Raw genomic sequence first — 72,089 nt, forward strand, 5'->3', positions numbered from 1 at the left:
TTTTTCGCATTCAGTCTATATTGAATAAATTTATGAATATTAAATCCAAAGATGCTGCGTTACTCTGTGTTTGTTTGTTTGGAATTAGTACGAAGCTACACAATGGGCTATCTGTGCTTTGCCCACTACGAGTATCGAAAACCGATTTCTAGCGATATGAGTTCGCAGAAAATCCGTTTTACCACTCAGAGGCACTACTCACTATCGAAAATAAAAATTTTGCTCTTTGTTTTACGATGAAGAATATTTTAATATCAGGAATACACTCGGATATTTTGACGATTTTTCCGTTTATAATGAAGTTATTTCTTTTTGTATATTTTGAATGAAAGTTTATAACTTCAAGGACAAAATTTATAGACCACAAAATTTAGACGTAGTTTATTTTTGTTACTTGTAGCAAGTGCAAATGCATCTCGACATTTGAAATAACACATCTCTGAGCGCCCCGAAAATGATCAATGAACAATCCAAACGTGTAATTCACTTTATGAGGGAATGCAATGCAGCGATTCAAACTTGTGATTTTACTATTCTCTAAAGAGCATCGGTTGAGAAAGAAGAACTTATAATAAAATAGAACATCGTAACCAACATGACAAATCAACAAACAAAATAAATATTGTCACTAATGCTGATTACTTAGGCTTCATGCCCTAGTGGACAGAGATAAATTTTTATTGTTTAAGCCTTTAAAAAAGGTTAATCTTTTTGTAAGTCGCATAATATAATTAGTCTATTAGCTGTTTACATTCCAATCAAAGTATATCTCAAATTCTACTGTTCATTTTTAATTACTCATTCATATAGTTTTTTTGAAAGACTTTGGTCTTTATACAATAGACTATCAAAGAAAGTGCCTATTGTATACGGAGCAAAGAAAAGCAAGTCATTTGCACTTATCGTATTTGTTCAGTCATATCAGTGAATTGTGGGTTAGAATATTGACTGATAAAGAAGCTGGTTGGCTGGTCTTGAAAACCTGGTTATTATTATTCATTAACATATTAAGTTTTAAGCGAGCAAAGTGAAACTGAGCTTATCTCAAAAGAAATTATGACCATGTTAACCAAAAAATGCCAAGAGATTCTTCAGGTAATGTTTGAGTATAGTAAATATAGGGTTAGGTTAATTTGTCCCTATACATATAGAGACAAATTAATTAAAGCAAGTAATGGGAGTTGTGTTTTTGTTATAGCAAAGCCACATAAGACTATCTACTGAGCCCACCGAGGAGAATCGAACCCCTGATTTTAGCGTTGTAGATTTCACCTCTTACCTAACATATTGACTTAAATATTGCCCAGTCTAGTTTGTGATGAAATCTAAACAGTGTAAAAATAGTGTTTTAGGTTTAACGAGCTATGGCCAAGCAACTTTACTTTGGTATTTATGACAAAGACACCATCCTTGATGTTAAACTTCTGTCCAGAAGGAAGGCAGCCAGTCAGCTGCGTTTTAACACCGCAGTCTTCGCTAAGGAAATGACTGTCACTATAACAACGCGCATGACTTAAAGTGCAAAAACAAATATTTTGAAATATCGCACGAATTCGAGCCTGACTTATCTATCAGGTCCGAATTCCGAAGCTTTACCATAGGATCAAATCACCCCCTCTTTGCTACGGGCAATTAGATTAGGACATTGGTATAGAGGTTATATTTGATATTGATTTGAAAAAGATGATCAAAGCTATAACAATACTTGATAGGATTAGTCTTGAAGACACTTTCAGGAGACTTGTATAAATTAGACTTACAATTTTCGAAATATAACTATGTTTTTTGTCATTCATTGTTATTACTTTAAACTGAATAACATACTAAAAGTTCAGGTATACGACATATATCACTAGTTTCCTTGATATATTTTGTTCTTATTTATAACCTCGCAAACGAGTATTGAATAAGTAGATGTTGGTGAAAGGAGCAAAGCTGCTGATCTGTTTCTGACGATTTAGATATTGATTGGAAACATTTAAGGACTATATCTGCTCGTTCAGTTGAAGATGATGTTTCGAAATTACAACCTAGTTCCACATCCAGTTAAGAATCGTGACTTCTGAAGTACTATATAGGAAAAAGGTACGTGGAATCTTGATAAAAAGAATAGAATGAAATGTTAAAGCGAAATTGATTGAAACAGTGATGATTAACAATAGCTCTAATGTGAAAACATGATATGATGTCATCACAGTCGACGCTTGGTTGAAATTAGAGAACTTATTTCATTTTTTCTACTGAGTTCATTGAAGAAAAAAGAAGACCGTCTTTGTCTACAATCTTTGCCTTGATCGTTTCATGACTGGTTGGTAAATTTTGATGAAAAAAGTCCACTTGTAGTTTCCTTATTTTTCAATGTTGTATAGAGTAGAAAATTTCTTCGCTATTGTCCAATTTTGTCTTTTGTTATATTTTTATTTGCCCCTCAGTTGAACATCGGCTTGTCTGCAGAATCACAACCCTAGAAACCGGGTTTCTATATCCCGGTGAGAAAAGCACAGATAGCTCACTGAGTAGCTTCGTGCTTAATTTCATATAAAACAACTAAAAAAAATTATGCTTTCGCAATTCAAATACCTCAACTTTCTCTTGAGGCCAAGCGTGTAAAGCGTTCGACTCGTAATCTGAGGGTCGCGGGTCCGAATCCCGGTCGCACCAAACATGCCCGCCCTTTCAGCCATGGAGGCGTTATAATGTGACGATCAATCCCACTATTCGTTGGTAAAAGAGTAGCCCAAGAGTTGGCGGTGGGTGGTGATGACTTCCCTCTAGTCTGCTAAATTAGAAACGGCAAGTGCAGATAGCTCTCGAGTAGCTTTGCGCGAAATTTAAAACAAACAAACAGTTTTCTCTTTTTTATCTATTTTACAGCCTATTCAAATTTATAATTCAAAGGAATTTCATTCTTAAATTTTATATCAAGTAAGGTTCAAGGATTATTTGATTTAATTAAAAGATAAACTTTTTAGATAAATTATTGTTGTTGTTTTTGGAATTTCGCACAAAGCTACTCGAGGGCTATCTGTGCTAGCCGTCCCTAATTTAGCAGTGTAAGACTAGAGGGAAGGCAGCTAGTCATCACCACCCACCGCCAACTCTTGGGCTACTCTTTTATCAACGAATAGTGGGATTGACCGTCACATTATGCGCCCCCACGGTTGGGAGGGCGAGCATGTTTAGCGCGACGCGCTAAACCCTAGGATTACCAGTCTCACGTCTTACGCGCTTGGCAGATAAATTATTAACTTTTAATGTTCTGTGTTTGATAATTTTATTTAACAATTATATCACCGTTGTTAATGGTTAAAAACGTACGGAACTAATTATACAGGCCTGCGATTTTAAACTTCATAAAAGTTGTTATGGTTTTAATAACGGATTCAACATAATTCAACTACGCATATTTCGAAAATAATATTATTATTTTTTCTATCATATAAGGATTTTTTTTACAAATCAGGAAAAAATGCTCTCACTTAGATCAATTATTATTTCCTTTACCACAACAAATATTTTTATTATTATTGTATTTGTAAACAGAAATACAAACAAATTGAAGGGAAGAACAATGATGCCAAACGAATATGCATTCTCATTCGTCCCGATTTTGTTTTGTTCTTTAAATCTACATTTTTTAGTCTCAAAAGTTCATATTGTAGTCTTTCTTTCAGGTACTGCGTTATGAAATTTTGTAAAAAATCTGTACATGATGAAGTAAAATAGATGTCATTTTCGGATTCAGTTTGGATTCATTGTAGGCCTGAATTATCAAAGTTACATTATCGTTTCTATTGTACAGGGTGTTCGGAAAGTCACTGTGCACTTATATGTTTATTAACAGACATGTTTCAATATAGAATACAGGAGGTAAATATGAATGACAGTTATAAACAATGTATCTACCACCTTCTCGGAATACGTTTTCGACGAACCTTACACGTTCTTCAATTGTTAAAACCATATTGGGATCAAAATCTGAATTATAATAACATATGATTACAAACTGCACAGTGACTTTCCGAACACCCTGCAGTATAAGAAGTGATCAGATAGAAACATTTTTCTGTCATATAGTGAACATGAGTAACTTGCGGCTAGCAAATCATTGAGTTAGTCAGTAAATATCAATACATTGCTATAGTGACATCATATGTTATCTGTTTCCGCCATACTCGGCCAGTAACAAATTACAAAGTGCTAACTACCGGTGACAGTAATTTTGCACATGTCAATTATCTATTATCCAATACTATAATCAATGCTTAATATTATATTTATTATACCATTAAACATTAACAAAATTTAATTCAACTTCACTGATGAAATTCCTTGGCATCAAAATATAAAATGTTCTCCTGTTGAGAGTAATATCAGGTTCTTTATTACTAGTCTTAAAATAACAGAAGTTGAAAAATTTGAATAGAAGATTTTCCCGTAACCAGCCTGATACACATCGTCCAACCCTCTCATTTTAAGAATTTTATTTTTTGATTTGGTGTTTGTTTCTTTTTTTCTTCACGTAAAAGTACTCAAAAGTAGCTTGGTCTGTTGTCTTCGGTATGTTGCCAAAAGTTGTAATGGTTTGATGTATTTTTCTTTTCCTTGGGCCCTGGCATGTCCAGATGATTAGGGCGCTTGACTCACAGTCTGAGAGTTGCGGGTTTGAATCTCCTTCCCACCAAACATGTTCGCACTTTCAGTCGTGGGGACATTATAATATTACGATAAATTCTACTATTTCTTGGGCTACTCTTTGGCCAAGGAATAGTAGAATTTATCGTAATATAAATTTTTTCACTGCTAAATTAGGGACGGCTAATGGGAAACAACCTTTTTGTAGTTGTGAGCATATTCAAACTTTATTTTTATTTTGTTAGAAATATTATCCAAATCGCCAAAAGCAACAACAATAATAACAGAGGAAATAATATGTGTTATTCTCATTTTGTATAGATAAAGGTGTATTTTTCTCTTGCAATATGATTATAGAGATTAAATCAAAATATCGGTGATTTTTAAAATGAACGAGTCATTCGAGAAAATCACAAATATTTTGATTTAATCTTTTTTTCTGTCCTTCAGTAAAACTTCTATAAAGTGAATTGTTTCGATTTTAGTATATCTTTTATTTTAAAGATACATAACCTTTTATTGTTGATGTAGGCCTATCAGTTGTTTTTGTTTTGAAATTTTGCGCAAAGCTACCCGAGGGCTATCTGCGCTAGACGTCCCTAATTTTGCAGTGTAAGACTAGAGGGAAGGCAGCTAGCCATCACCACCCACCTACAACTCTTGGGCTACTCATTTACCAACGAATAGTGGGATTGACTGTTACATTATAATGCTCCCAGGCTGAAATGGCGAGCATGTTTGGTGCAACTGGGATTCAAACCCACGACCCTCAGATAACGAGTCGAACGTCTTAGCACACCTGGCTATGCCGTACCGTAGGCCTATCAAATCTAGTTGAAATATCTCAGTTCTCTCATTCGGTACAACTGTGACTAATGTTTAGGTTTTCCTAGAAACATCTATAACACTATGTTTGAGTTTGGCCCGCGCCATATCACTCTTAAACTACAATCATAAGTGTGCAGCTGCTATAAATACTGGTAAACCTATCATTAGGCACTTAGAATTCCCCTAAAACATCTATAACAAGATATTGGAGTTTGATGTATACCATAGTACTCTGATGCAACAATCGTGTTTAGATGCCATATCTTCTCGTAAACCTACCATTAGACACTTGGAGACAAAGTTTGAATATCTCTTGTACAAGCCCATATGACAAATAAATAGGGCTGGGCGTATTTCTTCCGTATTACACAACTATCCTAAGAGATAAAGATTTAGATCATGTCTTTTTCTCTTATAATGAACAACAAACATTTTTTATTATTATTATTATTTATGATTTACAACTGTATTCCGGTACGATTAACTCAAAATCATGTATTTATTGTACATATCACTCTCCAATGGTTGAATATCACAGAGTTTTTAGTGTAAACAGCTCAATGTTCTTGGTTTTCTGTATGTCTTTAAAACTCTAATAATATTTAAACTATGTATGTGTATCGCACTACTCGATGGCGCCACTATTAAAATACCTCTAACTTAGTATTTTACTCGTTATGACAATTACAAAGTTTCTGTGTTTGATGTAGTTCTCTCATTAGTTTGCAAGACAATCGGTAGATGTCTGAGTTTGGTGAATGAATCCCTATCCCTCCAGTGATAAAATTCTATGATTTGCGGGCCTATAATTCAACTTCCAAGACTTATGAGCGTATATTCCAAAATTCCAAGATTTATGGGTTTATTTTCCTTTTATTCATGTACAAAACATTGTCGTGTTACTTTCTTCAACGATACTGGTCATGCAACAAAATAAAACAAGAAACAACAAAACTGAAGACAGGTTTGCCCTTAATATCATCCACATTGTACAGAAATAAGATAATAGGCTTTCAATAGAGAACATTTAGAATATTTGCAGAATGGAGAAATTAAATAATTCTCTGTGTGTGTGTTTTCTTATAGCAAAGCCACATTGGGCTATCTGTGGAGCCCACCGAGGGGAATCGAACCGCTGATTTTAGCGTTGCAAACCGTAGACTTGTCGCTGCACTAGCGGGGTGCTTAAATAATTCTCTCTTTGTGTTTGGGTTGTCACAATATTTAAACCAATAAGAAAGTAACTAAAACGATATATATCAGCTTTCTTCTCAGAAAAGTAAAACAGTTTCCTAGTTTCTTTTCTTTTAACAACCTACAAACCTGAAAATAAAACAATGTTTAATGAAAATGTTGAAAAAATGTGAAGTGTTATCTTTTACACGGGTAACACGTCGGATTAATTTAATGAATGCACAGCTTTCTAATGTTTCCAAGATATTTTAGACTTAATTATGCAAGAACAGCAGCGGTGACTCGTAAAATTAAAAAAATGAAAGAAGCTTGAAAGTGTTTATTTTGTTGTGTTTTTTTTTTCAATTTTGCGCAAGGCTTTATAAGGGCTATTTGCGCTAGCCATCCCTAATTTATCAGTGTAAGATTAGAGAGGAAGCAGTCTAGTTATCACCACTCCCCGTCAACTCTCGGGCTATTCTTTTACCAATGAATAATGAGATTGACTGTAACACATAACTCTCCACGACTGAAATGGCGAGTATGTTTGGTGTGACGAGGATTCGAACACGTGATCCTCACATTATGAGTCAAGCGCTCTAATCACGTGGCGGTGCCAAGCCCGTTTGAAAGCGACAGATACTGACTTGTCTAGCTGTTAAAATGGTGTTAGCATCTGTTTATTTAAACACAAACCTACACAATGGGCTATCTGTGCTTTGTTCACCTAAGGTATTGAAACCCGTATTTTAACATAAAGCTAGTTACAATGTTTAGGTATTCAGAACCAACGTTTTAATGTTGCAAGTCCATAAACTTGGCGCTGTCCCATTTGTCGAAATAATAGAAAGAGAAAATAAAGAAATATCGATAAAAAGACAACCGAACAAATATATTGTAATAACAAGTATATTGTAATAAAGGATATAAATGTTAGTTTTCTTTCTGTTCATCGTATGTCTTTTCCAAAGTATTAAAATTACATTACTTGCATGTATTTTGAATATATTGCACAAGAGTCAAAAATCGTTCTGATGTTAACTGCCAAAGGATTTTTATCTCGTTCCCCGAAAGTGATTAGGTTTTATTAACCGCAGAAGAGGATCACAAAATGTCTCTTTTATTTTTGTTTCGTTGTTTCAAGTATAAACTTTCAGCTCATAGCTGTACCATCTCTTGAGACCTAATTAGAGTTTTGGACTCCTTTTTATTGATGCATTTAACTACGCCCAAGGTCTCATATATTAATTCTGTCTGAAAAAAAAAATTCAATTTTAGGGCAGGCTGGTAGAGATCCTGATGAGTAATAAAATCGAATCTCGTACACGCGCTCCTCACGTTTGGTATTGCTGGCCCACAAAAATATTACTAATAAGAATGAGGAAAAAGTGTTATAGATTAACTTACTCTACTTCTGCGTAAAAGAATTCCAAGAGACGCGGCCATTGAGTATTCCCTTTTGCTGTTTTTTGTTTTAGAACAAAGCTGATAACTAAACAACACAAATATACATGTAAATTAGTATCTCGGTATATTTACATGAAATATTGTAATAGGATCAGTAAACTAATGTGTTAATTAAGTTCAGGAGACATTAATTATGTTTCAGATATAATCTCTGAAAGATTACATCTATCTATCTTTTTATATATATATAAATTGATTTTTGATAATAATAATTCTTAATAAAGCTCAGCATTTTAATTAAAATTACATTTGTACTGTTCTAATTAACTGTTCAAATCATTGCTACAATATCTTTGAAATACAGAGACTAACGGTGAGTTACACGCACTTTAGTTACAGAACTTCAAAAGAATAACAACGTAACTAAAGTTAGCATATTTTCTAAAGTTATAATCCAAATTCCGCAGGATTTCAATTCTCACCCTCTCCAACATTGGTTGTGATGTTCACGCTTCATCTAGCTAAATTTATTGTTACTGTACTCAATTTTTACTTCATTACCCATTAAGGACGGAATTTAACAGAAATCTGGAGGCGTGCCAGTAGGTTTGGGAACTCAATTATAGGCACTTAGTTTTGGGCAATTAAAATACCTCACTCTCAGAGATTATAGAGAAAAAATACAACACAAGGCTCTACTTTTTTGATTCATCGTAGCATTTTAATATTCACAGAGAGCATCGTAACTTACACGTTTTAGATTAAATTTCATTGTTTGTTTGCTTTCACATTAGGTCTGATACTTTGCCCTAATTTATTGATCATTTACCGACGTTAAGTTTTTTACAAGTTCGCATTTTATTACAAGAATGTTTGGTATATTAACGCTGCCATATTTCTTCACTTGAAATTCTGTGTAGTTGTTCTTACTGTCCATCGACGCATTCTCAAAAGTTACATTGTTTCTACTGCAAGACTCTTCAGAGGCTACTGGAACTGTCAGACACACACTAAAATCGTTACGTTCAACGCTACAAGATGAGTTCTCTTTTGCCTCTGCCTCCTTTTCAGGAAGAATTTGACTTTCTTTTGACAAAACGAGTTCACATGATGATACTTTGGTGTTATTATCTGGAACTAAGAATTGCGTATTTGTTTTAAGAATAGCAACATTTTGATCCCAACTTAACCTTCTACGTTTCGGAAGAAGATTGGTTTCACTGACGCTAGCACGCAATCTGTTTTCTGAAATTCTACCCTCTTTGCTGAGATTTCGTTGACTTCTTACTGAAAGATAACGCTCGCTGGGACCTAAAGTATTTTGGCTAGGACGAAGTGGATCCCTAAAGGCTGAGTTGTCTTTGTCACATGTTTGTTTTGAAGAGGAACATAAGGTAGCTTTGAAGGCTTCCCGATACTTTTCTGACATCAGACTGTAGAGAATAGGATTGATGGTTGCACTAAAGTAGTAGAGACAACCTAAAAATATACAAAATATACACAAGTCATGATTTTATTTTATTAAATAAATCATACAATTTTATTAAATGTATAAGGAGAAGTGTTATCTTGAAGTCTGCTGGTTTATTAATTTAACTAAAGTATAATTAGTTTGATCATTTGAGAAATTCGTTGTCTGACAAAATTATGTTTATTTAAACGTACATATACAGCATTAAAAATAATTACAGAAACACACACGATACACGTAACATAATGAGTAATTGTAACTATATACTCATTCTATGGTTAATATAGTATGATAAGAAATGCGAAACAAAGACAAGTAGCTTTTACAATACACTGGTATTTTGTATTTGTTTTAAATAGATCAGTATATCTTGTTCGTAAGTTTGTCAACGTATGATTGTGAAATACGCTTTCAAAGGTCTTGACTTATTCTACACAAATCAAACACGTTGTTTCATAGCTACATGACCCTCTCAATTTTCACATAGGTTTAATAATATTAATATTGAGAATTTGTGCAGGCTAAGCCATACTTCATAGTGTCTATTGGCTTTTTTTTCCATACATCGTTTATCACACTTTCTGAATTCTTGCTAAAAAGATGAATTAATGGAAAATAGATCTTGTTCCTGAGGAAATAATATGATGAACAAGAATCTGCTTGTACCTATTAACATTCATAGTGCCACCCAGTTTGTTCAGATCTACCACACTACCGATTACATATTCTGATTAATGTAACACCAGTGTTGAAGATATTTGACTTTCTACTTCGATCACTTCACTCACTAAAAGTATACATTTCACTTACTCACCTTTAAAGTTTCCATACAGCTCCTACTTAAATGTGATTTTTTTTCAAACTCTCTTGTAAAGTATTGTTTGTTTGGTTGGTTGAAGTTAAGCACAAAGCTCAACAATGGACTGTTTGTGCTCTGCCTACCACTGGTATCGAAAATCGGTTTCTAGCGTTGTATGTGTGCAAACATACCACTATGCCACTGGAGGACCCATACTAAACTTTTATTAAAGTTTCTCCTAGCTTACAAGAATCACCACTGGAGGAGGGGGGCTCATGAAGTAACTTTCAGTAGCCAGTACTTTGATTGCTACACGTTTCCTGCGCATTTCTCTCCGTTGGTACCACTAACACTAGAATCGTTTTTTATTTATTTCTAATCAACAGAAAGTTGCCATTCTTTAAACTTAAATTCAAATGAAGTTACTTCCAGAAAGTTGCGTACATCACTAAATGTCTGTTGGTAAATAAAGAAGCAGCAAATAAGTCACCCGTACGTTAAAGATAATATTAAGTGCCCAGAAGAGAAACTGATATGTGACTAAATACAATTTTCTTTTTAGAATCTCTGTTATTGCATGCGAGAAAAAGGTTAAGAAAAAATTACTTATGCTTAAAGAAACTCTAATCTCTAAATAAACCAATTCATATTGATTCAAAATGTTTTAACCTTAATTCATAAAAATCAACAGGGGCTTCCAAAAAACACTTCCTGAGTTTATTTTGGGGATATTTTGTCAGAAGTGCGAAATTTTTAACCCGCACTGAGTAAAGCTTATAGTTAGATAAAAATTATATATTTTTATGCATAGTCTAAACAAGTGCATACTGTGTTTATTATTTTAAAAAATGTTATAATGTCATTATGTTTGTACATTTAATTATGAATGTTTTGTCATATACCTCTTCCATATAATATATATATATATACAGTTGACAAATCCACCTTTAACGGTGAACATTTCTCTTTTGAATTTGAATGAAGATGGTATTTTTTATGTTCTTTAATTGGCTTTATAATTGTCACGCAATTCTACACACAAAAAAAACAAAGTAAACAACTCTTGGGCTGCCCACATCTGACCGAATAGACTTGAGGGTTACTCTTATAGAGCACTAACTGGGCACGCTTACCACTGCGGTACGCACTGATTTTTTTTCTTTCATTATTCCAAATGTTTTACTGTTGAGTATTTTAATGCTGCAAAATAATTTTAAAATAAACTAAAAAGATCTTAGAAAAACATAAAACGAAACCAAACTTTTCATTGTAATGCTTTGACGTCACACATGTGTTTAATGTGATTATCCTCTCGTGCATATTACGTTATCTTTAAAATGTGATTAGAATATATTATATTTATTCGTAAAATAGCTGTGTTTCAATAACTACGCTGTAATTTAAAAGTATAAAGATATAACGTTTACTTTTGAAGATATATAACTATATATATACAAAAAAAACAACATATTTATACGTATAAGTCACTACGGATTTTGTTTTCCATTGACCCTTTAAACTTACCACCAAGGTAATACGAAACTTTAAACTTACCACCAAGGTAATACAAAACATTAAACTTACCACCAAGGTAATACAAAACTTTAAACTTACCACCAAGGTAATACAAAACTTTAAACTTACCACCAAGGTAATACAAAACATTAAACTTACCACCAAGGTAATACAAAACATTAAACTTACCACCAAGGTAATACAAAACTTTAAACTTACCACCAAGGTGATACAAAACATTAAACTTACCACCAAGGTAATACAAAACATTAAACTTACCACCAAGGTAATACAAAACATTAAACTTACCACCAAGGTAATACAAAACATTAAACTTACCACCAAGGTAATACAAAACTTTAAACTTACCACCAAGGTGATACAAAACATTAAACTTACCACCAAGGTAATACAAAACATTAAACTTACCACCAAGGTAATACAAAACATTAAACTTACCACCAAGGTGATACAAAACATTAAACTTGCCATCAAGGTAATACAAAACATTAAACTTACCACCAAGGTAATACAAAACATTAAACTTACCACCAAGGTAATACAAAACTTTAAACTTACCACCAAGGTGATACAAAACATTAAACTTACCACCAAGGTAATACAAAACATTAAACTTACCACCAAGGTAATACAAAACATTAAACTTACCACCAAGGTGATACAAAACATTAAACTTGCCATCAAGGTAATACAAAACATTAAACTTACCACCAAGGTAATACAAAACTTTAAACTTACCACCAAGGTAATATAAAACATTAAACTTACCACCAAGGTAATACAAAACTTTAAACTTACCACCAAGGTAATACAAAACATTAAACTTACCACCAAGGTAATACAAAACTTTAAACTTACCACCAAGGTAATACGAAACTTTAAACTTACCACTAAGGTAATACAAAACATTAAACTTACCACCAAGGTAATACAGAACATTAAACTTACCACCAAGGTAATACAAAACTTTAAACTTACCACCAAGGTAATACAAAACATTAAACTTACCACCATGGTAATACAAAACATTAAACTTACCACCAAGGTAATACAAAACTTCATTCAGTGTTCGCAACGTCATAGTCCAACGATCCCTATCGACGTACACTACAAGTAAACGTTGAGCGTGAAACGGTGCCCAACAAATAAAGAAAGCGATGACAACAGCCACTAGAAAGAAATAAAAACTGAATCTTGAAACGAGCGAGTTAAACCAGTTGATACTTCTTTAAATTTGAGAGAGTATTCACAGAAAAGAAAGAAAACAATTTCACATCATTTAATAAAGACGTGTTATTTGTTTGTGGATCACATCATTTAATAAAGACGTGTTATTTGTTTGTGGATCTAACTTCATTTTTATTTATTTGCATATGTATCCACCTATTTATTGTCTTATCTATCTTGGAAAAGGTAATATATTAGAAGAACCAACCTACGAAACTACCACTTTTACCATCTTGCTCTGAACGGTCAGTGATGTTCAATAAAAGTAAGTGAATATATATATCAATGATTTTTAGGTGCATCGTACGTAAAGAATATACCTAGTTTTATAACTTTAGTTTGTATCATTGGGATATTCCATAAATGTTTAAGTTTCTAACTGGATTTATTTAAACCATTTTACAGTAAGTAGATACGATGAAGCTAAAATACAATTAATTTTGATCATTTCATAAAGCCACAACAGGGACCGTTACTAGCCACGATGTCCGGCATGGCCAGGTGGTTAAGGTACTAGATTCGCAATTTGAGGGTCACGGCTTCGAATCCTTGTCACACCAAGCATGCTCGCCCTTTCAGCTGTGGGGATGTTATAATGTTTCAGTCATTCGTAATATTCGTTGGTAAAAGAGTAGCCCAAGAGTTGGCGGTGGGTGGTGATGACTAGCTGCCTTACTCTGCTAAATTAGGGACGGCTATCGCATATAACCCTCATGTGGCTTTGCGCGAAATTCACAAAACAAACAATAGTATCCACGAGGAAGAGATGATAGTCAGAACCACTGACGTATAAACAGCACTGCCAGCGGTTATACACTATATGAAAGATTTCTCTTCATTAAAGAGGTGAATTACACGTTCTCAATTTTTCAGTATTATGTAAGTTATTTATCATGCATGTCGTCTTTAAAAGTCTTTGGATCTTACCTTGTTAAATAAGTATGTCAATATAAATAAAGCTTCCAACGTCCTTTCGAAATAACAGCCCACTAGCATGTTTTATGACATAATAACGTGGTTAACATTTCAAAGAACAGCGTTCTTAGGAAACATTATTTAAAAAGTAAAGGATATATGTACGTCTATACACATAAAATATATGACAACGTATATCTCACTGTATGTGATAACTAAAGCCATAGGGTAAACAACTCAATTCTGTTACAACAGATTTTATAAATGGTATCTCGAAATTTTCTGGTTTAATGTCAGGTTGATTAAAGAAATTGATAGATTGTTCGAAATAATTATTTGTCGTTATTATTAGCTTAATGAATATTGTAAATAAAAAATTAAAATGTAAATCTCTAAATGTAAGCGTTCATAATTACTACAACGAAAACAGTTTAACGCTTGGGAAGAAATGTTAATGTTACATTATATTCAAATGTCTAAACTTGATTTCTTTGTTTGACGATGATTTCCGAGAATTTGAAGATGACGGTAACTCCGCGGTAATCAATGGAGATGAGAAGGAAAAATAATTGATGAGAGTCTAACTATTTTGAAACAGGAGTTGAAACTAAACTAGCTAACTTTGGGATAATAGTTTGGAAACTGAAGTTGGCATTAAACTCGATAACTTTTGGATAACACTCCTTTTTAATTTGTAAGCTGTTTTTGTTAATCAACTTCAGCTTACACTTAGTTAATATCAACACAATTAAAATAGTGCCACTTAATGTGGCTTCATACAAATATAGGTGCACAACAGCAAAATAACCCATTTCAGATGAACGAAACTCAGAATGATAATGTAAACTGAGAATTTTGCAACCTCGATTTTTACCGAATTCTCCTCTTCTGTAAAATATTTAGCTAAAGGCTTTGCTAAATACAAATGTCAAACGAAACTTGATTTAATAAACTAACTGGTTATATTTTCGAGTGCATTGATATTTGATAGTGTACGCGATGATTAAGTATTATTATGTTTAGTTTGTTTTTTGTTTTTGAATTTCGCGCAAAGCTACACGAGGGTTATCTGCGCTAGCCGTCCCTAACTTAGTAGTGTAAGACTAGAGGAAAGGCAGCTAGTCATCACCATCCACCGTCAACACTTGGGCTACTCCTTTACCAACGAATAGTGGGATTGATCGTCACATTATAACACCGCCACGGCTGAAAGGGCGATCATGTTTGGTGCGAGAAGGATTCGAACTCGCGACTATCAGATTACGAGTCGAACACCTTAACCCATCTGGCCATGCCGGGCCCCTTATGTTTAGTAAAAAACAAATTTGAATTCTTAAAATTACTAAATACTTCAACTTGGTAATTACAACACTACGGTTTGTGCTACGTATAACTGAACAAACCTATCTACGTTTAAAATTGTAAAATTAAAATACTTCTTCAAATGATTAGCAAGGTTTATTTTTAAAAAAAACCAAATAAAGAATCGCGCATTAATAAATACAATGTTTAAAAATGTAATTCCTCGAAAATACATTTGACTAATTAATTAGACCTTTCACGCCTGTAAACATGTGATATTATTCAGGAGAACTGGTAAGAAAGTTTTCTAATATATCAGATATTCAAAATAGTTACAATTCTCCTTCCTTACACAATTTTAAGTCCTAGCCTCAGGCTTGTCTAAAAATGAGCTCATAATCAAAGAGTTTATTAATTGCTAATTTACCTCCAATCTTAAACAGTAGCTTAAGTTTCTTCCATTTATTTTTATTTAATTTTTTCTTCTCGCAAATTATAAATGTTAGTATTAAGAGGCACCCCTAACTGCCCTAAATTATACATCTTAATATTTATTTATTCAGTTTATTTCCGTATTTTCTATAATATTTTAAAATGTTTTAATATAGCTTCTCAAGGTTGGAATTTGTACATTTCTAAACATCTAATTCCAGAAATATTTGTTGCCATTTGTTGAGATTTTTTATTTATCATTCAACTAAAATTCTCTCCTGTTACTAACATAATTTTTTTTCTTTTATTAACCTACCTAGCATTTTATGGATTGAACGCCGAGAAGGTTGTTTCCTGGTGTCGACTCTTGAGTGCGAATGTTTCGATGATTCCCCAGACGACACTCGATTGAAGCGAGAGTTCCGCAACGTTAGCCCTATCTTAACGTAAAGAATAATGATTAATGACATCGGAAGAATGAAGAAAGCAAAAATGGAGAACTGCAATAGGGGCAAGCTAACTTCATTATTTTCCATTGGAAGAGCACAGAAAGCTGATTCTTCTAGATTATTACCCGAACCCTTAGGATACTCCAAGTAATTCACTTTGATAAAGATGGCGAATGGCACTGCACAAAAACACGACACAACCCACACAGACATGATTATTTTAATTGCTCTGGAAAGGGAAGAAAGTGTCTGGATACTTAGAGGGTGACATATAGCAATGTAGCGTTCTGTGGTAAATGCGACAATTGTGAGTACTGAGGCGTAACTTGTCATCTCTGCTACCATGGCTCGTAACTTGCATACTGTTTCTCCAAACTGCCAAGGGTACTGTTGCCAGTAGAGTTTCAGATCGTTTGGAATTCCTATAAAAGAAGAAGAAAAATACTTTAAATATAAGGAAATTATTTTGACAGAGCGATCATCCAATCTCGCACCTATGAGATGATTTTAAGGTGCATTCTAGCGTTGATTTCCATCTTATAGATTCATGTTGATAGTATCAGAATCGTGCCCCATATGAAGTGCACATTTCAGCAGAATTCAGTACCTTGCAGAATGTTTATTTTTTTTATTCTTGATGACGAGAAACCCACTTGAAATAAAAATGTATCTCATAACGGCAGGTATGGGTATTAACACTTTTATTAATGAAGCAGTGAACAACGTTTCGACCTTCCTGAATCATCATCTAGGAAGATGATCTCGGAAGGTCGAAACATTGTTCTCTGCTTCATTAGTAAAAGTGTTAATACTCATACCGGCCGTTCTGAGATGCAACGTTTACTTTTATTAACACTAAAGCCAATTGCAACTCTAGCTAACAAGGAGCTGTCTAACTTTTTTTTTAAAAGCTGGTGTGTGTCATGTCACATCACGCTTGATATCTTGAAATCAGAAGAGTCAAAAAGCCAAAATGCATTTCTTTAGATAGAATAGTTCGATTACTCTCTGCCATTACGATTTTAGTGATAGGAGTGCAAGGTGGCTGTGAAGGAGAGCTGCCGAGAAACCTTGTAAGTGTAGTAAGTGTTAGTGTAACATGCCTAAACTAAAGACGTAGTGTGAGATCACTTAGTCTAGAGCCAAGTAAAAAAAATATTATGAAAGTAGAAATATCAATTTAGTTTTAAACAAAAATCGTTTCTGAAAAACAATAATGATAAATTGTCTTTTCGTGATATAAGATCAAGAGATTAGATGATCATTTCACAACATTTGTCTCTCCCAAAGAAAAGGAACATATACAAGCTTACATACGTAATTCGACAGCATTATTCAGACTTACTTTAAACGTCACCTTAACCTTAATATTGACAATAGAGTATATAACATCTGTTCTAACTACTTTTCTCTTCATATCGAAATCGGCCCGGCATTGTCAGGTGGTTAGAGCGCTCGACTCCTAATCTAAGGGTCACGGGTTCTAATTACCGTCACACTAAATGTACTCGACCTCTCAGCCGTAAGGGCGTTATAATGTGACGGTCAATCCATACTATTCGTTGGTAAAAGAGTAGCCCAATAGTTGGCTGTGGGTGGTGATGACTAGCTGTCTTTTCTCTAGTCTTACACTGCTAAGTTAGGGACGGCTAGCACAGACAGCCCTCGTGTAGCTTTGCGCAAAATTCAAAACAAACCAAACAAAACTTATTCAGGAGTCGACGTTTTGTACAATTTAAACATACACATGAAAATGACCCACTTATTCAGGAGTCGACGTTCTGTACAATTTAAACATACACATGAAAATGACTCACTTATTCAGGAGTCGACGTTCTGTACAATTTAAACATACCCATGAATATGACTCACTTATTCAGGAGTCGACGTTCTGTACAATTTAAACATATACATGAAAATGACCCACTTATTCAGGAGTCGACGTTCTGTACAATTTAAACATACACATGAAAATGACTCACTTATTCAGGAGTCGACGTTCTGTACAATTTAAACATACCCATGAATATGACTCACTTATTCAGGAGTCGACGTTCTGTACAATTTAAACATATACATGAAAATGACCCACTTATTTTGAAACGTTTCTAAATTTCCTGGTTATCCTTCTTTTTTAGGTAAGCAAAGCTCCACAGTGAAGTCACAAATTTTAAGAATAATCCAAACATTTTGTTCACAATTTCAACTACAAATTATATTTGAATTACCTATCAATATGCGAAACCTATTCAGATCTAAAGACTTATTATTACTCACCCTCTATGCGTTTCAGGATCGTATACAAATACACATATGGTGGCTGTAATGCTCCTTACACTAGCTAAGCTATACGCCAATTACATCTGCGAGCATATTCTACAGCTGTATATTGTTGGACAACCTTTATGTGTTGATGTATATCATAACAATAAACGAAAACAAAACTTTGAAGTAGCTGATATAAAAATATTCATTACTCACAGATTCTAGTGGTGCTTTTCACCATCTCAAATGATTAACTAAGACTTTGAGTTTGGTACATTTTGGCTTATAAGCTGAAAAAAATTAAAACAGCCTTTGATTGTCAAAACAGTAAGATGATTTTTATAATATATTAATCTAATACAATCAACGTAATGTGATCAGTAACGTGAGTTTATTTGTTTTTGTATTTTTTATAATTACAAACATTATTCTTGCTGTGGTTTTAAACAAGTAAGTATGTACTGGTATTCTTCACAATAGGTGTATGTGACTTCGAACATTAAATGGACAGCATACAATCCACTTGTTTTAAAATAATATAGTTAAAAATGAATGTACAATATTATTAACATTACGTAAAACTCTTAATAATTGTTTTTTATTGTCAAAGGTCCAACCGAGCTGATTAAATTACTTTAGAATACAATTGACAATAAGAACTGTTTTCTTTACTTTGTTTGTTACTGTACAATCTGCGATAGATTCTCTTACGTTACTTTGTGGGTTACCACAATTATATCTCGAACATTAAATAACTGATTCCTTTTCATCAGATCCGTTCAATTAGGTTCAATAACATTAGAACACCCTTTGGCAAGACAAGCTATTCTCCTTTTCTCTATTAAACTGTGAAACCCACTTCAAAATATCGCCCATTATGGCTATTCTCTCACACACTTACCAGCTTCACGTTTTCTAATGTTTTTTTTTAATGAACTTTACCTTACTTACGCTCGTTTGGTCGCTTATATTTATACTTTGTTCACTGAGGCTTCAAACGTTCTATAAACTACGCGAGCGACAGTATAACATAACAATACTCACTTAAGGTAACGGAAAAATACTGAATATTCGAGTAACTTGGCGTCAACATTGCAAAACAGTTGAAACAAACACATGACTTATAACTCTTAGAAAGTTACATAAAAAATTGTCATAACTATCACTAAAAAAATCAATCTTCCACACTGCTGTCATGAAAACTACAGAATCATTAAATTTTAAGTATGTGTGTTTTCTGATAGCAAAGCCACATCGGTCTATTTAATATTAAGTCATAAAATAAACTAAGCAATAACACTTACATCATACAGTCTTGTATATCTAACAATTCTTTATGGCGCTTAATATATCTGGATAAAAACTTTATTAATGCCCTGTAATGGCATATTTCATAAGTTTTACTTGATTTGAAAATTACAGAGCTCTGCTTAAGTCACTAAGTTTAGAGGAAGCTTCAAGTTTAAAGTGACTTCATGAACCTCGATCATTAGTACTTTCTATTTTTGTATATTACACTGAGGACGACTTTCTATCTTTCACATGTAAAATGTATTAAATTACGTAACACATGTTTATCTCAGAAACAAATAGTTCTTCAGATGCGAACCTAAAAACCAAAACCCAATATGCCTTTGATATTTGGAGTGGCTCCAAATATTAATGTAATGAGAGCCATTTACTGCCAGTGTTCTTCCATTACTTTACGACTGAAGTCACTACATGTATCCCTTTTCTGTTTAGGCCTAAATGATTTTTTTTTTTAATTACAGAGTGAAACTGAAAAATTCCAAGCACGACAGAAAAACTGGTCCAACAAAAAAATTATCAACATATATTTACTATAAGACTTTCAGAGGTACATACATTTTTGCTATTATAACTGAAAATATTCAGTTCTTAAGCTAATATTTTTGTTTTAAACTAAATAACAACCAATAATTAATCACACAAAAGTTAAATTTGCGATACAAAATGTTCTAAATATTCTAAAAACTCATGAAATATGATTATAAAAATTTACATATTATTTATCGATAGCTTATATGAAACTGTACATTCAAATCCCATTATTCTGTTACAGTAGCCTCAGAGTTGGTGGTTGGTGATGTTTACTATCTTCTTCCCTTTAGTCTTTCATTTCAATATCGTCAGGTGGTTAAGACACTCGACTCGTAATCTGAGTGTCAAGGGCTCGAATCACCGTTACACCAAACATGCTCGCCCTTTCAGCTGTGGGGGTGTTATATAGTGAAGGTTAATCCCACTATTCGTTGGTAATGTTTACTAACTGTTATTTACGTTCTTTACAATGGCTGCAGAGAGAATACATTAATCACCTTATGTCAAATCCAAATATGTGATCAGCTCATTCTCAAAATTCTGCAGACGAAATAAATGGCTAACTAAGTGCCAGCAGCCTTTTATAGCCCTGTAATTTAGTAGTATAGGCCTATATAACATGATTTAGTTTGTCAATGAACAAAGCTAGAGCCAGATTATGACAATGATGGATTCGATTGCATTGATATCCTCCAAACTGAATCAAGCAGCAACTCGATGATAAACATAAATGTTCCATAGATGATGTAAAATAGTTGAGCTATCTTCTAAGAAAGCTAATGTCTTAAAGATACAGTAAAGGAGTAAATGAGACTTTTGGACAAATCAGAATAATCTTCTATCAATTTTCTGAGAGGATTTCTCTGTTGTTTTCTTTCAACATTTATTCCTCTTTCAAAAATAACGATCATGTTAAATCTTTACACTTTTAATAGGTTTTTATTATATAAAATTTGTTTCTATACTAAAACATAATAAGTAATATGTTATGCCCTTTACGTTAAAGTATCTTTACTTCATTTGCAAAAATGGAATAATATTCATCAGGCAATAATGTACTGAGCAACGCACGTATTAACTTACCAACGTTTTGAATCATAGAAGAAATCTGACAAGAACAACTAATATATATACATCGTAGCTTTCTGTTACATCTTCGTCAGCAAATTATATCTCATAATTTATGTGCTTTTGCGATGTATTTTCTTTGTCCTGTAAGTTAATGACACGGAATCAGCCTTTTATCAATACTGTTACAGAATTCGATCGTCAAGTTCTCATGAATGTGCACTTTGAACGTGATCTACCGTTCATTACTTTGGTTTCATTAAGGGTATTTTACTAGCATTACACTTTTGTACATTAATCAATCTGCAAATTTTCGTGGAGGGAATTCTTGTCTTTCGTAAAATACTACTTTCCACTGTTTACTTGGACTCATGCATAAAACTTCCCATAGTTTCACTATTGGTATGGAACTATTAAGGGCTTATTCCTGCTTCTGTCTGCATTATTGGCTATTGTGGCAATGTTGAAATTATGTTTTATAAGTTAACTTGCCGGATTATCCGTCCATTGGATGGAAGTTATGTAAATTCATAATTAATGAAACATTATCTTAGGACATGAAAAGTTGTTTACCTTATATGTACTGGTAAAAATGTACACAAAAACCGCAAAACATGGTTTTTAAAACCATACCAAGTTGGGTGAAAATCTATCCACCCCCTGTGAAGTAACTACATGGACATAAGACAGAAAAACTTAAGTTTGTTCCATTAGGAGTTTCCACACTAAATTGGATAATCTTATAGAGCTATAGCAATAGTACCCACAGTTTCACATTTTACACAAACTTGTGAACAAAATGGTATATCATGATGTATAATAAAAAAAAGTAGAGAAATGCAAAGGTATAAATTATTTTTCTGTAAAATTATAATTTTTATTATGAAGTGTGAGCAACTATAAGCATTAAAAGATTGATTTAACAACAAAAATGTTAAGTCATAAAGTAATGCAGAAGTATTTGCTGCTAGTGAAGAAGGAAGATTATATTTGACCTGAATATGTTAAATATTCTTACTATAGTAACTTTGATAAATACAAATAATAATGGTTGTGATGTGATTACATAAACAAATTGCATATAAGATGAAGAAGTAACCAAACAAATAAATGTTTTTGCCCTCCGACGGATAAAAAGTAATTTTCAATTAGCTACTTGTGACTTAGTGATAAGATGAATTGCAATCTGCGTGTCGCGAGTTCGAATTCCCATCATCAAGTATGCTCGTCCTTTCAGTCGCGGGGTGTTATAGTGTAACAGTCAACCGTACTATTCGTTTATAATAAAATGAACCCAAGGTTGGCAGTGAGTAGGGTTGACTATCTTTCTTTCCTCTAGCCCGTCCTCTAGTAGCATAGGGATATGTCTGCAGACTTACAACGCTGAAATCCGGGTTTCATACCCGTGGTGGTCAAAGTCCCTTCGGTTGCTTTGTGATTAACTTAAAACAAACATCCTCTAGTCCATAACTGCTAAATTAAGGACGGCTAGCATAGATAGCCTTCGAGTATTTTAGTCATTATAAAAAACAACAACAATCTAAAGCTAAATCGTTACACAGTGTTATTAACGAAAGAACTTTTTATTTTAAGGACTACTTGACACAGAAAATAATTCTTGGTTAAACTAGTACACTGTGACCTGTTCGTATTGAATTGTTATTGGAAAATGTCCAAGTGTGAGTGTGACTTAATTTATAGTGGTACCAAAGTAACTAACTAATGGTAATCTGCATTTGACTATTATTGGTTGTAAAGGAACTAGCTTTCTCAGATACTTCTTTAACCACTTCTGATTCATATTAACAGGAAGTGGAAGTAACGAAGACCTGTAAGAGGCATAATTAGTAGAAGAGAAACCAGCGTTGAACAGTAGGTGTTAGAAAACACTAATAAAGAAAAAACACTCTAAATGAGCTGTTAGGAAATCGTAAAATAGAAACCAGCTCAGACATATACCTGTAAGGAAACAGAACTAAAGCTACACCTGCAGTAGTACCTCGTTAAAGCAGTAGCTAACTAAGCTACAGCTTAAGGCCTCTTAGCTGCCCCTGAAAAAAAAAAAAAACAGCACACACGCGTACACACAAAACAATTAAAAATCTGACTTCATTTTAATATTTTTTTCTTATGGGGAATTTTAAACTTGCCATAGCTTAGGGCTTCAGAAAGTAATAATTCGACATCCTCTCTGTGTCTTAGGAATCGGTAGTTAATGAACAGACCTTTAGTTGATACGAATGATAAAGAAACTGGTATAAATCAGCACATATTCGAAAATGATGGGGAAGAAACTATTATAGATCTGTATAAGTTATGAATCAGTAATAAACAAACTAGCGTAGACATGCCTCATTAGGAAGTGGTAGAGAAACTAGCACAGCGAAGAGTATGTGACAAAGTATCAGAAACAAAATTAACATAAACATATATGTGCTAACGAGTAGCAATAAGAAAAAACAACTAACCAAAACATACACTTTTAGGAAGTAGTAATAGAAAAACTACCATAGATCTGTACATGTTAGGAAGCTGAGGTAAAAAATATAATTAAGAAAAAATCCTGTAGGTGTTAGGAAGTTGTAATAAAGAAACAGACCCTTATGTTTACGAAGTTGTAAGTAAGAAACAGACCCGTATGTTTTGGAAGTTGTAATAAAGAAACATACCTTTATGTTCAGGAATTTGTAATAAAAACATACTCTTACGTTTAGAAAGTTGTAATGAAGAAACATACTCTTATGTTTAGAAAGTTGTATTAAAGAAACCTACTCTTACGTTTAGAAAGTTGTAATGAAGAAACATACTCTTATGTTTAGAAAGTTGTAATGAAGAAACATACTCTTATGTTTAGAAAGTTGTATTAAAGAAACATACTCTTACGTTTAGAAAGTTGTAATGAAGAAACATGCTCTAATGTTTAGAAAGTTGTATTAAAGAAACATACTCTTACGTTTAGAAAGTTGTAATGAAGAAACATGCTCTTATATTTAGAAAGTTGTAATGAATAAACATGCTCTTATGTTTAGGAAGTTGTATTAAAGAAATATACTCTTGTGTTTAAAAAATTTTAATAAAGAAATAGACCCATATGTTTAGGAAGTTCTAATAAAAACAAACTTGTATATTTAGGAAGTTGTAATAAATTTCTAAGTTTCAAAGTGAAAATTAATGTTGTAAAAAAGAACTCTTCAATCTAAAAAGGCATTTCGTTAAGCTTGTGTACTTTTCTTAGTGCTGTTAACAACATAGTAAATAAGATCTGGAATTAATGAAGGCTCATAATATTTCAGCTACATCTCGTAAATAAATCACTATTTTACTTAGAAAAGAAGGAAATGAAACTTGAATACTTACTCTTAGTTCATAAGATTGACCTTATTAATTGCAAAAGGTTGTTATAATTAATAATAACGGTGTTGGGAAATACTTGAAACGACTGACAGTAAAAAAGTATTTTTACTTGTAACGCAAGATCCAACGGTTTCTGAGATTTGTTATTCGAGGTGTAGAGTCTGCAGTTCATCCAAACAGATACACATGAATTTTAGTGAGACGTTGTTCAAGGCGGTTCTCTACCTACGTGTGGCTATTTCCAATCCTTACAGTACACAATAAGAAGGTTAATAATTAAATGAAAAAAGCCACATTTTGGTCATAATCATATATTTACTTTCTTTTTATAGGATTTTTACAGTTTTAATACTTTGTATGGACAAAAAAATCATAAAGACAATTTATTTTATTATAACATCAACGATTTCACTATTTTAATAATTTAGTGATATAATTAAGACTAGTTCCAAAATAATAGCCATTAAACTAGTAAACTCAGCTAAGAACTACAATTTCATAATAATTTTGGAGTATGTTACAACTAAATAAAACGTTCTTTAACAGTGTGCGGCTGTTTAATATATATGTATGTATATAGTTAAAACTGTATTAGCTGAAAATATAAAGGCTCTTAAGCACAAAAAAGACCGTTTTATATAAAAACATTCATCAGACAGAAATACGATGCTTCTCAACTTAAGGAATGGTATTTGAGGACATTTATCATCGTCGAATTCTCAATTGCGTAACAAAATATTAACTTAATTTATAGATCTATCCTGACTTTCTGACAATTTCTTATAACATATTTTACTTTTTGTAATTAGCAAGAGCTCTCTAAAAACCAGTAACTAAGGTCTAGTCACAAACGTTTCTTCAAAAAGCATCAAACCACTCGAGCGAAAATACGAAAAACACAATCAGAACACTCTTTACGAAGTTGATAGTACTGACAACAATGTGTTAGTACAAACAGAACGTAGTAGCATACAAAAACTGAATCAGCTTTTTCTATCGATATTTATTTTCTTATCTTAGAATTTATTCCGTCATTTGGGTCAATGAGAATATTTTTTATTTCTACGAGGAAATCAAGAAAGTTTATTCAACCTATTGTGGCATTTTATGACCGGAACAATTGTTATTTGGTATGATTGCCCAATTTCTACGAGCTTGACATATCTAATATTTACTTCCTGTAGTCAGTTTCAAACATTATAAGATTTACATTTAAAAGTAACATCTTTTTTTTGTCTGCATTTATTTTATTTTATTACATAAAAAATAAAAGATAACTCAAATGGTCTAACTGTGCGAACAGAAAATTTATGTGCATTTAAATGTAAGTTTCAATGCCGCTTTTGTCAAAAGTAATTTTGTATATAAGTGTGAGCATGCCAAAGGATTGAGTGAAAATATACGTAATATGTTATCCGTTTCTTTTGGTTTTGTTTTTTTTTTGCTTTCCACGAATTACATTAAATACAAGCACAACAAATATTTTACTTTAATATGTATTCAATTTTGCCAACAACATGTCCAGATGCTTATTGTAGAGGACTGTTGTATAATTGACATTGTAGAATATGACAAAAAGACAATCCAAGTTGATTAACAATTGTGTTAAACTAGTGTATATTCAAACTTTATTATTTTTATAAAACTTTAAAACAATAACATCTTATGCCACTGTGCAGCTTATCTATTAATTAATCTCATCTAAAGTTTAATTCCCAAGCTAATATATGTTTAACCCCTCGATGGAGTCAGCAGATAGCCCATGTAGTTTTGCTATAAGAAAAAAACACAAACACATAAATTAAAAATATGTGTGTTTTTAACCTCTTATCTTTATAACCTCATCTTTATATTTCTTCGACTTTATTTTGTCTTTGCCAGAACAAAATACGAAATTGTGGTAGTCAATGACGTAAGTTTGTTTTTGACGTTCTTTATAGAATTGATATTTCTGTTTCTCCAACATAAAAGATACATTCATGCTAGCAAGAAGGTAGAAAACAATTTCTAATTAATTCGAGACGTTAGTTAGTTCATCTTTGAAAACAAATGTAGATTTTTGACTACTACTTTCACAGATCATCCTATTTTCTCATCCTAAACACTTAAGTAACAAATTAAAGTAATTTCTCCTACATACACAGGTGTCAGTTCTAAGGGCTATTGAATTAGCCTTACAAACTCTCATCACAAAACATATTACTAGATCGTCACAAATATTTAGTTATTACTATTATTCTTTGTGTTTATATAGACAGCTTGAATCATTTGTTCCTTCCATGGGTAATTGTATTTCTCTATCTTTTCCTTTTGAAAATTGCGCTTTGAATACTATTCTCCCAGTTCTTTCACTCTGGATAAGATATGCTAATGGTCACTTGGTACATAGGCCTAAAATGGTTTTATTGCTTTCAAGTTTTACATGTTTTATGGCAGTTCCTGTACGCTGAATTCGAAAATGATATCCAAATTTGTCTATTATGTGCAGATTTTTCACAAAACGTCATACGTACTTTTACACAAGTTACTCAGTTTCATTTAAATTAGGTCACATTTTACTTTGCTTAAAATTTGAACAGTTTTACTGCCTATAGATTTCTATAAACCAATCGCGGCTTAGGAGCCTTATCGATTGTTCGAGAACCCGCGAGAAACACACCACTATTATATAAACGGTTGACAAGTCGCGTGACATGTCATTTCTTGATAGTATTTGTATATACGTGCGCTTTTACATTATTATTTTTTCTTTTCAGTATTATTTATTTGTCTTTATAATAAAAAGACGTTAATTAAATAACCCAAACATATTATGTTGTACTTATGATAAATTTGTTGTAAAGAAACAATGGCAAAACATTTTAAAATTCTCAAAAAGTGTATTACGTGTATTTTGGAAAAAGACAAACTTGGGTACCAAGACAAATCATGGGTTCCGCACAAAGTTTGCACTGTTTGTATCTGAGCGTTGAGACAATAGACTAAAGGTAAGGAAAATTCTTTGCATTTTGGAATTTCAGTGATTTGGGGTGTACTTATAAACCACGGAGATGACTGCTATTTTTGCAAAAGTACACCACTCGAAATAAAAAGGAAATTTTTTATCTGAACCATAATTTGCTTTAATACCTGTAGCTCATGGACCTGATGTATCTGTACCTACTCCACTACAGACTCTTGGTACATTTTCTTCTGATTCTGCATCCGATCTCAATGGAAACATCTAATGAATCAAGACTTTTTTACACAAAGTGAACTTAAATATTTGGATCTGTCAAAGAATTCTTTAGAGATTTTGGGGTCTAGAATGGAAGAATAAGAAAAGTTGGAAAAGATGCATGGATTGCCTTTGAAGATATTATTGACAGGAAACAATAAGGACCCAAATTATGAAAATACTGTCAATAACATGCTCGATAAATCCAGATAGTTTGGTTGTAATGTGAGCTTGAATGTTCATTTCTTGCTACCATATACTGATTATTTTCCTAAAACTTTCGGTGCTGTCAACAAACAACAAGGGAAAAAGCTTCATCAAGACACCAGGGAAATGGAGACGAGGTATCAGGGAAAGTGGAACATTTGCATGAGAGGTGATTACTGCTGGTCATTGAAACGAGATGTTCTAGATACAATATATAAAAGAAAGATCACAAACTTAGTTTTGAGACTAAAAGACGTAGATTTGATAAAAACCATGATGAGTTAGTATGCATGTTTGTTTGACATCAATGTTCTTCCGTTTTCATCAGTTTGATTATATTTTTGTTAACAAACATAATAAAATATGTTCATATGGTAAATGAAATAATAATTTGATCTAAGTCAGATTGTTGTTTCTTCCAGATTTGTGAAAAAAACTTACGGGTTATTTTCGAAATATTCGTAGCTGAATTATGGAAAATTCCGTTATTAAAATCAAAGCATTTTTTGTGAAGTTTAAATTTGCAGACACAAATCCCAATACCCTTTATATTTAGTGGATTTAATAACCTAGTCTTCATTAGTAAAAATCTCCCGGTATGCCCAGGTGATTAAGGCATTTAACTCGTAATCTGAAGAAGGCAGGTTCGAATCCCCGTCACATCAAACATGCTTGCCCTTTCAGCCATGGGGACGTTATAATTTTCGGTGAATCCCATTGTTCGTTGGTAAAAGAGTAGCCCAACAGTTGACGGTGGGTGGTAATGACTAAATGACTAGCTGCCTTCCTTCTAGTCTTACACTGCTAAACTAGGGACGTCTAGCGCAGATAGCCCTCATGTAGCTTTGCGCGAAATTCAAACTAAACAAACTAAACTAAAAGCCTCCTTTAGTGTAAACAAATACGAAATAATTAAACAAAGTTTATTAATTGTTGTCTGGCAGAAATTGACTATCCCAAAATTCTATACATATACAAAGCTCATGGCATCTTTATACGTTAATAAAAGAAATCTTTCCCTCGGTCAATAAAGAGCATTCGAAAAGAATCTCACTGTAGGTTATGACATTCACATAATAATATCTAGGAAAGTAAAGTTGAATATTGTATAGAAAGTACTTTTGATAAATGTTTGGAATGTGGAAATGGTGGAGCTGAGCCATTAAGATGAGTGGCGAATTGAGCAGTTGAATTATGTGTAGTATCTAAGCGTTTCATACATCAACGTTAACTTAATAGATTTTCCCTTTTCCTGTTTAGTTTAAGTAGTTGTTACATGATCTAAAGTGTAAAGTGTGTACTTGAATGTGACCTGACATCGTTATATCACAAACTGAAGATGATAATTGAATGCTATACGATTATGTTGATTAATACAAACTGAAATATATTGATGAATATGAAATGAGGTATTTGTAATATAAACTCAATAATTTTTTACTATTGGTAAACTGTAGAAATAGTTGTTTATGAATTATGAACTGTAATATTCTTCAGAGAACATTATATTTTGTTTAAAACAATGTGTAGTGTTATGTTCTAAATATTTTACGTATTACTTTCTAAGATCAACTGTATACACTTCATTCATGTTATATTCTAAAGTTAATTGCAGATTTGTAACAATTCTTCTTATTTAGCATCAACTGTTAAGCCTTATTCATGCAGTTAAATAAGTTATGTTGATCGAAATGTTTTCCATAAAAGCTCTAGATACAGTTATTGAAATAATTACAAAAATGCACAAACAGTATGCATATTGAAATCAAAAGCTACCAGTAGTTGCAACTAGATTACAACTCTAGTAATGTATAAATTATTAAACACAAAAACATATAGAAGTTGTAGAATGAACTAGTATATTTTGTATACAATCCGTTGGTTACCACAGACATTTTTATAATGGTGCCATGAAGTTTGTTAACGTACGACTGTTTAGTATTGTCCGAAGTACCATCTATTGTTCTCCACAACTCAACAAGGTTGTTTGATTTCTTTGGACCTTCCTATCGAGACTTTGTGCAGGTCAAGTTATGATCGTGGATCCGGCATGACCAGGTGAGTTATGGGGTTCGACTCGTAATCTGAGGGTCGCGGGTTCGAATCCCTTTCGCACCAAACATGCTCGCCCTTTCAGCCGTGGGGGCGTTATAATGTGACGGTCAATCCCACTATTCGTTGCTAAAAAAGTAGCTTAAGAGTTGGCGGTGGTTGGCGATGATTAGCTGACTTCCCTCTAGTCTTACATTACAAATTACGGACGGCTATCGCAGATAGCCTTCGTGTAGCTTTGTGCGAAATTCTAAAAAAACAAAACAAACAGTTATGATCGTGACCGTTCCATTGGACTCTTTGCAGTATAAATACCATTTCACAATGTGTCGTGCAATGCTTCGGATAATTGTTTAGTTGTAAGGTGAATGTTCACGTTATGTATTATTCCTGAGTGAATATCATGACAAACAAAGATCTACTTGTACTTACCAGTAGTTAGGTTGCTATTAGTTTTGTGTATATCACTTAAACTTCTAATCCTGCACTATGCTTAACTGTAGATGTTATATATTGACTATAATACAATTTTCTTTCCTTCCGCTGTTTCAACAAATTGTTCTTTGATTGTTTCCGAACAATTCGAGCTTTTATGAACACGTCTGCAACATTGCAAGTTCTACTGCTGCTGGTCCAATGCCTATTTTAACCTTTTACTTTAATTATGTTTTCTCAGCATCAGGGTTTGAGCCCACATCGTGCTACAATATATATTATTGTTCTCCAGTTTATATCAACGACTGTACTTGAAGCAAGGTAGTTGGTACGACATGTGCTTGACCGCAGGATATCTCGTAAAGAACATACCCTGAGATATTTAACATTACTCGTGGAAAGTTTCATTTTTGTTCTTGTTTTTCTTCATACGACTACTTCTATTGCACACAGTTTCTACTGTAACATAAATTGCTGTTGCATTTTTTGCACAAGATATCCTTGACCATCCAAACTTTGATTCTTCAGCCCTTGAAAACATGACTAGGTGCAGTACTGTTTTAGTTATAGTGTGACTGCTGGTATTTTATATGTTATTACTGTGGTTATTTCTAATTGGTTCAATAACAATTAATCATGGAGAAAGTTATGATGTTGTAACTGAACTCTTATGCGGCTATTTCTCACACGATAAAGGGGTTGATATTCCCCTAGTATTTAAATTTATCTTTTTCCCCCCAACATTTTCATAATTATTTTCAATGCTATGCGTCACAGAAATATTTGAACGAGGTGTTTAATTTGAAGCAAACACATTCTCTAAATACTTTTCTGAATTGGTTCGGCATGGCCAAGTGGTAATCCGAGGGTTGCAGGTTCGAATTCCCGTCAAACCAAACATGCTCTCCTTTCAACCATGTGGGCATTATATTGGTATGGTCAATCCCACTATTCGTTGGTAAAAGAGAAGCCTAAGAGTTGACGGTGGTTGATGATGAATAGCTGCCTTCCCTCTAGTCTTACACTGCTAAATTAGGGATGGCTGCCGCAGATAGCCCTCGTGTAGTTTTGCGCGAAATTCAAAACAAATCAAACCATTTCTGAACCAATATTTGTATCATTCATGTAACGTTTAGCATTTACTAAGATACTGATAGATCACGATTATAAGGAAACTCTTTCCCCAAAGAAAATGAGACTCTGTATGTTAAATATAACTGAGAATTCACAGCAATGTATCTTTTCTGGATTTCGTCTTTAAATTATTCAAAGAAAAGCGTCCTTTTAGTGTATCAGTTGTTAGGATCACTTATAGAACATTTTATCTGGATAACGGAATCTACACAATTTAACAATAGAAGTAAGTTAGAATCAGAAATTCAACAGTTATTTACCCGCATAGCTTTAAATAAATAAGTTGTTGTTATTTCTGGAAACAATGAAAGAATTTTGTAAAACAGCATTTAAATGTCTTTCGTCAGATATATTACCCAACTAAATTCTAGTCAGTGTGTAATAATAATAGGTTTAAAACAAAATCACGTAGAGCGCTTAACAAGACGATTTTTACCTCGGCCACCAAAGATGGATAGATACTATGTTTTCACACCAATGTCTGTGGTGTCTGTATGTGTGTGTGTGTTTGTCAGCAATATTTAAAAAAAAAACGACTGAATGGACTTAGACTAAATTTGGTATAAATTTGGAACATTATCCAACTTAGAAATGCTTACTTTTTGGAGGGTAAAGGATCAGGGTAAAATCAATGTCCCGAAAAGAAAAATCCCTATTTGTTTCATGGGGACCGATTTCATACACTATTTTACTCTATAATTCAGTCAAAAATTAGTGCAGTTTGATGAAACCCGATGGACACATGTAAAATTATATTCCTCACAGTTCTGTCAAGTATAGTATGTATCCGTTGCACATGATGGACATACAATTGACTCAAAAGGTTTTTAAGCTTGCGTAACTGTCAGTCATCTCAGTGTACAATCCTAATTCACAATGACATTATATAAACAACAATATTAAATGTTTAATTTAAATATTTTATAAGCGATTTTATGCTTTTTGGGCGGAGGAGACAAATCTCGCGAATAAAATAACTTGCCCTCTGTCGTTTGTACTTTAAAACTGCAAATCCTTGTAAAGAACAAGTGAAACCAACTTTGTGTCCATGTTGTATTTGCTTGTTTGTCATTAAGCACAAAGCTACACAATAGACTATCTGTACATAATTCCCCATGATTATTGAAACTTAGGTTTTAGCGGTGTGAGGATATATTGTAAAGTCTGTTTGTTTTTCATTGTTTCGTTCATTATGAAATTTCATATTCAAACAATAATTAGAATAATCAATATATCTCGATTATAACACCACAATGTATCCTCATTAATTATAGCACACTGTTAATTTTTTTCGTTAAGATACTTCATATTAAGATGACACATGACTTACACTCGCTTGATCGCTTACATTTATATTTTGTTCAGTGAGGCTTCAAACTTTCTATAAACTACGCGAGCGGCAGTATAACATAACAATACTCACTTAAAGTAACGAAAAAATACTGAATATTCCAGTAACTTGGCGTCAACATTGCAAAAAACAGTTGAAACAAACACATGACTTATAACTCTTAGAAAGTTACATAAAAAATTTTCATAACTATCACTAAAAAAATCAATCTTCCACACTGCTGTCATGAAAACTATAGAATCATTAAATTTTAAGTATGTGTGTTTTCTGATAGCAAAGCGACATCGGGCTATCTGCTAAGCCCGCCGAGGGGAATCGAACTCCTGATTTTAGCGTTGTAAATCCCTAGCCCTACCGCTCCACTAGCGGGGGGCACATCTTATGTTAACAATCATACACACGTTGTTGGCTACTTACCTCACAGACAAGTGCACTGTAGAGAAATGACTACAAAGATGACAGAGTCTCAACATGACTTACTGTAGAAACCGGTACGTCGCCGGTTCTAAAAGCCGTATTAGTATGACTCAGAACTTTAATTAGTCGGAAAGAACAAACGATAAATACGCAACTTTAAGCTTTTAATAATAAACATTGCACGAACTGATTTCGTTATCCAAGTTGTAATAAAACGGCTAATGCCATTGCATATTCAAATTCTTGTTTATACTTAAAGCTGTGATAGTAGGTTTCCACTGAATGTTATTTTCCAGATAACCGTGAACTTTGTTCCAGCGTAAAACTACACTATAGGATTATCTCCACTCTGTCTACCATAGGTAATCGAATCCCGTTTGTAATTCAATACATCTATTACTGATCCATAGGGGATGAATGTCTCATAATAATCCTTTATTTGGCAAGCATCAAATCTATTTTCGTCATTTTTACATAATTTCATATAAACGCCCCGACAGTAAAAACACTATGTATTATAAAGTACTCTAATGCCTTTCATGATTTTTAAAAGTTTATTATTTACATTAATCATACAGTTTCTCAAGGCGACCAAAACAGTATGAGGAAATAAAGATCAAAATAGGCCATTAAAATCAGCAGTAAAGATTTTTCTCATGAATTGTGCCTTCAAATTCACAGCTTAAATTTGTTACGAATACCAAATAGACTGGTATAGTAATGAATTGAAATAATAGCATTCTTATTTACTGTTTGTTTGTTTTTGAATTTCGCCCAAAGACTACTCGAGGGCTATCTGCTCTAGCCGTCCCTAATTTAACAGTGTAAGACTAGAGTGAAGGCAGCTAGTCATCACCACCCATCGCCAACTATTGGGCTACTCTTTTGCCAACGAATAGGGGGTTGACCGTCGCATTATAACGCCCCCACGGCTGAAAAGGTGAGCACGTTTGATACGACGGGGATGCGAGAACCCGCGACCCTCAGATTACGAGTCGCACGTCTCAACCCACATGGCTATGCCAGGCTCTTATTTATTGGAATATATATGAATATGTGTGTGCATATATATGTATATATTCATACACATACATGTTTGTATACAATTATTTTAAACAGTGTTGTTCTGACTTCCACAGTACATCCATAGTACTTATCTTAAATAGCGTTGTTATTATATGTTGAGAAAATTATTAAACATTTTGTAACGTTTTCTTACTTGTTAAGAAATATACTTCTTACTTTAGAAAGTTTGCTATTATCGACTGGGATACGTATATATGCGTGTTTAAAACTAAGTTTCAACTTTGAAAGTCAGCTACACATTACTTTAAAGATTTCAAGATCCGTTAGATATTATAACGTTTATTAACACCTAATGTTATCTACGTAGATTTAAAAGCTTTTACGTCAAGTTAAGATTAACAAAGAGTTAAAAACTGCTGATATCTATTACACTTAACACCACCTGTATAACATCTCACAAAGGAAACTAATTTTATCTGATGCCTTAACATCAAAAAGAAGATTTCGGAATGATGTTTGTGAAGCGTTTGTTATCTTTATTATTAAAGATTACTCGTGCACGAGCACTTCTTTCCATTAACCTTTAAACCTTAAGCAATTGTAACCTACGTAATGAACTCAAACACCAGAAATTTTTTTTAATATTATGAAGCTTAAGTAGAGAAAACATAGCATGGTGAAAAAGTGCTAGCCATCTAACGTACGAAGACGATGGATTCCAAACGCCCATTTTGACAAGCTGATTTTCAGAGAAATCCAAAGGCACTACATCCGACAAACTTAATCAGTACGTTTTCGTATGAAATGAAATTAATATCTGGTCGAAATTCTAGCTGCTTAAGATATAAAACAGTTAAATTTGAGGTATGACTGAATTATTCTATATCTTGTTGACTTCGCAAAACGATCCTTCTTCATTATATTACGTACTATTGCATGGATAATGTAGCGACCTCTGTACCGATCTTTGTGTTCATTAAGTTTCAGCTGGTACAAGACACCATAATTTGCTAACAACAGTTGGTGTATGAGTTAACTGCAGTTCTCTTTCTGGATGGTCATGACACCCCAAGTTGACCCATAATCCTTTACATTTTACAAAACTGTTATCTGTAAGAGATATGACTACCTTGGAATTTTAATCTAATCACATTTTTACGATCTGAGTGTATGAAAGTTTTGCGTAGAAAAAACTGTAACATACCTTTCCTAAAAGCAATCATGTTTTGGTAACATCACTCTACCTACACAACACCAAACAATGTCAAAATATAGTTCTCATACGTACACTTCCATTACAACTGGGGCCTAGCATGGCCTAGCGCGTTAAGGCGTGCGCTTCGTAATCTAAGGGTCGCGAGTTCGCGCCCGAGTCGCGCCAAACATGCTCGCCCTCCCAGCAGTGGGGGCGTTATAATGTGACGGCCAATACCACCTTTCGTTGGTAAAAGAGTAGCCCAAGAGTTGGCGGTGGGTGGTGATGACTAGCTGCCTTCCCTCTAGTCTTACACTGCTAAATTAGGGACGGCTAGCACAGATAGCCCTCGAGTAGCTTTGTGCGAAATTCCAAAACAAACAAACAATCCATTACAACTTTATACCGGCTATTGGTGTCATTTGACTTGTTGATTAAAAATGTTTTAGTATAACGCACACATTGTTGTACATCTAAACTAAAACAATTTAAACTAGCCTGTGTTATTCCTTCTTTACCAGCACGTTAAACACGATTTGTTTTCTCTATCTTAGCTAAAACAATTTAAACTGGCTCGTGTACTTAATTCTTAATCAAAACACGTTAAAGACGGTTTGTTAACAATTTAAGCTGTACTCTATTTTTACTTTTATTCCAACACATGCTAAAACAGGCTTGTTTCGTGGTGGGTCAGCGATTAGTTAACAGAATTTCAGTGATAAAATCTGTGATTAGCAGACAGAGGGCAGACATCCCATTGTGCAGTTTTACGTTAAAACAACAACATAAACCTAGTTTGTTTCTATTTGAGGTAAAGCTTTTAAACTTTGGTTGTATTCTACACCACAACCAATCACTTTAAAGATGACGTGTATTATTATTTCTTAACCAATAAAATTAAACCTAGCTTGCATTCTTACTCCTGAGCTAATGACTTTATAGCTAACTTGCATTATTACTCTTTAACTAATTGCTGTAAAGCTAGTTTGTTCCTTGAAAACTATTTAGGAACACACTTTAAACCTGTTATATAGGCTGTTTATTTTGAACTAGGTTTGTAATCGAACTATCTCTTAATTGAGATATTTTAAACAAAATCTAATGCTTGAACATCTAAATTTTATACGTACTTTGATTAATGGCAGAAAACAGAAAAATAACTCAATATTGATGAAATGACTATATGGAGTTTCGGATAATGAAAATTAAATCAAAATAGTACGAAAAATTGTAACATTAAGGTAAGCCTGACATAATTATTGTTTTGACGTTTCAGATATCTAAACACAGGCAAACATTTGGTAAAACACAATGTTAAGCCTAATGAAATGACTGTTAAAGTCCTACTAGCCATTTTTGGCCTGTGGATAGCTTTCTTGGCTATAGATCTGTGAATAAATCGTTCGAGTATCGTCACCTAAGAAAAAAACGTGTTCTGCACTTTTGAATCGTAGATGTGTGACAAGGGTAACAACCAAATCTCACTATTGGTTCAGACAAGAATAGCTCAAGATACTGTCTTGAAAGCTGTTGACTAGCTGCTTTCCTTCTAATCTACCAGATCAGAATTGGAGACAGCTATCACACAAAGTATTTGAGTAAACGTGCACGAATATTTGAAAACAATCAAATACAACTAGTTTAAAACTAAAACCCAATGTGTAACAAATTGTGAACACGATATTCCTTGTTCTCAGTTTAGCCGCTGAAAACACGTTTTGTTTGTCACTGGTATTTTTTATGATGAAGGTTAATTATTCTGTTTGTTTCTGAAATTCGCGCAAAGCTACACGAGGGCTATCTGAGCTAGCCGTCCCTAATTTAGCAGTGTGAGACTAAAGGTAAGGCAGCTAGTCATCACCACCCACCGCTAACTCTTGGGATACTCTTTTACCAGCGAATAGTGGGAATTGCCGTCAAATTATAATGCTCCATGGATGAAAGGGCAAACATGTTTGGTGCGACAGGTATTTGAACCCGCAACCCTCGGATTACGAGTCGATTACCTTAATAACCGGGCCATGAAAGGCTTATTTTCCCATGAAAAATATCTTTATTTAAATGAAAAATTAAACTCAAATTATTCACTAGTTTATTCTAAAAACTATTCTTAAAAGTTATATATAAATATATATACACAAAACACTGCCTTCAAATAGCCCTGTCAAGATATTAAGAGTTTAAAGACATTATTTGCCTTACACTAACGATCAGGATATCAAGAGGTCAATGATATTGCTTGTGTGTATTAACTAGTACCGAAGATTTGTGTATTGAAAGTTTTAATCTCACTCGTTTCTATGATCGCCTTACTAACGTCTTCAAATGTAAACTTTCAAAAGACCAATAACGTGCGTTACTTCTTTTATTTTCTTAACTTTTCCTTCGTTAGTTTTATTATTATTTTTGCTCGGGTTTACTGATTAGAAGTGGAATGTTCTAATATCAATGTCATTTACTGCTTTTGGTAAATCGATAGATTAGATCAGGCTTCACGAATATTTTCCTCTAAATACACAACTTACTTAGCGAGGAAGATTACAAAGAATGCACTTTTTTCCTACTTGTAGCCTAGGGACACTTGTCCTCAGCTTATTAATCTCTTGCTCAGATCGTTCTGACAAAAAACAATCTGTAATATTATGAAATTTCTATTCTGGTCACTGTCAGTAGTTCGATTTCGGTAGAGATAACTAGGTTAAAAAAATTACAACCGAAGAAGGTGCGATATACATAACTACTCCCGAAATAAAACAGTAAGTGCTCAATGGGAGAGATACATTCATAGAATACAAGCAGAATACGTGGGAAAACTATCAAATGATAACTGGAAGGACAAAGATGACATTAACTTTGATGAAACAAGAGCTTCCAATATTCATTAAAGCTGAGAGAACAATAATAATACTCAGGAACAATAAAACAAAAGGTAGTGGTGAAATTCTAGCAGAATTTGTAACTGATATTGGAAGTGAACTTTCGTGAGTCGTAGCATTGCCTTTGTACGACTTCTACAAGAGCGAGGAAGTATCTGATGTTTGTTCTAATACCAAAAAAATCCTAAGAACCCAATTACCCAGCTTATTGACGAAAAAGTATTATAACAATTCTTAATGCTATTATATGAAGGGAAAATTAGCCAATAATAGAAAACTTCTGAACGTTGGTAAAATGGTTTATAAATCTGGAGGGTGGGGCGGAGGAGGGAAGGCATGAAATAATTAATTATTCTTGATGACAGAATTATACAAATGGAAAATGATTTTAATACATCTTTCTTTGACTACATAAAAGCAAATTATGAACACGCATCAATGTAATAATAAAAGCAAGTATTCCAACACCAGGTATTCTATCAGTTTCACATCTTTACGAAGTACAAAAAAGATAATAAAAAATCGTGAATAAGATAAAAAAAATGAAACATCAAATATATTTTAGTTCAGTGAAAGAATAAGATAGGGCTGTATCCTGTCCTCAGACTTATTGAATCTAAACAGCAAATTTAAATTATAAGAAGCATTTAATGAGAATACCAGACCAAGAATAAATGGAATAAAGACAACTTGATATATGGAAACAATACTATACTCACTGAAAAGTGTCGAGAAAATTTATGTATTGTGCTTAACTCTCTAATTAATATATCTAAGAACCACGAGATGTCACTGAATACAAATGAAACTAGTTACAATAATTAGTATACGTTCCAAAGTGCGATACATTATTCACGTGGAAGGGACATCTGGAGCACGTGAAAGAATCTAAATATTTGAGAAACAAATTATTAAGGAACGTGCTTAAAAGAGATAAGACTAATCGATATGGAAAAATTACACTGTGATCAATAGTAAGATATTATTTATCAGTGTTAACGTACGCAATAATAAGAGAATTTGAGATTCAACATCTATTCAATAGTTTTTTTAAAGATTTGAAAACTGAATTCAAACAGAAGAACGTAAGAATAGGATTAAGGCGCTTAGAGTTTGGTGCTATCGTAGAATGTTCAAAATAAGTTGTAAAATTAGATAAATGAAAAATGAAGTATTGGAGAAAATGAGAGAGAATGGAAAAATGAACAATACTTTAAATATTAATTACAAAAAAGGAAGACGGAATTTGTCGAGAATGTGATGAGAAACTTAAGTTTAACACAATCTTAAATATAGTTTATGGACAAGGACTACCGAAATAAGGATGGTCAAGAAGACTAATAAGAGAGAAGTTTGTAAAACTATGATTACCACCCTTCGACACGATAAATGTGCGAATGAATATGCAAAAAAAATTAACGTATTTGAATGATAAAATTGTATTGAAGTAACCATAATATTAATTATATAATCAAACCAAGAACTGCTTGTCCGCATGAGGTTTTATTTCTATTTCGCAATGTTTCTACGTAAGTTACACAAGCTAGAAGACGTATAATATAAGTACGGTAAATGTCCTGAGAGAAAAGTCAAACTAGGCTATGTATTTAGTCTATCAGTTCAAAATCCGCTAGCAAAGATAGCCTTCGTATAGTTATTTCCATAACTTAAAAAGCAAACTAACCGATATATTTTTGTGCTAGTCTGTAAAATACATTTTACTGATTTTAGAGGTGTTATTTCTGTTAAGTATTAAAAGTGCTTTGTCATTTAGTAAGGGTTCGGCATGGCCAAATGTGTTAAGGCGTTCGACTCATAATCCAAGTGGCGCGGGTTCGAATCCCAGTCACACCAAACAGGCTCGCCCTTTCAGCCGTGAGGGGTGTTATAATGTGATGGTCAATACCACTATTCGTTAGTAAAAGAGTAGCCCGAGGGTGGTGATGACTAACTGCCTTCCCTCTAGTCTTACACTGCTAAATTAGGGACGGCTAACGCAGATAGCCCTCGAGTAGCTCAGCACGAAATTTGACACAAACCTTTAGTAAGCAATTACTTTTAACATTTTGTAGAGCATAAACAACAATACGTTGACAACGTAAACTTAGTTTTCACATTTTATGAATTGAAATATCTTCAACAAGCAAAAAAATTAAACATTAAACGACGAATTTGAACTCTATCATGTTGTTCCAGGATTACATTGTTAAGACTACTGTGTTTCATGAAAGCATAAATTGGTCACATGGTAAGTTTGTATTTACGAATTTTAACACCATTACAAAACAGTCAAAACATAAGTACTGAAAAATGTCAAAAATAACCTTATGACAATTAATTCAATCAAATCCATTTAATTTCACTGTTTTAGGATTTTAAAATATTTGATAGATGTCTAAACAGGTGCACAAACAATTAATCTGAAGTAATAAATACACGAAATTCCAAGTTAATTTTTAACTTAAAATTCACCTAGAACGAAAAATAGGCGGACTCCTTTTTACAGCCTATGCGTAATTATTAGCAATAAACAGAATACCCTACCAGCTGGCTGAAACTGTCAGATGAACGTGTATTTAACTTTCGGAATACGACATAAAAAGATACAACTGGGAGCATTAAACTTTCAACAAGTAGACTGAATATAGACAATTGGGATTTGAAACAGTATTAATAACAATCTCTTTAGGAAGTCAGTATTCTTTTAATAATTTTGTTTTCTAATTTGTTGTACGTCATGGTAGAACTTACTAATGTCAAAATTTTTCGTGTTCATAGTCTATTAACAATTCATTTTCGTAGATGTTTCTCTTTATTAGCTAATCAAGCTAGAAAACGTACTTTGGTTGTTGTTTTGAATGTTAATTTTTGTTCTGTTTTTCTTTAGTGCCATATTAGCTCGAGGATTTAAGAACTATCTTTAAAAGTAAACACATTTCATCAAAACAGAGACCAAAGTTCATTCGTTAAATGAAGTTATTCATTCTTGAGTAGAAACTAGAGCAAAGTACTGAGTACCAGAATATACTGGGAGAGAAATGGGGTATGTTTTTTTTTTATATATGAACTATAAATAACGTTTAGTGAGGAACCTAATGAAATGTGCAATAAATTAAAAAAATACAATAATACCGACTTTTACAATAATCAAGTTTTAATTTTAATAATTATAATATTTCGGTATCAAGTCACTATTAACTAAGAGTTACATTTAAAGAGACAGTTGAATTTCAGTGAACGTTACGGACTCGTGATGATTAGGGCAAGACTGTAAGTAGCGTTATATTAGTATTTTTCTCTTTCAGGCGCTCTAAACAACACATAAATAAATATATTGTTTTAGTCGTTCTTTCAATCTAAATCAAATTGCTGAATACTACGATGATTTAGAAGCCGACGTTCTGTACAGTTTAAACATACACATGAAAATGACCCACCTATTCAGGAGTCGACGTTTTGTACAATTTAAACATACACATGAAAATGACCCACCTATTCAGGAGTCGACCTTTTGTACAATTTAAACATACACATGAAAATGACCCACCTATTCAGGAGTCGACGTTTTGTACAAGTTAAACATACACATGAAAATGACCCACTTATTCAGGAGTCGACGTTCTGTACAATTTAAACATACACATGAAAATGACTCACTTATTCAGGAGTCGACGTTCTGTACAATTTAAACATACACATAAATATGACTCACTTACTCAGGAGTCGACGTTCTGTACAATTTAAACATATACATGAAAATGACCCACTTATTCTGAAACGTTTCTAAATTCCTTGGTTATCCTTCTCCCGCCCTCCGCTACTACAGCGGTAAGTCTACGGATTTACAACTCTAAAATCAGGGGTTCGATTTCCCTCGGTGGGCTCAGCAGATAGCTCGATGTGGCTTTGCTCTAAGAAAACACACACACACATCCCCATAGCGATTCAGCCATAGGTGTGAAACCTTATATCACAAAAACCGAGTTTCGATACCTATGACTGGTATATCAGAGATAGCTCATTTTGCGTTTAACTACAAACAAATTTTAGTTGTTAATACTTTAACAGACAAATATGTCTTGCTATGCATGTTAAGAAATTGTATTTTCATTGAAAATGGTTGCTGATATAAATGCACTTTAATGATGCATCAATAGATACGGTAATCTCAATACTTTAAATTCCAAAATAACTTAAATGGAGAGCAATCGCAAAATTGTGTATTACGCAATGTGGATAAAATAAAACTGCTTATATTAGTAGCAAATTGGTAATAAGTTTTCAAAACACATTTTATATATGTTTAGCATGCCAGTCAGTAATGTAATAAAATTACACAATATGCTTCCTTCATCTCTTTTGTTGTGTATTAACTTGAAGTTCAACAAATATATTACAAAGTAACAAAAACGTACGAAATTATTAAATTAGATTAGCTCTTCAATTGCGACTAACAGAAATCTTATACGATATATCCGCATTTATTTTACAAGATGCATTAATTTTATTTGTAATTTGGACTAAATTAATTAACGCATTTTCACTATGTTGCATCAAATTGTAATCCGTAAAGTTCTGCTGTGAGTTATGCACGCATAGCAACGACCTGGACAACCGAGTAACATTGATGCAATTTATGACCAGCCTCAGCTCTAGAAGAAAAACTTGATAGTAATTTCGGTATAAATAATTTGTCCTCAAACACAAAGCTCCGAGAGTTCTCAGAAATGCATTTCCATCCACACCACTGGCGACGAAGAATTAATTTAGAATAGCTACATGAGAAAAAAAAAAGTGGGTGTCCTGACTAGTGGTCAGATCAACGCGAGGTAGCAGTCAAGCAAGTAAAAATTCTAAAAGAACCACAGTAGATTTTTGGGTTAGCCACATTTTCATTTGATACATGACTGGAGAGTAGGACAATCCAATACCCATAATCTTAATGTGTGAGTAAATAGGTAGTACCTCGAGAAAAACCCACTTTCACTACCAAAACGCCGAATAATCTGTCCGGATAGCGCCTGAACTTCGGTACTGAAACGAAACGAAGAGCATACACGACTAGAACACTAAATGCTTCACGTGTGATAATGAGATAAATGAGTGCAAGGGATGCAGCTAATAAAGGGAATTGCATGGTTAGAGCGTTACAATTGACTGTTACACAATAGTACATTTTTTTTAGCAAGTTTAGATTTTCTCGTTTTGATTTTAAGAATTTTGTCTAGTGAGAGTCAAAACAACAGGGTGGCGTGTATTGTGTAGATGAAAGGCTGTTCCAATAGCTACGCTTTGGAGGGTAGACCTTCAAGTAATATTTAAAATGATTCGTACGACGTGATGCGATCTCGACCAGACACAGATAATTAGTGCTGGAGGATAGAAAATATTTTAGTTACAGATCTGGAAACTTTATTTAAACAAAACTAAATATCATACAATTTGAATATTAACTAAAGCCAACATATGATCAAAAACAGTTTGGTGTGAATTTCGCGCTAAGCTACTCCAGGGTTAGCACTAATAATCACTACCCACCGCCAAATCTTGGGCTATTCTTTTACCAACGAAAAATGGGATTGGCTGAAACATTATAACGCTCCCACGGCTAAAAGGACGTGCATGTTTGGTGCGACGGAGATTCAAACCCGCGACTCTCAGATTACGAGTCGAGTACTTTATCCCCCTGGCCAGGCCAGGCCATAACAGTTTGATAAACAACATTATATTAACTGATGAAATTCTAACGCTTTCGAAGTCGTTCAGATTTCATTTTGTGTGTATATTTGATTTATAGCTGACATATTACTAGAACTGAACTTTTGTCATGTTTAACAAGGTGAATGCCACAATCACTGTATTAAAATACAGTTGTAAAATTTATCCTGTTTTTTCAGTTTCTCCGAGTTTCAAATACAGTGAGAAGAGTAATAACTTAAAAGGTAAATAAATAAACTGTCTGCTAAATGTTCTACTGTCGTCACGAAGAGTTAAGTTTGGTATTGGATTTCTAATGAATGTTCAGGTTTGATTGTTAGGTACCCTAGCATGGTTCAAAGATTACATCTTGCGATGTAAAAATATATTAATCTGATCTTATCGTAAATGATGGAGTTATTGTTTCATCAGATCACTTAATTTCCATTGTGTTGTGTTTGATTGTTTAGACATTAACCATTAATCGTTATTCAAGAAAAAAACTCTTAAGTGTTTACGCCAAAGCCATACAGACGTCAGGAAGGCGTAGCATTGACTTACTAGAAATTAGAGAATAAAACATTGTGTTTACCTATATTTTCGATGTTTTCTTAGAGAAAATTGAAATAGGATACCAAACCACCATAGTAAAGTACATGTATATATATTTTTGTAACCTATGGATCAAGTTTTTAAAACATATTTTTTCGTACTCACTAATATATACAAATACCTCCTCTGTAAAATTTTATATTCTTTTAAGCTATCACTACGCTGCAAAATGACTGGTTGCCATTTAACTAGTCTAACCTTGACATGTGATGAGCGCCCTATCGTTTTTGCCTGTTCAATGTTCAATATGAATTAGATTTATAGCATCTGCAATTTCAATAGCAACTGTTACTCTAAATTTTAGAGGTTACTAGAATTAGACATGCTTTTTTACATACGCTATAAAACCAAAGAATATCGTTTAAAAAGCCCCCCAGTGGCTCAGCGATATGTCTGCGGACTTACAACGCTACTGGGTTTCGATACCCGTGCTGAACAGAGCACAGATAGCCCATTGTGTAGCTTTGTGCTTAATTCAAAACAACAACGTTTCAAAAAGCAAATATTTTTCTTGCCTAGTAAATATAATTATTTCAGCTCAAACTTCTAGTCGTTACTGTTCGAGATGAATACAAATATTCAACGATACAAACTCAACTTGCGTTTGTCATAATCAGTTCTCATGTTGAGTATTATACTAAATCAGGCACATAATCAGCTATTACTAACTAACACTTATATATTTTTATTTTATACTATAATACTTAAAATACATAAAACTCTAATGTTTCAGAGTGTAATAACTTACTATTATCGAATGCGTTCATACGATCTTTTTTTTTTTTCTTTTGAACATACACATATATATATATATCTTTGATACCTTATATATTTTTACATTTCAAATGAAAACAGGAATAGAGTTTCTTAAAATGAGGTAAGAAACCAAAAATATAACTGTTTTGTTTAATAAGATGCAGTGTATAATTACAAATGCTAGGCATAATAACTTAACGACGTGTTCCTTTACCTTAAGAATAATAAAGTTTCTAGATTTTAAAAACTAAAAACCATAAAAGAATTAAGATTATTGTTTCAGACAACAAAAATCATACTCTGTTCTATGTAGCTAAAAGCTGAAATAGCTTTCGTATTTGGTGTAGCTATAGCTTAGATCACACCAAACTACATCATTCCAAGCTATCCGACTACACCACATTAAGCCAGCTGTCAGATCACACTACATCATTCCAAACTATAAAATAATACGATCACACCATATAATCGCATTATCCAAATTATCACATCACACCATATAACCGCATCATCCAAATGATCAGATCACACTATATTCTTCCAAACCATCGGAAAATATTACATCATCCAAAACTATGTAGTCACACTACATCATCCCAATTCACGTGAAAAAAATTCAAAATTTCGGATGACAAACACCATACGGTCTCAATCTATCCTGTAACTTAAAGATTCGATCAAAAATAACTTTGCCTAAGGACTTGCATAGAAGCTGCGCAAATATACAACAGATAAACGGTGAACCAAAGTAGGCAGCCTAAATTGTATTACTTCAAGTTCTAATACAGAATATATGATAACTGTAACTCCCATTTTTTAACTTTTCTAAACTAGACATTATTTGCTTTCATTCTTTTAAATCCTTACAGAAGAGCAGTAAATTATCTATAATATCCAAACAATCAACACAATACTTTTATTAATTGAAGAAAGTATCAATCATCTTCTTATTAAACAACTAACTTTTCCTTTAAACAGACCAAGAATATAGTATTCCATAGGTCTGATCATATGAATGTTTTTTTCAATAACAACAATATCTACAACATTTACAATGCAAAATTCAGTTTTCAAATAGAATCTTTTCAATTTCAAACTTTTACTGTTCCAAATAAAATGAGCCCGGCATGGCCAAGCGTGTTAAGGCGTTCAACTCGTAATCCAAGGGTTGCGGGTTCGAATCCCGGTCGCACCAAACATGCTTGCCCTCCGAGCCGTGGGGGCGTTATAATATGACGGTCAAACCCACAATTCGTTAGTAAAACAGTAGCCCAAGAGTTGGCAGTGGGTGGTGATGTCTAGCTGCCTTCCCTCTAGTCTTACACTGCTAAATTAGGGACGGCTAGCGCAGATAGCCCTCGAGTAGCTTTGCGGGAAATTAAAAAAACAAAACCAATAAAAATAAATACATTTTAGACTTAATTAATATCAATTAGATCTAAAATAATTTCGTCTTTTTACCACCAACTTTGCGTCATCAGCAAACTTATTTAATTTACTTTCAATATCAGTTATATATATAATAAACAGCTACGGTTTTTGCCACAAAAATCGCCTGTCTTTCAAACAAAAGCTGTCCATTAACTTTGACTATGTATTATAATTTATCTTTAATGGTTATACTCATGTCGTGAAATTATCTTAGTAATAAATATTATCAAAAGCTATCTGAACGCTAATAACAAAATAAATCCATACGAGTGGACTCGTATTTAAAACAGTAGCCTTATAAAACTAATAAAATAAAAACATAAAACAGTTTCTAAAAAACCAGGCCTAATGATCATGGCACTCCACTGAAAATGTGTGGGTCCCAGGCTCAAATTCCACCATCGAACACGCTTGCTCTTACAGTCATAGTAATGTTATAAAGTGGCGTTTAATCACACTATTCGTTGGTAAAATAATAGCTCAAGCGTTGAGCGAGAGAGTCATGTCGCCTAATTGTATTTCCTTTAATCTATCACCCCTAAATTATAGATAAAATTCAACAAACAAAATTCTAAAACCATGCTGGGGGCTATTGATCAATTTCTAATTTTGTAAAGTGATTATTCAAAATTACAATAAAAATAAAATTTGTGTTTTTTTATGTTTGTTCTTCCTTCCTCTATATATTTGTGAATTTCTACTTTCACTGAATAAAACAAATATAATTTTTTGTGGGATGTTGAATACACTATTAAATTCTGTAGATACATCTCTCACGAACATCTATCTCACTATTTTAGATGAGGAATATAATTTAAACGTAACTAGAAACGTAGGTTTGTTTGGATTATAATTGGAAAATAACTTTTAATTATAATTTTATGATTCTTATAAAATTTATACATAGATAAGATAGGTGCAGTGAGAGATAAAAGTCATTTTTGTAAATTGTATTTCAAACCTTTGAACCACTTTCTAGAAACGTTGGAAGTCTTTTTCTATCTTTGGTTCACAAGAAGTATTTCGTCACCGTCTAGACACAAGCAAATGTAACTTTCGATCTCTGAATCGACATTTTTTGGCGCCGACTCTTTAAAATTGGAAAAACAAAACAAAAAACACCCTAGTCTAGTTATGAGGAACTGCGTTATACGTCAGAAAATGTTCGCAGGAATATAATTTTTTTTGGTAGAAAATCAAAGGTTTAACATGTTATGTAGCACCTCGTAACAAATTCCATGCAATAAATACACAATGACTGTAATTTCTCGTTTCGTCAACTATATGTTAGCGCAACTTGATCCAAGAAAAAACTACGGAAAGATGTATATGTTAGATTTAAGATTATTATACACTGCTACTCTTGTTTTTGAACCGCTCTTACAGGTCAAGCTTTGCGTCAAGATGCCGATAAAAATATCGCTCTGCTCTTGGGATGTGGTGCGTCATTAAATAGTTGAGTAATCAAAGGGCTAGAAGTGAGTGTTGTTGTTTATGTAGCTTTCTTCTAGTGAGTGTTGTTGTTTATGTTGCTTTCTTCTAGTGAGTGTTTTCTTTTCTTCTTTTGCGCTTCTTCTTCTGCTGTTTAAGCTTAATAGATGACCAAACATGCTCGCACTTTTAGCCATGGGGGCGTTATAATGTGACGGTAAATCCCACTATTCGTTAGTAAAAGAGTAGCTCAAGAATTGACGGTGGGAGGTGATGACTAGATGCCTTCCATCTAGTCTTACATTGCTAAAGTAGGGACGGCTAGCGCAGATATCCCTCGTGTAGCTTTGCGCGAAATTCAAAAACAAACAGACATGTAAATATAAAACCATTTAAGTAATACGAGATATATTTATTAAACTACAAAAAAGATAGCTAATTACAATAACTCGTGTATTTTTCACAGTTTTTATAGAATGCCAGTTTCTAAATAAACAACATGGATTTCCACTGAATAAAGAATATTCTTTCATAATTATTATTCACGTGCGTGTGTGTGTGTGTTGGGTTTTAGCGCAAAGCTATACCGTGAGTTATCTCTGCTCTGTCTAGCACGGAGAATCCAACAGCGGATTTTTATAATTGTAAGTCCCTAAATTGACCGCTGATCCACTGTGGTGATACAACTTAATAAAATCATTATGAAGGAATGTCTAGGGGAAGGTTACGATCTGGTTTATTGCCGAACATTTGAAAATATGAAATTTCTAGCTACTTAGTTGTGGGTGAAAATTTAATATACATGAAAAATAGAGTTTAAAAGAATGTAGGGTTTTATAGTGTATATCCTGCTACTCTTAAGCCAAGTAACATACATAAAAATTAATAATTATAACCTTAGATACTACACCTCCTATAAAACTACGCAGAACAATATAACATAATTTTTAAATATATAGATATTATTGTGTATGTGTTTTCTTATAAAAAAAAACCACATCGGGCTCTCTGCTGAGTCTATCGAGAGAAATCGAACCCCTGATTTTAACGTTGTAAATCCATAGACCTACCGCTGTACCAGCGTGTGACATAATATGTTTTTCAGGATAGAGAGAAGAATTTCAATGAATTCATATTTTTATGTACAAATTCATGATACTGTAAAATAAACATAATTTGACGATTTTGGAATTATTTAAGATATATCTTTCGCCCCTCACAACATGCCAAGTTAACTCCAACCTTTTATATGTTATTCGATATAAGTTTTAGTACATTTCAGTAAAAATGATACAATTTCGACAATTTTTGAATTCGATATGACTAGTATGTCTGTTTTATATATTTTTGCGAAAACATTGTGGATGTTTGTTTAATTAGTTTCAACCTGAAAGACACTTAACGCAATAGATTGTATAACAGGTCACATCAGAGACCTCAAGGTTAAAGCATAATAGCTCTTCATTTCGAAACATCAACAAAAAAAACATAAATTAGCCAGTTATCTTCATTCTACGTAACACACAACTGCTCGTATCTGAATAACAGTAGCACATTGCGATCTCGAGTCTTGAACCGTTCAATTTTCATCAGGACCCTTATTTATATAAGTATGGTATTATAAGTAATACAGGAAAAGGTGCTGAGTTTGCAGTCTAAGGTAAAGTTTATATGATTCCTTAGGATATTGCTCTGGCCTAGGATCTTAATCATAAATCCCCATTTTAATGCTTCGTTTGAAAAGTACTAAAGCATGCCAAGTTTTATATTCAGTCACTTGACAGGATCACCGTTTATTGATTGATATATAAAACATGCTAAACTGAGAGATGTACTTTGGAACTGGCCGCTGATAAAGGAAGTGACCTAATACATGATTAAATTACATTAAGAAGTAAACTTCATTTGGATAAAATTTCATTTCACGCCCATCTTTAGAATATTTCTTTTAATTTTAATACTTGCAAAATAACTATAAAAGATCCCGAAAAACGTACATAGTTAATATTTAACAAAATCGAATGTGTTTAAGTTCTTGAGTTAACAATTAACACAGATCATTGAGTATAAGTACCTGTTTTGAAAGTGAAATAAACTTAAACATAGATTTTTAACCCTATATACCAAAATATACACGTATTGGATAAAATACGCCTGCACAAAATAATAAAACACTAATAAATGTGTGCGTATTTTTTATAGCATAGCCACATCGGGCTATCTGCAAAGCATAACGAGGGGAATCGAGTCCCTGATTTTAGCGTTGTAAATCCGTAGGCATACCGCTGTACTAGCGAGGGGCACACTAATACATAATGATTTTACATTACTGTATAGAAACATTAGGAAATACTCTAGACAACTAGCTTTTTAAGTACGACGTGAATGTCTTGTATTCTATTTTTTTAAACATATAGTCAACCTTGTATTTCATTTTTTTTTAAATATCGTCCTAGAATTACCAGTTATACTAATAGTTCAATAAAAGATATTCTTAACAATATTTCATACGTGTTTAAAAATGTTTGAATATAAAGAGCTTCTTCTTAAAAGCTTCATTCTTCTCTTCGAAAATATTCAAAATATATATAAATAAATTCATCAATATTCCATTAAGTAAATCAACAACAACAAAAGAGAAAAGCCTTGCAGAAACTAAAAGATATGATAATTTTATTTTTGCTAATATATTAAACTTTCAGTAAGTATTATTCTCCTTATTTAAGACACCAGTAAAATTTACATTCTTACAACGCTAAGATGTGAGGCTCGTTTTGTTTAGTTTATTTTGAATTTCGGACAAAGCTACACGAAGGCTATTTGCTCTAGCCGTCTCTAATTTAGCAGTGTAAGACTAGAGGGAAGACAGCTAGTTATCACCACCCACCGCCAACTCATGGGCAACTCTTTTACCAACGAATAGTGGGATTGACAGAACATAATAACGCCCCCACAGCTGAAAGGGCGAGCATGTTTGGTGTGACGGGGAATGAGGCTCGATTCCATGCGGTTGAAGCAGCAAACCGCAATATGACTTTACTCTAAACACATCGATCATATTTTTAGATTCTACAATAATTATTTAAATAAGTTTAGAGAGTGAATAACATCTATCCATTTATTGAACAATGCCTTAAAAATGCTCATACAGAACAGATATTATGAAATCAAATGAAATATGGGTTAATGATAAAATTTTGACTTACCAAATAATAAAATGAGCAAATCTGAAATAGCAAGAGAAAACAAGTAGTAGTTGGTTGGTGTCTGAAAGTGTGAGTTTCTGGTGATAACCAAACACACGATCACATTTCCAATTATTCCACTGACAAAAATCAACCCGTACACAACTGTAATGGGCGCCACCACTACTAATGTTATTTGTTGAGGTCCCATATTAACTTTAAGGTATTCTTCTTCGGTCATGTTTATGGGAGGCAATAGTACTGGGTCTTCCATTATTAAAACACCATCCGCCGATCTCTGATACGTTCTCAACAGGAACAACTTCTAAAGGTGGTTTGTAAGTGGTTTCTTTGAAGGAAAACACTGTCAGGATACGAAAGCAAATCCAAATAAAATGTATTTGTTGTCACTGTGCTGAAAGTGTGCTCTATAAATCATACAAAAATTAAGAAATAAAAGCATCAGAGAAATAAAGAGTTTATCTTTAAACATAAAATATTATAAAGAATGGGCGTCGCTAACTTACAGAATACCAATATAGAAACATTATATAATAAAATATATTTATTGCTACTTCTTTGAATCAGATACTAAAAATAAAATGTGACAAAAAACACATTTGACTGGTAACACTCTTATACGTCTACGTAGATCTTCTAAGCAGACGTAGTTAATAGAACTCTCCATTCAAGTACAATTTTCTCTGCCCTAACTTTTTATTAAACAAGAGAACATATGTTTACCTTAAAAGCTGAATAGCTTATAATTATTGTACATACTCTTAAATTATGGTGGTGAAATGTGTTATGTAATAATATAATGAACAACATTTTGAATAATCTGGATTGTTTTTGGACAATTTTTCACACTTTCAGTGTAATTCAAAAATAAAAAACAAGTATTGAATAATTTTGATTTTAATTCATTTTATATTAAAGTAAACTAGTGAAAGAATATTTTGTAAATGCTCAAGATATTCTTAATGAAGTAACTTCACATTTAAGGATAAAGCTGTATACAGTTCGTGGCATTTGAACACACGCTTATGTAAAAGAGGTTTATAGCTTCAGTTAATTGTATTGAAGACATCAGAGAAAGTGATTGACTTGACACATGCTAGTGTGTGATATATGTGTGTGTGTTTGTTTATTCAGTCCGAAGTCAGTTGAATAAGTGTTCTCTTATGAGGTATCAGCTTCTAAGGAAAGATGTGTATACTTTATTATAAATGTTCATTTCAACATTAAAGAACTAAAAATCAGACTTTAAAGCATAAGTGTATTATACTAAAACGGTTATAAATTTTTTCTTTTCGCAGTTTTAGTAGCATTTAATTGAATTAAAAATGTGATTACTTCACAGGTTTTATCTTTAAATATTGTCCAGGATTATTTGTTTTCACACAGATTACGGCTTAAACTTAATTTCTAACACAAAAATGGAATCTCTGAAGCTAAACGTGCGCTCATTGTTTATCAGTATTTTTTTCCTTCTTATCTCAAAACTTGCTTTAACAACACCAACGTTAAATTGCTGTAGATAGGTACAAAGAGAGAATAAATACTACAGCTATAAGAGAACGTGAACAACATTCCTGCCATATTCTGGATATTCGTTTATTCTAATTTTTCCAGCAAGGTTTACATAATGCAGAAACTTTTGAATTGCATAGTCTTAAAACTGGTGTTAAACACCTTAAAAGTGAAGAAACTATCATCTTATCAGGAAATATAAGTGGGACAACAAATAAATGAATAAACGGTGCATATAATGTACGAACAAATATGTATATAGTTTTAATTTATTAACAAAAACGTATAAAACTGTCTCAACTTAAAATATATCATAGATATACCATAAACTAGTAAAACCATTTACCTGGAGAACTTTGATAGATATGCCACTGGTTTTTGTGAAATGACATTCGTAATTGTCGTCATTTACACGAGTTTTACTTTCGTGTGGAACTAGATCTATAACAACGGTTCAGTGAAAGAGCATCATGTTATAGATGCGTCTTACACAGCTAGCGTGGTAATGGATGTATCACTGTTTTATGTAAAATACTGTCAGGATGAGCGTTCTCGTAATCAGTGAACATGAAAAAAGAGGTTCACATTAGTGATATGTTAATGTTATTTTCTGGAAAAAGAAATTTAAGTGACTGGATTTTCTTTACTTTATAAAATTCAACTTTTGTAATATGTGAATGCTAATGTAAAGAATTTCTAAGCTGGAAAAATAATACATTCTGTATTTTTACAATATTTGTTGGAATAATAAAACATTTTAGTGAACCATACATTATGTGCTTCAATAGATAAAGCTTAAGTAAAACAAACAAACAGTGTAAGTCTACTCTATTTACAGAACTTCCAGTAAATACAATTATGGACTTTGATAACAGTGAATATCCTTGTCTCGTGTTATGAGAGAAATATTTCGAAGTATTCTTAATTTAATCTAATTCATTTTTTCATAAATCTTATACTTTTGTTAACCTGAAGATGACCTAAGAGGGTCGAAACGTTGTTCTTTATTTTAACACTTACAGCAGCTGTCTTCAGATACATTTTTGCTTTATGTCAGCTTCATCATCTATATATATACAGATAGACGTATATAACTGTATGTTTATTAGTTACTAAAGTTCTTAAAAACAGATGAGCACAAACCTTTTAAACGGAATTACTGTACGTTCAAGGACATGAAGTTATAAAGTCCTCTCAGTTTTGGAAACTCACTCGTCCTTTTGTTGATGTTATTTAGAGAACAAGAGGGCTGAATTTACCAATCGAATATCTTTTACATAGAATATCTTACGACTTAATAAAGTTTTCAAATCCATTCTCTAAACTTGTTAACAATAATGTTATCCTATAATAAATCAGAACTTTCACACTTGGTGTGGTTAACAGTCGCTTGAGAGAATTCCAGAAACAAATAGTTTCATTGTCATATCACACAGAAAAAATAGGAAGAGTAGAGTAAAATCTCTGAAAACATATGCTTCTCTTCTCTTCTTTCTCAGTCATTCTGGTGCACCAGCTTGCTGACAATCTACGCAGCCCAGACCGGTGCTGTTCTTATTTATCGGCTTTACCGATCCTAACCACTAACTGTTTCGTACTGCGTGGGCTTGGTTAGTTTTTCGTATATGGCTATCTGCCAAAGGTTTCTCTTCGACGTCATCTATTAAAACTTGAATACGCTGTTAGCCTTACAAATAGGCCTTATCTACGTGATTCTCCAATTACCAGCTGCGCATGGCCAGCATGATTTAGGCATGTCTTTACCTTTATTATTTTGAATAATATATCTAATGTGTATGAAAAAGTAACTCATAAGTAATTTTAATTGGTTAATATAAGCTCCTGAACCAAACTATACCCATGTTAGCAAAAAAGGCAACCTATATTTTATATATAAAACAGACCTACATTCGTAAATAAAGAGCTAATTTGTGCTTTGCTTATTGTTGAATGTCCAACATTATATATATCTGTTGAAAGATTAAAATGAAGACAAGTTTGTGTTATTTCTTACTGATGTTGTTGGATTTCTTCTTATCGAGATATAAGAAGAAAATAAATGAATTTTGAGGTAACAAAAATAGAAACAAAAATGTTTCTGATCCATGAAGTAATGTGTAGTTTCAGGGAATAATAATTATCATTTCGAAGAAGGAATGTTTAAAGCAGATAAAATCTTGAAAATAAACATTCCCTTAATGAAGTGAAATTTAAGGTATCCAGAGTCATAAAATGCAAAATTACTAGTTAAAAAAAATAACTTTGAATCAAATATACTCTAGAGCAGGGATTTCCAACAGGCGGCATGTGGGTTGCATGCGCCCTGCATGGTTTTGTGTGGCCCGCGAAGATCTATTGAAAAATAATCTAATTTTATAATATTTTTTTTTTGTAGTGAAAAAATGAAAAATTCTAACTTGCGAGATAAAAATGCATGAAAGCTCCAACTGACACTTACTAATGAAATTTTAAAATTTATTTTGTGTGCACCTATATGTTTATTATTTATGCCTCTATACTTTTACAGCAATTAGTTGATAGTAACAGCTTTTAAGTTATATCACATTCACCTCCGTGTATTATACCATCATTCGCCCTGCTAGACAAAGTGGACTCGCTCAGCTATATACTCATTTTGTTTGCTATTCTTGTTTCTTTTATATGCAGCATTTTTATTAAATTTATTTATTACGTATTTGTTTAAATTACATTTTTCTATTATTTTCACAATGAAATACATCTTTTTTTCACAAATATCATGTAACGTAAAGTAAGTCACATTCAAATTAACTCCTTCCGCAATCGTAACTCATTTTACCATGTTGAAAGGACATAAATTAACCCTACCATGAATCTATTTACTCTCTATTTTGTATTACGTAATACACCAACAAGCCCTAATTTGACAAAAATATAATGCTGCCCGCCACTAGACTCGTGAATATAGTTGTGGCCCTCGCATACTCTTAAGTTGGAAACTCCTGGTCTTGAGAAAACACATGGGTTTGGCAGCATTTAGAGCATATAGGTCACAACAGAGTGTCCAGTCGAGGATCCTCTTTATCATGTAAGAAGTCTGGATGACATTAATACACTGTTCCATAGCTAAGGCATGGGCGCTTCTTGTCTACTAGACCAAAGTTTTCAACTTTCTTGAACTGTCTTCTTAAAATCAACCTTATATGTCTCAGCAACACTTAGTAGTTTTTATACTATATCTTAAGTTATCAATCGTACAATAATCAGAATCACTTTCCAGTTTTTATATAGTATTATAATTTATCAGTCTTGTTTAGTTGTCTTCCTAATAGCATCAACCTTATATTTTTTCTACTATACCATTATCTCTCCACCATGTTTAACTATCGTCTTAATATAAACCTTATAATTATCAAAAGCGGTTACGACTTTTTTTACTACATGGTCATTTGTCCACCATGGTTAATTATCTTCCTAGTACTACATTCAAACATCTTGATAGTTTTTGTTTTACTTCAACCACCACTTATGATCATTTTTTTCCATTATACCATATAGTTCTGTGTGATATTTAGCAAAGTTCGTATGTTCTTACGGTCCTAATCGAAGCTACTTCTCAACCAGATTTAACAATTAAAGTTTTATTGTTCACACATTTACTAAAACTAAGTATAAAACTTTGTCTGTCACTCGATTCACCACTGTTACCAAGTTACACCAGTTTTTTCCATCTCTCACAAGTAACCTTGGCAAAGTACAAACAGTGGTTAACTGTATATTTTATGTATGGTGAAATCAACACCAATGTGTATGAGCTACAGATTATAGTTATCAGCATCTAAAATAATATTATAGTAATAAATTAATTTGTATTAATTAATATATCAATAATGCTTTTACGTGTAAACTTCTGTACTTGCGATTTTTATTTATAGAGTAGACAATTCTAATTGGGTCTTATCACCAAATTAATTGTTATTAACAGACACTTGTCTTTATTTATCTCAAATGTAAATAATGTTTGCACTGTATTCAAATGGACACCAGTTATAATATATACATTTCTATATTGTCTACAGTATAGTTATCTTTCATCCACTACAGTTTTGTAGGTTTTGAACAATATGTATAATTGATATCATTAATTTTAATTTTAATTTAATAATTTGTTTAATATACTAAAAGCAAATACTGATTTCAATGTGTAACTTGATTCATCACTTAGCATTGAGTAATATCAGTTTTGAGGAATTCTATTCGTTATCGTCAACTACGACAATGGAAAACAGAAAAATCAGGACTTCTTACACTGGCGACATTTACACATGTAATTACAATGATAATTTTTTGGGTAATGTAAGCAATGAACTTTCTACAGTAATCAGGGAAAATGTGGGGATTAGGGTGATTGACACTTACCCTGTTGGATGCAGGTTCAAATCCTATCACTGAATATGTTTGCTTTTATAGCCATCTTTTTTGGTAAAATAATCACCCAAGAGTTGGTGATGTTTGTTTTTTTGCCTTCCTTCTTGTCTATCACTGCTACGTTATGAACAGATAGCTGAGATAGCCGGCGTGTAGCTTTGCGCGAAATTCAACAAAGAAATCAAAAGCTTCAGTGGCAACTGTAAACCTACATTGGCTTTTTCATTGTGTTTTTGTGTGACCGTAGGATACAGCTATGATAATAGGTTAACCATCTAGATACCTGAAAAACGTGTTAAAGTGAAAGTGAACTCTATATACCATCAAGCTAATACTTTTACATGGACTGAATTTTTAACAAGATGCAACTATATCAAGATGAAGGACACCTCAATGTCAACAAGACAGTTTCTCCTCAAGATGTAAATAAAAACGAAAGGTGTAAAATATACAGTTTACAAACACCTCATGCTTTTTAGTGTTATGGGGGTCCATAAACGGTCCATCGAAGACATCATCCAGGGAATGGTTAAAGTAGACAAGAGAACAGAACAGTATTGACTTCATGCAGTGGAAAGTACACTGCAGACAAATATATCTACAACATGTTCTTTAGTTAAAACATTAATGGTAGTAGAAGAAAGAATTTTAAGGCCTAAGCATTCATCCTTCTAATATTATGGTATATCGTAAACATCTTTCCATATTTAACTCTATAACAGACTATTATTACTTTTATCTTGCAATTCTATTAGCTAAATTAAAAATTATTATTTATACAATGCAAGAAGAGGAATATTTCTATGTTAAAACTCTCTATGCGAAAAGAGCAGTTAGTTTTATTATTTTTTGTTGTTGTTGTGGATTTAACTTTATACCATAGACGTCACCTTTCTCACACATTTTATAGACTGGAGTGTGTAACTTTCATCGTTCATCCAGAAACTACAAAATTAAAACTGCTTTCATTCTCACAGACATGAAATATTTTATTACAAATGACTATTGCTACACATAAACACAGCTAATCTTAGTTATATGTAAACTTTTCGTGTTTTTATACTTATGTACATTTCTAAAATAATATATATGCGATAAACTTTGATAAAATATATAAATTTTTATCATTTCATCAGTTGCATCGGTGATCGAATAATCGACAACAAACTCGTCCTTTACCTCTCATTAATACTAAACTTTCAAAGAAGTCACTTTATGTTTTCTTTGTAGTTTTATGTTAGAGAAGTAAATGGGATAAAATTCTCAGTGATGAAACAGTTTCAAAGTTTATTACCTACATTTTAATAGTTTTTAATGGATAATCAATGCTAAATATAACTTATAATATTTTGTTCACTAAAAATGTGCTTGATTTTCATGGGTATGCACACACACACACACACACACATATGTATATATATATATATAGAAGACAAATAAGTAAATTTGGTTAAGTTCACCAATTCTCTAACAGCTTAAAAAAAGTTATGTTACAAATTAATATTTATTAATTAACATATCAGCAATGCTTTTTATGTGTTAATTCATGTGCTTGTGATTTTTATTTATACAGCAGAAAATTCATACATTATACCACTGTATACCATATTCTATTTCATGCATTTGAGGGATATGGCATAAAAACTTGTTTTTATTAAAATAACTTGTACGTGTAGGACTTTAAGATGTGGTAATGAACAAAACCTGTGACTCCTGAAAGGTTTATGTTTATGTCTGTTATATGTTAGGCCCGGCATTGCCAAGCGTGTTAAGGCGTGCGACTCGTAATCTGAGGGTTGCGAGTTCGCATCCCCGTCGCGCCAAACATGCTCGCCCTTTCAACCGTGGGGGCGTTATAATGTGACGGTCAATCCCACTATTCGTTGGTAAAAGAGTAGCCCAAGAGTTGGCGGTGGGTGGTGATGACTAGCTGCCTTCCCCTCTAGTCTTACACTGCTAAATTAGGGACGGCTAGCACAAATAGCCCTCGAGTAACTTTGTGCGAAATTCAAAAAACAAACTGTTATATGTTTGAGGTCGCTATGCCTGCGCATTTAATAACGACGTACATGTACAAAATAAATCTGTGAAAATAAACGAACGTTTTATTATTCCTTATTCTACGTTTGGACTTCTTAACTTTTCAATATGCAAATTTTTTACCAATAAGTAGGTTAACGCAGTGACAATACTCGTGTTTACAATTTGAAATGATATTCAAAACATTAAATATTTTAAGTTATTCAGATCTCAGTGTATGAATGTCCGCGTGTTGCATTATAAATGTATTTTTTGTTTAATAAGGCTTAGCGTTATAATGAACTTGGGTATTATCGCTCATACTTTTTTATGGAAGTTTATTATATTTAAGCGAAGAAAACTGTAGATTTCTCTGGCGATTATAGAATATTGAAATTAAATCAATTCAAAAGAGCTTTCGTCAGAGAAAAGAAAAGATGTCTCCGGACTATATAACGAAGCAACCGAGTAAATCGCGATGAAGAGAAACCCACTTGAAATACTTTAATTAAAGTACAGTTCTAAACTATGTTTGTTAACTTGCAGATGACCTAAGAAGGTCGAAACGTTGTTCTGTTACTTGTAGTTTTTCTCTATATGCTTATATTCAACAGCTAAATTTAATTATTCATTTCTAGATGTTAACATTTCCCATACATAACACAATTCTATATTTGTGTTACGGTTTTTGTCAGGTTTTAGTGTTCACTATAGAAATGCTATGAGTACTAAAGTATTTAAGGTTTGGATATTTTTACGCTTATGACAAAATAGTAAGAAATTCTCATCAAAAATATATAAATTGTATGTACCATGTAACGAATTTACTATTTTATATTTATTTTAATATCTGTGCGTTTTCCAGTTTAATATATATTTAGAAATGCATGCAACTTATTTGTTAACTGTGTATTATGAATGTCCTACCCATTCTTTAAATTTGTAAAAGATTTATTTAGTGTAAGAATCAACAATGTACTATGTTTGTATGTAAAATACAAGTGACTGCCAATTGAACTTCTGAAAACCTCACCTAATGATTATAAAAGTCAACCATCGCAACACACGGAGAGATAGTTTATTATTGTTGGTTTCTACAGTTGGTATAGTATAAACCTGGGAAGCTATAACTGTGATAAACGCTTATTAATCGGAAAACTACACATATTTGACCACGAATGTTTATAGATTTCAAACAGTACAAACCATTTAACATCAGTGAATTTACTTCGAACGTTTGTATTTCTACGAAGACATCGCGTAACTTCAGCGGAAAAACTCAAATATAAAGGGTGTGTTTTGAATTTTGCGCAAAGCCACGCGAGGAGAATTCACGTTAGTCGTCCCTAATTTAGTAATGTAAGATTAGAAAGAGAAAGCTAGTCATCACCTCTCACCGTCAATTCTCTGGCTTTTCTTTTACCAACGAATAGTGGGATTAAAAATAATATTACTCGTATAACACCCATACGGTTGAAAGGGCGAGAGAGTTTGGTGTGACGAGGATTTAAAACCGAGAACCTTCTGATTGCAAGTCGAACGCCTTTACCACCAGGCCATGCCGGGCCCATATGTGAAGGGATAACTAGCTTTCCAGTTAAATGTAGTGTATCTACACAAAGAATTAATTCACTCGTCTTGAATTGTCGATAAAATATTCATTTCCAGACCAGATAGAAGACTTAGTATTATCTGAAACGTTGTAAAACGTTTGTATATGAATTACTATTTGTAATAACCATTATTATAAATTGTATTGTTGTTTGTATATTAAGATATATTTGTGTTAAGAAAAAGATTGTGTGTGCCAAACATGTTGGTAAATATCATAAACTTAATACATTTTGACATTCAATAAACTTCAAAAGTGAAATTAAAATTTACGACTATTTGAAATCGCAATGTTTAAAATAAATCGGAAGCTCGTCCGAGATAAATTATAATACGTAACAACCCCAATCTATAACTAACTTTAAAATTAATTAAATCAACTCAATACAAAACTGGTTAGAAGCCCTTAACATCATAAAAAATAAAACTGAAGTCAACAATAATTAATATCCTTTGAATCATCATTTGGGTTCCCTTGTTGTTATCGGTATGGACGCTCTTAATTTAAGTGATATTACACGATGTTGAGCCAGTTTAAAAGCTGATTAACCTAAAACCTATAATACTGAATCACAGTGAAACTGCATCAAAGTTTTAAATCAATAGCTCATTGAATTATAACCAAAATAGTAAACAGATCGATTTATTGGTTATTGGATTTGTACCTTTTTTGCACCTAGGGATAACAAAATCTTAAGCTCATGACATGTGATTTCACAGAAACATCAGGTGCTCAGTGTTTATCTTTTGACCAACAGCATACTAAAATAACAGTGCAAAATAAAATTTTCTTCACATACGTAAAATTTTAATTGAGACATTATTCAAAATTATTATGTGTTTAAAGTATTGGGTACGCTAATAATTTAACCAGGTTCGGCCATATCGATACAAAGATCATAATAGTTGAGCAAAATAAGAAATGTAAATACACCTAGAAACGTCTTGTTTTGATAGCAATAAACATCAGACATCAAAATCCGATTGAAGTTATTAAAAAGTCTGAGTATTACAAACACTAACAGATATATTGATTGCTTACATTAACGCTTAATCATCCTATACAATCATCTTAAGTATATAAATTCTACTTATTGTTAATGGTCTTCCTACACAATAATTTATTTTCATCTCATAAACAATTATTTTAGTTTTTATTGTTTATTTCAGTTTTGTCAGTTTACTGTTTTGATTATATTCTGTTTGTTTGTTTTGATTTTTGAATTTCGCACAAAGCTACTCGAGGGTTTTCTGTACTAGCCGTCCCTAATTTAGCAGTGTAAGACTAGAAGGAAGGCAGCTAGTCATCACCGCTCACCGCCAACTCTTGGGCTACTCTTTTACCAACGAATAGTGGGATTGGCCGTCACATTATAACGCCCCCACGCCTGAAAGGCGCGACGGGATGCAAACCCGCGACCCTCAGATTACGAGTCGAACGCCTTAACACGCTTGGCCACGCTGGGCCAGTTATCTTCTCTATCTAAGTGTTGATAGTTATAGTCGAAGGTATTTTTTAGTGGCAGAATGTAGCAGTTTATAGTATAAACACATATCGTATAATAATATAAAGGTTTAGTGGACCCCTTAAGCATATGTTAAGTATATAAATGGTGAATGTGTGTAATAGATGTTATTAGTTTCTCGTACATGGATGAATATGAATTTATTCATCAGTTTTTTAATATTTTCTCCAACTAATTTCCCTCTTTGTTAAAAAAAGTTATTAAAAGTGTCTCATGTCAGATGGTATTTCCATACCATGATCTAACGACTACTACATAACGAGTTATTAACGAAAACCTTTTTTTTTTACATAGCACATGTCTGAAAACTAATTGAAAGCCAGATAACCTGAAACAACTTCACGTGAGTAAAATACATACCAGTTTTTACTTTCAAATTAGACCCGGTATGGTCAGGTGGTTAAGGCAATCGACGCGTAATCTGAAGGGCGCGGGTTCGAATCCTCGTCCTACCACACATGCTCACCCTTTCAGCAGTGGGGACGTTGTAAGGTGTCGATCAATCTACTATTTGTTGGTAAAAAGAGTAGCCCAAGAATTGGCCGTGGGTGGTGATGACTAGCTGCCTTCCCTCTAGTTTTACACTGCTAAATTAGGAAAACCTAGCGCAAATATCCCTCTTGTAGCTTTGCGCGAAATTCAAAACAAAACAAACTAAAACTTTCAAATTATTCCATATTTAATTACTTCCAACATCAAAGACATTATATAATATTTAAAGCAAATTTTACTGTTCTTTTGCCCGGCCTATGCCTTGCTATCAAGGTGTTTAGGTCAGCTTTAAGAGTGTTATAGAGCTCGGCCAGTGTTATTCGTTGGTAAAATAGTAGTCTAAAAGTTTGTGGTTGGTGGCAATGACTACCTCCCTTCTCTCTAGTTTACACTATTATACTTAGCATGGTTAGCGCAGTTAGCCCTCGTACAGTTTTGAGCAAAATTCAGAAAAAGAAAGCGTTCTTCTGTAACTAATATATAGTACTTAATGTTTATTATGTTATTAGTTTATTGAGTTTCTCGTAACATATCTCTTTTTATGTTGATGTAGTTTTCAATGATTTAAAATAAACAAACAAGTGATTAACTTCAAATATTACACTCCGTGATTATTTTCATCAGTGTTTCGGCTTCTGCAATCTTCAGAATGGTTAATACGTTTTCTCTCAATTTTTACAACTATATTATATAGATTAATGTTTCTTTTTGTCTCTCTTTCCAAAATGCGAAATTGATTAAGTTTTCTCCTCTTTCTTAAAGATTTGCAAATATGTGTTTTATATTATACGAGAATACCAAGAAACAGATATATTTTCTCTTATTATTTTTATGTTTGAATTCTAAGGTTAAGATTTATGTTTCATCACTGCTTCTCTTTCTTTATTCCAGCCACGTGGTTTCAAAAGGAAACAAATTATTAACAGCGAGTGAAGTTTTTAAAAGAAAAAAAAATTACATTGCAAATACTGCTGAGCAATGACGATCAAATAAATAAAAAGTTACACATGAGATATTTATATCATCAAAGATGCTAGTTTTAAAGTTCACAGTTCAATCTAGTTTGAATTTACTAAATGTTATTAGAGTAACTGTATATCTACTTTCCCTGACAGTTCTAGCTTTGGTTGGCGCCAAAAAGGCTGGTTGTTCTGCTCTGAGTGTGAATAAACCCCTATTGTGCAGTTTTTAATCAAATACGTCTATATGCAGACTATCTTAGAGGTGAAGAGTTGCGTATTGAAATGAACCCTATAGTTACTCAGTTTAAGGAAAGATCTAAACAAGAAATATTCACATTTCAGTGATAGTTTATTTTGTGCTGTTTGATGGTATTAATAAGTATAAATGTCATTGAAATAACTTTTCCTATCAACAAAATAGTTAAAGTTTAGGCAGAATTAATTATTTAAGAACTTTTTAACGAAACACGTGTTTAGAAATTAACTGAAAACTAGATAACTTTTTCTGTCAACTCCCCTCGAGTGGATTCCTGTACGTAGTGAGGGGACCTCTCAGAGAAGATTCTATACTTTCAGTTTACTTCCTCTGGGATCTGAACATCCACTCGTGTTTGTCGTGCGTGGCGACCCGTGATGTGGAGGAGAGGATCACGGTGGTTGAGGGATCTAACCCTAACACACCACTTTGACCTTAAATTACTGCAGACAGGCAGCATTGGAGTGTCTCTCCAGGGTCAATCGGCTGATCCACTTGGGCTAGGATCAACTGAGTACCAGTGTTGAACGTTCTCGACGAGTGTTGTGGACAATGAAGAAAAAATTGAGAAAAACAGATTATAGGAAAAGACCACACATGGACGACTCTGTTGTACAGTCACTGTCACAGTCAGCTTCTGTACCTCAATTTCCAATCATGCATTCCTTATCCAAGAAACCTTAGGGTAAAGGGGATTAGAGGGCTTGCTGACTCCCCTAAGTCAGTAAAGTGGAAACATCTTCATCACAGCATACTGAACTCCTCCTGAATTCGAAGAGCATTGGGGATATACCAATCGAGGTTACTCCCTATGCAACTTTGAATTCTTCCAGAGGAGTTATAGTTGAGACGGATTTAGAGAACGTTTCAGAGTCGGGAATCCTTGCTGGTTTCTCCAGCCAAAGCGTTCCTGCAGTGAGCCAAATCTTCACTTGCAAAGAAGGAATAATGCTACTTACAAATGTAATTATTTTGACGTTTACATCTCCACGTCCACCTGTTACTATCAAAGCAAGTTACTTAACCTCTAAGGATAGGCCATATATTCCAAATGCTCTCCGATGTTTTCAGTGTCAGAGATTCGGACATTCAAAGTCCTCTTCTCGTGGATCTTTAATGTGTGCTCGATGTGGTGGTACAGACCACGACGGTTACTAATACGAAGTTGAACCAAATTGTGTTAACTGTAATGGTTCAAACCCCACATACTTTTGTTCTTGCTGTATGTGGGTGGAAGAGAAAAAGGTTCAACGTTTGAAGATTGTAAATAATATCTATTATCCAGAGACTCAGAAATTATTGCCCCCCATTCCATCTCGGACATGTGCTGCTGCACTTTACTCTCCTACTACAAGGAGAGTGTAGACAGATCTCTCTGTGCCTCCAACAAAGTTATCTTTAAATCACCTCAAGAATCTTTGGCCTTTAGTGATTAAGTCTGTCTCCATTACTTCTTTCAGTGGCAATCTAGATCCACTTCCTTTGACTCCGGGTTCTAGCATTTCCTCAAGTGCATTTTCTTCTCCCGCCCGTAGATGCAAAACGATTACTCATTCACACTCTTAGTTGCAGGAAACTTTTTCTAATAACAGAGATTTACTCACTCGACTCAGGGCAGGATCAATAAAGGTCGATAGATCTTCTTCCAATAAAAAGAATAAAGAGAAGAGGTGTGGTCGTAAACAGAAGAGCTCTCTGCCTAGTTCTCCTTCACATAAATAAAAATGGCCACATTGATACAGTGGAACTGTCAAGGTTTCCGTCTTAATTTAGATGATATCAAGGCACTGATCGATTCCTATCATTCTGTGAGTCTTTCCTTAGAGGAAACATTTCTAAAATCTGTTGATACAGTCACCTTTAAGTAGTTTTCTTTGTACAGAAATAACAGGTTTTATGATGGACGAGTGCACGAAGGGGTGATACTGCTGATCAATCAACATATGCCCATCCTATCTTTGTCATTCGACACACCCTTGGAGGCTGAGCCCTCTATGTTTCCTTGGGTTCTACCATCAATATTTGTTCTCTCTATCTGTCTCCTGGAGAGACCTATGATTAATCAGATCTTGATGCTCTGGTTGAATAGTTATCGTTTCCTTTTTTCCCTCTTCTAGGGAGGTGCTGATACTAATGGGGGTTACTCCATAGAGCGTATGCCTTTAGATCAAAACCCTTCCCTCTTCAGTACTGGTGTTTATACTTATTTTCATATATTTACTGTGTCTTTTACTGCTATTGATCTCTTGGTCTGTTACTCTTCACTTTTTCCACTTTTTATGAAAAGTTGACAGTAACCCATGATACAAAGATACTTTTCCTGTCATTTTGACAGTGACTGGCCATGGTCAATGCCACCCAACCCGTCAATGCACTGGTAGAAGCTGAACCAAGCCAACTAACCCTCTTTCACTGCTCTCTTGGAACTCAATCCTCACGTCATCTGTAAGCCATACTGGACGACTGAGTGGCAGCAGTGGTTGACTGTATTATCCAGGCAGCTGCTCAATGTATTTCTAAGACCTCGACACGTTTTCCACGGTATCCTCGTCCATGGTGGAATCCTGCCTCCCACATGGCACAAAAGTTCAAATACGGGCTTGTGACATCTTTCCTGGGAATCCCACACTTTTAAACTGCATCACGTTTTAGAGGCCCGATGCAAATTCTCGGCAGGCAAGACATCAAAGCCAGAAGGAATTTCGGGTTAAATTCACAACCATCATCTTTTCTATCACCAGTTGCAAAGTCATATGTGACAAGATTCGAGAGGTCAGTAAGCAGTATAATTCTGTCCCCCTTTCAGTCTTGCTCTCTTACAGCCAGGAAGTTTCTGATACCCAAAATATCACCGATACTCTAGGCGAAAGCTTTTGCCGAGTACCTGACAATTTTGTTTCATTCTCCACCTTTTTAGCCATCGAAACTCAGGTAGAGCGATCGCCTTTTCCTTTTCGGACTGATTGTCTCTACGAGTATAATCACTCCTTTACACTAGTGGAACTCAAGCTTGCTCTTCTTTGATTTGGTAGTACATTGGTTGGAGCTAATGACATACGCTACAAGACGCTGCACTAACTCTCTTCTGCTTCTATTACTATTCTTCTGGTTGTTTTTAACTGGACTTGGCAGGAGGGTGTTTACCTGATGCGTGGTGCCAGACTGTTGTCATACCATCCATCTGCTTTGACTACATGTCTTGGTAAAACCTTAGAGAGGATGGTTAATGCTCATCTTGTTTGGTTCTTTGAATCAAACAATCTCACCTCGTCCACCCAGTGTGAGTTACAACGACAGCACTCCACCGTGAACAACCTGATTCGACTTGAAACATCGATCAGAGAAGTTTTTCTCAAGTGACAACATTTTGTGTCAGTATTCTTTGACCTTGAGAAGGTTTATGATACTATGTAAAGGTAAGGCATTTTTTGAGACATCTACTTATATGGGTTGCGTGGCCATTTAACCATTTTTATTTAAAAACTTTAATGGACAGGCGATTCCAAGTTTATGTGGGTTCGACAAATTCCCGTTCTTTCCTACAGGAACTTGGAGTCTTTTAGAGCTGTGTCTTGCGTGTCACACTTTTCAGTATAAATACTAATGCTATCACTTCTCTCAATCATTGATTGAAGTAGACCAAAGCAAACAGTTTTAAATTTTCTCTATCTAAAAGCGTTTGCACACACTTTTGCCGCCAACGGGAAATTCACCCAAATCCTGAACGTTGTGTTGTGAAGCTGTGCTTCTCGTCGTCCCTAAGGCAAAAAATTTGGGGCTTATCTTTGACCATAAGCTGATCTTTATACCATATGTAAAACAGCAGTGACTCAAGTGTACAAGAACAATGAAATATTCCGTTTCCTACCTTTCATCTCTTGGAGAGCAGATCAATATTGCATGCTAAAGATCTATCGTGCCATAATTCAATCAAAACTGGACTATGGGTCTCTGGTCTACGGCTCTGCTGGGACCTCAGCCTTAAAGACGCTGGACCCCATTTATCATCAGGAGCTACGGCTCTGCTCGGGGACTTTCAGCACTTCCCCAGTACATAGTTTGTACACAGAGGCTTATGAACCTCCTCCACAACTCCGACCTTTGCAACTGTCTTTGCTATATGCTTCAAAACTTCGATCCTCATCACAGCATCCCACCAGAGGTTGTACTTTCTTTCCTCAGTGAACAATGTTTTTCAGAACAGATCATTTGCCATTGTTCCTTTTGGCCTTTGTATCCAGGTGCAGTTGGGTGAATTGAGCCTGTTTTTGGATAACATTGCAGTATCTGCTGATCAGCCCTTCCCACCATGGCTTATTACCATCCCCAAGTATGACCTTTCTTTGAATCGTCTGTGAAAGGCGGATATTCCCGATTATAAGTACCGTCTTCTATTTGCCGAACGTTTTTCGAACTATTCTGTCATTCCAATTTATAAGTATGGTTCGAAATTAGATGGCTCTGTAAGCTCTGCTATGGTTTGTTGTGGTTTGGTGGTTGCACAAATAATTCCCTCTACAGTTTCTCTGTTTACTGCCAAATTGTATGCCATTTTTCTCGCCATGGATCACATAAAAGCTAAACAGTACTCGAAATGTACTATTTATATTGACTTGCTTGTCTATCTACTGGCCTTGGAATCGCTTCACGTTAGTTCTCACCATATTCTCGCCAATACTCAAAACTGAACGGCTCATTCATCTTTAACGTCTACTTCTATCTAGTTCTTTTGGATATTAGGCCACTTGGGTATTCGCTGGAGAGAGCTCGCTGACACTACAGCTAATTCTGTTTGCTCTGGTGCTATCACTGCCGTGCCTGTTTCATACATAGACTATGGTTCTATGTTCATAGTTCGGGTTCACTCCAATTGGCATCGACTTGAAGTGAACAACGTGATAACAGGCTTTTCCAGATAAAACCTTCTATCGGACTTTGGCCATCTTGTTTCCAAGAGGACCAGAAAGAGGAAGATGTCGTAGCCAGACTACGTCACAGTTTTTAACTTATCGTTTTCTTTTACCTGGGACTGATGCACCAATGTGTGATCTGTGTGACACTCAAGTCACTATAGCTCACATTTTACTGTCGTCCAATCGTTACGACTCTGAACGATATGACTCATGTCCACCATTTTGGACATGTTTTAACCACAGGTTTACCCCTGACGCTGGACAGTGTCATTGGTGATAGTGACACTGTTCTCCTCACAAATGATTTTAGTTTAATGCTATTTAAGTTTTTAAATACAAAATTAAACTTTATTTTGTTTTAACATGATTCCTTTTTACAATTTTTAATAATTATACTTTATTTTTTGTTTCTTACCGATTGTTTGACGTAGATAGCATAGCTGCTTTGCAACAATCAGCCAACTAGTCTATGTCAACTAAATATTTTATGCTCATACAGACAGAAAAAAGATAAAGAATGTCATGGTCTTAAACTTATTACATATAATAAAACAAGCAAAAAATATAAGGCATTTCGAATATTGGTCAATGTGACATAAGAGTCATTCATTTTTATAATATCCAAAGCAGAGAGAAGAACATATTATGTAAACTATCTTACTATGCCGAAATAGGAGAAGGATCACAGTCCCACCATACAGAATAAAAAATAATAAATTATTTTTCAAAGAAGCAATTGAGATTAATTAAGGCTATACAGTCAGAGAAAAGAAGGAATACAATACATTTTGAAATATGTTGACTGAGATAATTGAAAACAAAGAACCAGAATGTGTTTTAAAATTAAAAATCCAGATGCTGTTTCATTCAGTGATTAAAAGAGTCTAGAACCAAAGAAAAATTTAGAATATATCAGCAGAGAGAAAGAAAAACAGAAAACAGTTAAGGTTTGCTTAGTTAAGCTATTCGCTTTCCAGATCGAAATGTGATACAAACAAAGGGAAGATTGAGTTCTTTTCTTTAATATTAGAAACGATTATTTTCTCTATAATACTTTTCTCTGTTGCAAGACAAAAGTAAAGGAATATACCACTTAACATGTACAAAGATCAAAATGTTCTCCAGAAAGGGCAGATGAGATTTCTTTACAGTCCTAAAAGTAGGTAGTGTATTTAAAGTTCTAGTTTCATTCTCACAACCAGCAACAAGAAAAAGGATCCTACTATATATGAATAAACAACCTCAGCGAGAGTAGAACTTTGGAAAGGAGTAAGTTCTAGAGTAAAAGAAAAACATGCTTGAATACTCCATTTTGTGCCCTTTCAGAGATTTTTCTGAACCTAGATAATACGCAACATTTTACTGTCACAGTTATAAAGAATACAAAATAAAAAAAAAGAAGTTGATTGACAACTATCGATCGGTATTACGTCCACTTTCATTTTCTTCATACGAGCATCACAACAGAAATGACTTTTTCCTGACACATTTCACCCTTCAGGTAACATGTCTAAATGATCATTGCCAGATCAAGGAAGTGAAATGGACAGAGGCTTCGGCCCAGTGAAAATAAGATGACAAGCAGAGCAACTGGAGCAGCAAGAATTAATGTAAGACATTATGAGAGCTGTGATGATTTTAACATCATTATATTTTGCTCTTTATAACTAACGTAGAATATATGTTTATTTGGAATGTTTTTCATACAGATATCTTATATTAACAACAGCTTCTTGTACACAGTTTTAAATATCAGACTGTTACCAGTTTGGAAACTACAATAAAATACTAAATAATCCACATTATGAGATAAAATAATAAAAAAATATGGGCCTGAAAACATTCTCTCACACTCAACATGTTTCGACATATTTAGTACATGGTCTCAATAAATTCACGTATATTCATACTAATAACAGTTTCAGGTAGACCCGACATGGCTAAGTGTGTTTAGACGTGCGACTTGTAATCTGAGGGTCGCGGGTTCGCATACCCGTCGCGCCAAACATGCTCGCCCTTTCACCCGTGGGGGCGTTATAATGTGACGGTCAATCCCACTATTCGTTGGTAAAAGAGTAGCCCAAGAGTTGGCGGTGGGTGGTGATGACTAGCTGCCTTCACTTTAATCTTACACTGCTAAATTAGGGACGGCTAGCACAGATAGCCCTCGAGTAGCTTTGTGCGAAATTCAAAAACAAACAAACAGTTTCAGGTTACGCTAAAATAACAACTGTTTCCCATTAAATGTTTTTTAGTTTCATTTATATGTTCTGTTAATTGTAAATAGTACTATTATTTTTAACATTTATTTTGTGTTCATTCATTCTGTATTTTAAGTTTCTTCTGGTTTGTCTTATATAAACCCTTTCACTTTCACATAATACCTTGTATATACCAAATGCCTTTTTTAGTTATATTAAGAATTTAGCTAACTTTGTACAGCGATAAAATATCGGAAAAAACATTTAGTTCTTTAGTGTTTCATTATTTGACGTGATAAATTAGGTATAAATAATATGACCAAACATTTTTCTTACTTTCTTCAGCAAGTGTTTTTAACTTAATATTTTTCACATATCTGTCAATAATATCTGCTGTGTACCTTGCCAATAATAACTCACTATTAATGTATTCTTGTTCACAAC

The 72,089-nt window shown here is 33.4% G+C and overlaps 1 protein-coding gene across 3 annotated transcripts; it reads right to left on the reverse strand.

Annotated features, from left to right (window-relative positions):
- Nucleotides 1-8,742: 8,742 nt before the first annotated feature.
- LOC143226148 (neuropeptides capa receptor-like) lies at nt 8,743-54,862 on the reverse strand. Of its 3 annotated transcripts, none has more exons than XM_076456733.1 (5): nt 54,402-54,862; nt 51,747-52,153; nt 16,042-16,596; nt 12,888-13,019; nt 8,743-9,522 (listed from the first exon to the last, which is right to left on the reverse strand). In XM_076456733.1, exons 2-5 carry the CDS (start codon nt 51,997-51,999, stop codon nt 8,858-8,860), a joined length of 1,605 nt encoding a protein of 534 aa, XP_076312848.1. In that variant the 5' UTR covers nt 52,000-52,153; nt 54,402-54,862; the 3' UTR covers nt 8,743-8,857. The 3 variants fall into 3 exon arrangements, with proteins under 3 accessions (XP_076312848.1, XP_076312850.1, XP_076312849.1); XM_076456735.1 differs by having other exon boundaries at nt 51,747-52,089; nt 54,402-54,850; XM_076456734.1 differs by lacking the exon at nt 54,402-54,862 and adding an exon at nt 53,605-53,844.
- Between the last annotated feature and the right edge of the window lie 17,227 nt (nt 54,863-72,089).

This window comes from Tachypleus tridentatus, chromosome 9 (genome assembly GCF_004210375.1).
Source record: "Tachypleus tridentatus isolate NWPU-2018 chromosome 9, ASM421037v1, whole genome shotgun sequence".
Lineage (NCBI taxonomy): Eukaryota > Metazoa > Arthropoda > Merostomata > Xiphosura > Limulidae > Tachypleus > Tachypleus tridentatus.

Excerpts from the sequence above, each read along its gene's own strand:
- LOC143226148 (XM_076456733.1), bottom strand. The coding sequence starts at position 51,999 with ATGGAAGACCCAGTACTATTGCCTCCCATAAACATGACCGAAGAAGAA. Across the intron at positions 13,020-16,041 it reads TTCAATCCATAAAATGCTAG|TGGCTGTTGTCATCGCTTTC; the intron begins GTAGGTTAATAA and ends ATTTCTTTCTAG. Across the intron at positions 9,523-12,887 it reads AGTTTTGTATTACCTTGGTG|GTTGTCTCTACTACTTTAGT; the intron begins GTAAGTTTAATG and ends GTATATTTTTAG.